Below are 72,089 nucleotides of genomic sequence, written 5' to 3' on the forward strand. Positions count from 1 at the left end.
AGTTACTACAATTTCACATCTCAAATAAATACACGAATGTTTCAGCAGCATTCAAAAATTATTTAATGCTATAGGGTTATATATTGTGAGCTTCAAACAATTCTAATGTCTAAACCAAAAAAATTATGAGATTGTTTTGAAAGAGCTAAAAATTCAACAATGACTTTAAAAGTATTATCTTTCTATTCTATTTAGATCATAAGCTTTAAAGCCATAGTGATATAACAAGACAATTCTTGGTCTTACTTCAAGCATGTATCTAGTGTAGATACATGACACATGAATGTTTATTGATTCAATATATGTCCCATACTTGAACCTTGATTCAACCCATTTCTGGCTCTGTGTGACTGTGGGAATTTATTACTCTCTAAGAGTCGTAATTTTTCCATCTAACAGTTCCCAGATTAGGTGGAAGAAATAGATAAACTTACTATGTTAAAGTGCTTTGGAAGCTTTTAATTCATATATCTATATATTTGAATATTTTTGTAATAATATCTTCTAAATTTATCCAAACATTTTAAAATATGCCTAAATATCATGATTTACCTACTCTGAAAAGGTAGGTACAAAAAGGTTCTGGCATTTATTTGTCATCCTATTCATATCCAGGGATAGAGGATTCATGTTGGTTAGTGTCTCCTTCCTCTCTATTTCATGTATTTCTCTCCAGAGCTTCTCCCTTGCTTGAAATGAGCAATCAATTTTCTGTCAAAAATGTCCCTTATAATTTTTTTCCTCCAGGTTAGGAACTAGGAATTATATAAGGTATAGCAGACACTTAGGTGGTCCTGTGTACAAAAGCAGTTGACGAGGGTGAAGTCTCCGGCTGTGGAAGTGGTTAAAGTTAGCAGGTGGTCCCACGAGGATGTAATTTGTGCCCTTTCCTGTATTATCATAATGGACAAAATTATTGTTTAACTAGTGAGCATACAGCCCCAAAGAAGGAAAGTGAGTTTTCAGAAAAAAAGACAAGACAATGAGAGGATGTAAAGATGAGATTGCAACTAAGAAAACTGATCTTTAGTAAAATTTTTTAGAAGTAAAATGAATAAAGAGAAAATCAATAGGTTTTCAGCAGATCAGGGATTAATTTGACACTGAGGATAAATAATTTGTTTTCCATTTTAAGGTGGTGGAGGTAACTTGAAGCTGGAATGCGATTGGGATGATCAGGATGTGATAAGAAACACAGTAGCTAAAGGAAAAGGCTTTGGCTACTACTTACTATTTTCACCATTTGGTTTGGTTGAAGTCTCATACACAATTAAATGAGTAGAAAATAAAACAAAGTTTATGAAACTAAGAATGTGCAATCTAAACCAGGTCAGGACACAAAGCTGGGCCCAGATGTGAGAGGGTGAGAGCTAGGAGGCAGGTTACCTCAGATCCCGGGTACGGCTGTTCCCAGCTGTGCTAAGGAAGGGCCAGAGCATGGGTGGCTAGGTCAGCTACATTTCCACGGCCCAGAAGCCCTGCAGTGTTGAGTAAGGGGATGGACAGGATACATTTAAACATCCTTCCACATCTATAAAGTCCTATAAATAAGTTATCCTAATATTATTTCTCTGAAATACAACTTTCATCTGGAAGATTTTGAATTGGAGCTTTTATGATCAGATTTTTGTATTATCTCTGAGCGTGTACCAACCCTGTCACGCACTATCATTTACAAGAAAAAAAGGCACAGCATTATAGCTGAACTTTCATGTATTCCATCTACTCATAACAGGAACCCCAACAAAGGTGTTAACTTTCATCAAATCTGATCAAGGTGATAGCATGCACCACATGGGATGTTCCACCATCTCTACAATTGTGCTGCTGCTTCAACTACATGAGGTTAAGTTTTAAAATATATCTCACATGATATAACAATGTTTTTGTTGTTGTTTTTAAAAGGTTTTTAGAGAGAGAGGAAGTGAGAGGGAGAGAGAGAAACATGGATTGGCTGCCTCCTGCACACCCCCTACTGGGGGGATCGAACCTGCAATCTGGGCATGTGCCCTGACTGGGCATCAACCGGAGACCCTTCAGTGCACGGGGTGATGCCCAACCAACTGAGCCACACCAGCCAGGGCAATATTGTTTATGCCGACCTGTCTTAGACTTTTCCTGAAGCACCTTCCCTGGGTCATGAAAGAAAATACTTTGCCTAATGTCCGGTATTAGTCTTCTGGAGCAGCCGTAACAGAGCGCCAAAACCTGCGTGGCTTAAAGCCACAGAAACTGTTGCCTCACAGTTCTGGAAGCTGGAAGCCTGACATTACGGTGTAGCAGGGCCACTCCCCCTCTAATGGCACTGGGGGAGAATCCCTCTGTGCCTCTTCTAGCTTCTGAGGCTTGCCAGAAATCCTTGCAATCGCTTGGTTTATAGACGCCTCACTCCAGTCACACGGCTGCCTTCTCCCTGTCTCCATTTCATCTCTCCTGTGAGCACGCCTCTCTCTGTATTCAAGTGTCCCTTTTAAAAATATATTGGATAAGAGCTTTCCTTTGACCTCATTTTAAGTTTACCTCTGTAAAGTCCTCTTCAGAATAAGGCCACATCCTGAGGTACTGGGAGATGGGATTTGAATACATCCTTTTGGGGGAGCGGGGGGGGGGGATACAAGACAACCCATAAAAGACACGCCCACAGGTTGTCAGCTTCTGTTGCTGGATGTGTTATTCTACCGTGGTCTCTCTCTTTGTGGGTGCTCTTTGCAAGATTCTGATGTGGTAAAATAACTGTGGTTGAATTTAGCTAAGTTCTGCTCCAGAAGTTACATTTTTTGAGGGGAATGATCGATTGAAAGAACTGAACGACACTATTCTCCTTGGCTTGTGAAGGTCCAGCCCACAGCCCTTGCAATGGAAGCAACGTTTAAGTGGTGAGATATGGCAAAGTGGAAAAGGAGACAGGTTGTGAGTGGGTTCTGCTCAGGGAGCGCGGCTGTCATTCTGTTCTTCCTGTGCCGCTGCTCACACAGAATTTCCATTTTCTTGTCATCAAGTTGCCACCTTTGCTCAAAAAGGAAGTCTGACCTGATTTTTTAAATTCCTATGAAGAAAACTTTGTTTTATGTTACACAAAATGGCTCTAACACTCAAAGATTAATCCCTCTCGCCTCTAAACATATGATTAACCACAAATTATCACACTAGACCTGATCACGTCTTTCAAAAGCCCATTAAAAAACAAATTAACCTTTTCTCGTTGGGCTGACCTCCCTTGTTAATAGGAAAATCAGGAGTGATTCAGGGCTCTTAGCTTTTGTTAGCCCAGCCACGTTCCTTTGTGTTTCTCAAGTTGAGTTGTGCTGGAGAGTGAGTCATACCAGTTTAATTAATTTCGTTAAGAACTAATTAAAAGCAGTATTTTGTGAATGAGAAAGCTTGTCTGAAGTATTTTGAATTTCAGGAGTTTCCCCATTACCCAGGCTTCTATATAGAGGGCTTATTCTATGAGAGAGGGGACTGGAGGGTACTTATTGAGTAAGACATCTCTTAATTCCTAGTCATAAGTAAATTCATGTAAGTTTTCAATTCTAAAGAAAATACAATTAACATTAATTCTCATAAACATATACAACACAACAAAAAGTATCACCAAGTTTCATATTGTTTTAACAATGTAGCAAGGTTTGTTAGTAACTAAATCATATATTTTCTTCCTTCAGTAGACGAAATGATCTGAGCATGCAAACTAGGAAGAAGGTTAAAGGGAGGGGCACTTTTTCTGTATCTTTCTCACACCATAGGTTTGGAGTGGGACAATGTGATACAGTACATTTTAAAAGACGCATGGTCTAAAAGCGGTATGGTATAAAGTAATATGATCTTCAGATTTTGCCCTATAAAAGCACCAACACATAAGTTTCTTCATCAGGCACCTTAGGTCCCTTTATGATATATATACCTATACATGAGGTGAATTCAGCAAACAAATAGCGTTTACTATGAAGAGTGGGGAAAGTATTGGGCAGGCACTGGCTGATTTAAGGCGGGAATCACTGAACATCTACATAATGAAAGTCCAGTGACCATTATAGTGGAGGACCAGAACAACTGGTTGATCAGTCGCTATGATGCGCACTGACCACCAGGGGTCAGATGCTCAACACAGGAGGAGGGGGAAGGGGGTGCAGTGAGGCCATAGTGCACCCTATGGCCTAGGGATCCTAGGAACCACAAGCACAGAGCTTGCTTTCTAGTAAAAAAAATAAATAAACTGGGGAAAAAAAAGCAGCCGGACCCTGCCACCCTGGGAAGAACAGCTCCAGGAGGGAAAGGCCTCCCCAGGCCCTGCCTGGCCCAGCTGGCGCACCATGGGCTCACCAGGACTCACTGGTGATGTGCAAGAAGCGCAGCCTCTCCGACTCCAAAGCTGGTTGCACCAACAGCTGCTCCAAGTCCAGCTCCATGGCGGATGCAGCGCTGCTGGCCCCTCAGCTTCAACTTCCAACTTCTGGCTTCCTGCCCACCTTTTTGTATACTAAGTGAGCTTGGGGGCATGGCTTTTGCCTCCCCGGCCAATAGCACCACAGCACAGCCAGAGAGTGGCAGGACACCGCCACCAGGGCTGACTGGGCATTGATTTGGACTCTGACTGACATCCATGTGCAGTTACACTGTGTGTTTACATTTGTAGAGAGCAGGGCAGCCCATCCTGCTGCCCACGTCACCGTCTAGGCTAAGAAAGGCCCACTGATCTCCGTGTCTCTCCTCCCATCCGGAATCAAAACCTCTTGGGGATGAATGATCCCAGTGATGGCCCCAACACACGCTCAATGTCACTGTCATAGACATTCCCAGGCATTACAGCCCGTTCCTCAGCCCACAGTGCCCTGCTCCACCCACTGCCACTCCTCACCTGTCACCCCCTGAGGACCACCTTACGTTAACCTATCTGAAATGTGAGCAAGATCTCAAATGCCCCCCTGTCCTTCTAATTTTTTTTTTTCAATAGCTCCCTTGCCCTACCTTTCTTCCTCTAAAAACCTTGCATTTTAAACATATATATTTGATTGATTTGAGAGAGAGAAATAGAGATAGAAACATCAATGATGATAGAGAATCATTGATTGGCTGCCTGCTGCACATTCTAAACTGGGGATTGAAACCTCCCCGGCCCCTCCCCAGGCTCTCCCCCAGCCAGCAGGGCCCCAGTGGTGGTGTGGTGCTGAGGGAAGGAGGAGGGGGGAAGGCAGGGAACTGTGGGGTGGTGGGGCACCGAGGGCAGGGTCAGTGTCTGGCATCTGTTCCTTCCACACCTGGCCTGGCGACAGTCACCTCCTCTCCCGACCCCGCCGGGGCCTTCAGGCCCCAATCAGCCTGGCCCTGATTGGCCCTGATCACCTGCCAGGCCTAGGAACCCCACCCATGCATGAATTTCGTGCACTAGGCCTCTAGTTTTCTATAAAGGGACAGATAGTATGTACTTTAGGCCTTGTGGACCAGATATCTCTCCCTGGTCTCTGCCCCAACTGATTAACTCTGTAGCTGTAGCATGAAAACAGCCCTCTATAAAATGCAAACTAATGAACATGGCTGTGTTACAATAAAACTTTATTTACAAAAACAGGAGAAAAGCTGAATTTGGCCTGTAAGCCATGGTTTTCCAATTTTTAATGTAGGAGATAGTAATAGCACTGACATGCCATTGGTGGGTAACCTTTCACCTCTTCGGTGTTCAGTTTCTTCATCCTGAATGCGGAGGTTGGACTAAGAAAGCCAGAAGGTCTCCCTAGCTTTGCATTTCCAGGTTCACATAGAGAGATGGTTGCTTTAAAAATCTCCAAGCACAACTCTAAGGTCAGGCAGCTGACTCTCCAGTATTCTCTTTTAAAAACTCTCCATAAGACACAATCCAGGAACTTCTTTCTTTATGTATGGGTGTTATCTAAAAGCAGATAAGTAATAACAATTATAAATACTTTTGAATTCTCTCTTCTCTAGAGCCATGTACTCTGTTTAAGAAAAAAAGGTAAGTATAATACTATTTAGAAAGACTTTAAAGAACCATTTACTTTGGAGTTAGAAATGGACTTTTCAAACTTGCAGATGAAAATCCGAGCATTAAAGACCTAAGTGTGGGTAGAAGACCACAAGCCTAGAAAGTGGCTTTTATGAAAACATTTTTTGAAGGGTAAACTTCACTGGGAAAATTCTCTTTGCTGGAACACCTCATTACCCAGCAATGTAGAATAAATGGGGCATTGCACTTTATTGATTTGCCACCATAGCCTCTGAAACTAACTGTGGCCTAAGGCAGTTGTGCAATCAGGAGGGGCCCTGATTGTTTAATTGTTGCTTGGATAATTTTCCATTATCTTTATTCAGAAACTGAAATTTTTCATCTCCCTGGAAGTTACTTTAAATATGCCCTTTGTATTGTATCATTTCCAGTATAGCAGAATCAATCACCTATTACAAAAATATCATCAAATGCACACACTGAAGGTAATTCCGCTGTGGAGTGACTAAAAATTATGGATGCACAAGAGGTCGGCACTAATTACTCAGTCCCGCTGGGTTTAGGTTCTTGCATGTATGGATCTTACTCATGTTTGGAGTATCTTTATTAACTTTACTTTAAGCCTCATCCTTGCTGAAGCTCCCTCCTATAGCTCTGTAGTTCTATGTATTTTAGCTGCAGGTTTCCACATAAGTGAGGACTGTTCTCTGTGAGATTCCTCAAATAGTGGCTCACCTGGAGTACATTCACAGAATATTTCTACCCTAGGCTTTTTTTTTTTCTCCTTAAAGATAAGATCCATTATTAAGATCCTTTTAAGGGCACAACAGAGTTAGTTATATAATTTGTCCTATTGCCTTCTGTTTGTCAAAAACAGCATAAGTAAAAACAGGTCAAAATTTGGTTACTATATACTTGGCTAGACCAGTAAGTACTGAGTATTCATGGTGCCTTTATGTTTCACAGGAAGAAGGTGATATGGAGAAAAGTTAATTACATGAATACTCTAGGCATGTATTTTGGATCTGGTTTATGTGACTAAATTGATTAGCCACAAAGTCTGGTTCAACCTTCCTCTCCAACTATTAAAATTTTGATATTATTGCCATTTTACCAGATAAATGTCTTTGGGCAAATGTAGATCCCTAGTCTACCAGAAAACTTTTAAACATTTTTTTTATCCTGCTAATGTCTTCTGCCTATGAGCCCTTTAACTGATAATGTGTGAAGATGTGAGATGGTTTGAAGATATCTACCTAGTCATTTATACAGCTATTTAATGGCTTGACTCTCTTTGAAGTCTTGTTTTTACAACAGTCTCAGAAGTATTACAGATTATAGACAAAGTTATAAATATTGAAATAGTCACTGTACCCAAAAAGAAAGTCAGTTTATTTAAATGCATATTTAGGTCTTTGTTCAAGATGGCCTAAAATTCTTCTAATTGTTCAGTCTACTTTAATTTTGCAAAAAAATATTTAAATATTTTAAAGTTCTCTTTCCTATTTTATCAGATGGAAATAGTATCATTAGAGGAAAATATTAGGTGAATAGATAAACAGATAAATAGAAATTATAGTAAAAAAATGAATCTAGCTGACAAAAAAAAAATAGAATAGTGAAAGTAGAGGGAAAAAATCTTCACTGATGTTTGATGAGAAATGACCATGATGTTGTATTTGAATTCAATTTTTAAACATATGATACTTTGTTAATTCTTTCTCAGCTTCATAAAGAATACTTACCTTGGCCTGATTACATAATGTTTGTCATGTAATAATTAGTGCTTTATAACTTGATATACCAGTAAATAAGCCACCATCATATCCCCAGAAATTTTAATAATCAAATACTTTGAAAGAGAAATGAGAATAAAACAAATTTAAAAAAAGTGAGTCAAAATCTTAATCTCTCCAACATCTACAACTTTGTAGTATGTTTAGGTGTGTATGTTAACCTTTTGCATGGCTTTTAGCTGGGACTATCTGGGACTCTGCCGGATTGACCCAAAATTCTGCATAAGCATAAGTCACAAGCAAAGTGAGATTTACAGGCTTGATCTTAAAGAAAAAACAAAACAAAAAACAAAACAAAAAAAAAACAAGAAGGTTGAGAAGAAATATTGTCTATTAGAAATTATTTCTATTGGAGTGTATCTTTTAAAGATACTTTTATACTCTCTATTAAAATTGTTTATTACCAATGCTCTTTGAGATTATATCACCCAGAAAAGCAATGCTTAAGGCAAAAGATTGAAGATATTCTTAACAAGAAAAAAATACTGTAATATTTTCAAAGGAAATACAGAATGTTTCTCTAATAAGCACATTAATAACTTACAAATGTGTTGTCACATTTAGGGCAACAATTTATAGTACCTTTCTCCTTAATATAAGAATTTTTGCATTAATTTAAGGAAAATATGAAGAAAAAATAAAAACTATGCAAAAGTGTTTATTGAAAACTATTTTAAATGTAAAACCTAGTTGCTTCAATTCTTATAAATGTGGTTGACATTTTTCATAAGCTACTCACTCTTAAGTTAGTTTATACATATGGTCTTATCTGAATTCAGCTTTTTTAGTTATTTTATGTCTGTCTTTTTAGCTCTTTTGTTGTACAGTAGTTGTTAGTTTATCCTTCAACTTCACTGTAAATTTCCATAATAAACACTTATAAGCAATTCAGAGTATCTTACTTGTTGACACATATTACCACTGCCATAGAATAAATGCCTCAATTTTAATAATGAAAGTCACCATTGTCATCATCATCACCAGTGCCAGTAGAATTGAAGCTTAGAGAGGTTAAATACTTTTCCAAGATCATGCAATTGCCGTAAATAGGATTTTAAGTTCAGTTTGCATAACTTCAAATCCTTGTTACTAAAAACTACACTGGACACATTGACTAAGATTTCTTAAAATGTCAAGTAATATCAAGTGATTATTTATATAATTTTCCCATTGTTTAATTTTTAATGAATTGATAAGTACTTATAGTTGATAGGATTGGATTTTCATTAGCAGGACATTCAATTTAGTTGGTTTTGCAGGAAGGGAGATGAATTTGCATCCATTCATTCACTCATAACCAGTTGCTTGGATTCCTTGACACCAGTGGTCTCAACCGAGACAACATAGCCATCCTGTTACCAAAAGTAATGAAGCAAATGGGGCTTTTAAAGACTGAACACACGCTGTCCACCCTAAAACCATGTGATCTGCTCAATTAATCTAAATAAGCTAGGCTGTAGGAAGCTAATAAATTGGTTAGTGGAGAGACATCATCATCAGATAAATACTTTGCTCTACAACCAAAGAATCCCTGGCACTACTGAAAAAGGCTGAAAGAAAATTAAAACTTTAAAAAAAATATATTAACTGATCTGTCAGGGTTATAAACAGAAATAAAGAAAAAATATAACTTTCGAATGTCTTTAGAGTGGCTCCAGACCTAACATTATTTAATAGTAAACTGAGAGAAATATTGAAAGGAGATTAAGTAAACTAGACTCCTTATATTCTAGGGGAAGATATATGGCAGTGGTTCTCAACCTTTTTAATGCTGCGACCCTTTAATAGAGTTCTTCATGTTGTGGTGACCCCCAACCATAAAATTATTTTCGTTGCTACTTCATAACTGTAATTTTGCTACTGTTATGAATCATAATGTAAATATCTGTGTTTTCCGATGGTCTTAGGCGACCCTGCCAGCGGTTCTCAACCACTGCTGTAGAGCCTAAGACCATCGGAAAACACAGATATTTACATTATGATTCATAGCAGTAGCAAAATCACAGTTATGAAGTAGCAACGAAAATAATTTTATGGTTGGGGGTCACCACAACATGAGGAACTGTATTAAAGGGTCGCGGCATTAGAAAGGTTGAGAACCACTGATATATGGATTTCCAAATAATTGTGTCTAAGCTATTAAAGAACTTGCAATCAGCTAATTAATTATTCAGTGGCTTCTTCAGGGTCAAAAAGAGGGGGAGGGAGATTAGCAAAGAAATAACTATACTATATAATAAAAGCCTAATATGCAAATTGTACCCTCAGGCTGTCAGGTCATTCAACCAGGAGTTCCACCCCTTGCTATGACATGAGCTGACCATGAGGGGGCAGCGTGGAACATGGTAGGTGTCGGCGACGCAGCACTGGCAGCAGGCCACAGTAGAGGTGCTGCTGACCCCGAAGGACCCCAATGAGAACAGGACTGTGGCAGGATGATGGAACAGGTGAGTGGGTGGCACCAGGCCCAGGCAGGTGCAAGTGGGGTCCAATCACCCCAATGATTGCCTTGCAGACAGTGACCAGCGGCGGCAGCAGGGCATGGGGCCGCCACCTGGCTCCCAGGCACTGAGGGAGCCGGGCAGGGGGCCTCATCCCCAATCAATTGCCCTGCAGATGGTGACCAGAGGCAATAGGAAAGGCAGGACTGCTGCCCAGCTCCCAGGCACCGAAGGAGCTGGGCGGGGCACCTGACTTTGATCAATCACTCCAGGGGCGGGATGGTGGAGCAGGTGAGGGGGCGGCACCAGGCCAAGGAGGGGTGCCAGGCAGGGCTGCAGGGCTTCGAGGCTGAGGGCATGGGCTGGGGCTGGGGGCACAAGCTGGGGCCCAATTCCCACAGGCCACCCCAAGTGACCCCCACCGTGCACGAATTTGTGCATCAAGCCTCTAGTTTTTATACATATGGGAAAGGGAACAAAATTCTCTTCAAATTCAGCTTCCCCTCCCACCAACACCACCTCCTATAGCAATAGTGACCATAAACAGAACTAGTCAATTGCTAGCTAATTACAAATTAACTACAATGGTGATTATGTACCAGAATCCTGTTATAATACAAATTTAATCAGCATATATGAGTCAACTAAAATTGATAAACTTAATTTTTTAAAGAAATTGGAAGATGTACAAATAAATGAAAAGGAAAGCTAAAAGTACATCATAAAAGAAAATAACAAGGAATCAAAAATTTAGCATTTGAAAAAGGGACTTTAATTGTTCATTTTATTTCTTCAATAAAGTATAGTAACTCACAAGTCCAATTACAAAATGTATTATTAGTGGCCTATGTTATCACTGAAATATTTTGTTGTTATAGTTAATATTTTAAAGTGTTAATCAATATGTCAAAAATATACCAAATATAACTGAGTAATAAATTCTTATTTTGGAAAATAATATTTATTAAATTTTTAGTAAAGACGTAAATATGTTTTCTGGATTCTTAGGAAATATGAACAAAGATGTTTTAATATTCATTTAAACACTAAACGACACAAGAAAAGCAAAGATAAAATAACAATAAAGATTTATTTTGAAGGTTATCTATAAAATATATAAATATTATTTAAATTTATAACAAATTTGCTCTTATTAGCTATGTGTTCTTATAAATTAGTAATCATATTAAAATTTCCATTTGGAAGATATGAATTTGTAAATCAAAAAGTTAACCTGTTAAAAACTAAATAGTATACTTTTGGTTATTCTAGGACTTGTTGATCTGCACTGCAAGATTTGCAGATTTAATATTTTTAAATAATTAATATATTATTAATGTTTATTAATGGTTATTTCAAATGTCTCCCTAAAATGTAAGTGAATTAGTATTTTTAATGCAGAAATACATTAGGATGGTCTAAAATTAAAAGATGTTTAAATATTTCAACTGTCAACATAAATGTAAGAATTTTTATGAGTTTATTTGAGCCAAACTGATGACAATTGCTGTGAAGCAAGATCTCAAAGGATTGAAAAAATGCTCCAGAGAATGGCAGTTTTAGGTCTTATTTTATACATCAGAATCAAAGGAAGAGGCTTAAGGAGGGTTACATAAAATGCATTGGAGGTATATTAAGGAGATGTGAGAAAGCAAAGGGTTGGAAGTCTCTGGGATTGGATAAAATGTAAAATGGATAGACACATACTTCTTTTACATTGGTGGGCACAGTATAGTTAACAATTAACATATATAGCACATAGAGATGGTGTGCAGGAGAACAAAATAGCAATGAGGAGTTCTGTGGTCTCTTGTTTTGATGGGAGATTGTGCCTTGAGGGATCTGGAATAAAAGGACATGACTCTGTCATTCCAAGGGTGTGTTATGGTAGATGCAAGAAGACAATAGATGAGCTCAGTTAAGGTAAAGACTGACCTTTGTCAAGGAAGATACTAGCCTAGGACATGACTACCTGTCATTACTTGCCTTTAGTTAGGAAGTTTTCATTTCAGAGCATCCTATGTGGTTACTTTAGGTCCCTGAGTTGGTAAGGCCCATATGCAGGCCTTCCTAGAGCTTGTCAGGTTTAGTATGTGGCTTCTTTTTCCTCCACATACCAATCTTAATTTTTATTGCTAATTTTGTTCCAATATATTAAACTACATGGTATTCCTATATTTTTCTAAGATTTATTTTCAATATGTTTTAAAACATATTTTAAAGTAAGCTGAGTAGCAACTTAATGTTACTGTCCTACTTATTATGTGCTGAATTATAATTCCTAAAAATTCCTATGCTCCAGTCATAACCCATAAATCCTCAGAAAGTAATCTTATTTGGAGATAGGATCTTTAAAGAGCTCATTAAATCAACATGAGATTAAGAGGGTAGGCCCTAAGCCAATATCAATGATGTATTTTAAGAAGAGAAAATTTGGACACAAATGTGAATAGAAGAAAGATGATGATGTGAAAACACAGAAAGAAAATAGCCATTTACAAGCCAAGGAGAGAGACTTGGAACAGATTCTTTCTTTACAGCCCACAGAAGGGACCAATCCCAACAACACCTTGCCCAAGGACTTCCATCCTCCATAGCTGTGAGAAAATAAACATCTCATGTTAAAGTCACGTTCTCTGTGGTGCCTTATATGAAATTTCTAGCAAATTAATATACCTAAAATTTATAGTAACAATTATAATTAAGGGAAGTTAGTAGCTAGCAATTTACATGCATAAGTTTGAATATTTTACGAAGAAATTAATCTCTTCTATAGATTGCTTGTTACAGATGTCATGTGATGTGTGGCCTCCTTATCATTTCACAAACAGCACAAACAGTAGACCTAACCATAGATTTCAATTGTGATACATATATATGTATGGTATCCTATCTAATAAAAGGGTAATATGCAAATTAACCATCACTCTGCTATAACCACAAGCCACGCCCACCAGCCATGCCCACCAGCCAATCAGGAGCGAATATGCAAATTAACCCAACCAAGATGGCTGTGGCCACAGAGAGAGCAGGAGGAAGGCTTGGGTTTCCCCAGCGACGGAGGAAGCCAAGCTTTCCGCACACCCTGTCCAGCCCACTCCAGGCTACAAAGTTTCAATTATAGAAGGTAAATAAATCCCAACAAAAATGGCGGCAGCCATGGAGCTGGAGAGAGCAGGAGGCTAGAGTTGCCCCTGGTGATGGAGGAAGCCAAGCTTCTGAAGCCCTGGCCTGCCTTGGCCTCCGCTACAAAGTTTCAATTATAGAAGATAAATAAATTCCAACAGAAATGGCTGTCGCTACAGAGCAAGCAGAAGGCTTGGCTCCACTCAAGGCTACAAAGTTTCAATTGTAGAAGATAAATAAACCATAGATACCAGGGCCTACGCTTGGGTAGCCGGGGGGCATGGCCAGCCTGCAAACCACCACAGGCCCCTCACCCAGGCCGCTCCACGCCCCAAGGGAACCCCCACCCTGATCCGGGACACCTTTCAGGACAAAAACAGCTGGCCCCCACCTGTGCACCAGGCCTCTATCCTATGGAATAAAAGAGTAATATACAGTTTGACCATCACTCCAACACACAAGATGGCTGTCCCCATGTGGTCAAAGATCCTGCCCCCATGTGGACACAAGATGGCCAACAGGGGAGGGCAGTTGGGGGGGACCAGGCCTGCAAGGGAGGGCAGTTGGGGGCGATCAAGCCTGCAGGGAAGAGCAGTTAGGGGTGACCAGGACTGCAGGGGAGGGCAGTTAGGGTTGACCAGGCCTACAGGGGAGGGCACTTAGGGGCAAGCAGGCTGGCAGGGGAGCAGTTAGGCATCGATCAGGCTGGCAGGGGAGTGGTTAGGGAGTGATCAGGCTGGCGGGCAGAAGTGATTAGGGGCAATCAGGAAGGCAGGCAGGCAAGCAGTTGGGAGCCAGCAGTCCTGGATTGTGAGAGGGATGTCTGACTGCCTCTTTAGGCCAGATTCCACCAGGATTGGGCCTAAACAGGCAGTCGGACATCCCTCATGGGGTCCCAGATTGGATAGGGTGCAGGATGGGCTGAGGGACACCCTCCCCCTCCCCTGCCCCCCCCCCCCCCGTGCACAAATTTCGTGCACCGGGCCTCTAGTTGTTAATAATATTACAGAACTGAAATAAAGAGTTCCACTTCTAGCAAGATAGTATGAGGCACTCTGAGGACACCTGCCTCAGTGAAATTGGTGAAAATTACTTAAAACAAACAAATAAACCAAAAAAAGAAAAATACACAATGATTTAAACTCTGTAAATAGCCCTCAGGGCATACAACAAATGACAAACATTTATTTCAGAGAATCCACAAAAACTTTTAAGTACTATAAAAGTCTGTATGATTTCAACCAAGAATTCTCCCTCCATCCTCCCAGCTCTGTGAGATAGAAACTCCAGCCCAGTTTGTACAGAAAAGAACAAAGTGTGTCCCTTCCTCCCAGATCCCAGATAGAGGACAATAATCCTAAAATGAGCAGGACACCAGCTACCTGGTTGCTAAAGCTAAGTTCTGTGCCAATGTGAGTGAACGTCCCTTCCTCTGTTCATTCCTCATTTGTAGGCTGGAACGTCTACTTCGGAAATAGCACTGCTGAGAATTGCCCTTGACCCAGATTGTGGTTTTAGAGTGACACACCAGGAAGGCAAGCCAAGGAGATCTGAGGTTGCTGCCCCACCCATCAACCAGGCACTCAGCTCCTAAAGTGAAGATGTCACTCTCATCAAAAGGCACCATAGTCTTCATTCTCAGCACCAGGGTGATAACTCAGAAATGTTGACCTGGGGATTAAAGCAGATTATAGGAGAGAGGTCTTCCCTGCCCAAAGAAAGTGGACTTAATTTACAACAGTTCATGGAGAAGAGCAAGAATAAGATACTTTTAAAAATGTTAAAAGTTCTGGTGAAAGGCAATGGAATGGTGATTGATAGACACATTGGGAGATGTTGTGAAGAAAGAAAAAAACAAACAAAAAAACAAGAAAAAAGACAGCTAAGAAGAGCCTTTCTGGGGTCAAGGCAAACTTGAAACACTGACCTCAGGAACTATACTATCAAAACTGGGATCTGCCTGTGAATCAATTTATTCCTTAAAGCATTAAAGAAAACAATAGAGCAGTCAGCCAGCAATTAGTGGACTTTGACCATGGGGAAAGAGCCCTGAGACAGAACAAACCCCATAGGGTGGGGAAGGGGGAAGGTCAGAACACAAGATTACTACAATATGTGGGTGAAAAGGGGCCACATTTTAAACATGACAAGCTCAGGGAAGGAATGCATGATGGGGCTTACAAACCCAAGAGGCTTAAAGTAACCATAAAGGATGGTCTGAAAGTAAAACTTCCTAAGTAAAATGAGCCATTGTGGGTATTATGTCCTAGGCTGGTATCTTTCTTGACAAAGGTAAATCTTTACCTTAATTGAGCCTGCCTATTGTCTTTTTGCATCTACAGTAACATACCTTTGGAATGTCAGGGTAATTTTCTTTTTTCCAGACTCCTCAGGGGACAATCTACCACCAGAGCTGGAGACCACAGAGTCCTTAGTTATTGTGTTAATTGTTGACTGTTTACTGTCCTTGACCACCTATGTAAAAGAAGTATCCCTTTTACTTTTTATCCAATCTCAGAGAATTCCCAGCTTTGCTTTTTCCTGCCTTCCTACTCTATCACCAATGGATTTCATGTAACTCTTTAGGCCTCCTTCTTTGATTATAATGTATAAAATAAAGTGAAAAATGGCCATTCTCTGGAGTGTTGTCTCAATCCTTGAAATTTTGCTTCCTGGCAATTGTTGTCAGGTTGGCTCAAATAAACTCATAAAAATTCTTACAGGCTTGGATGATTCTTCCATTGACAAGTGTACAGTTGATTCTCATTATTCATACTAGTTATGTGCTATACCACTGAATTAGTGAATACTAAACAGTTTGCTCCTAGGGAAAATACAGGGATACATTTTCGCACTTGCTCTTTGTTCACAATATTTTTGTCAATGGGTCTATTTGTATCCTTGTTATATGTATTTTCTGTTTGAAGACACCTTACTCTATATTGTTGATTTATTAACGTTGAACTCTCAGCCAAACAGCACTACAACTATGACACCTAAACAAGGCTTATCTAAACCACATATTTTCTCCCTAAGGCACATTGCAGTCTCTTTTCACTTAGAAGCACCAGAGATGACCTCAGCACTGTGCTTGGGGCAATTTTAAACAGCAAAATCACCCACATAAAGGAAATAATGTAGCTCTAAGTAGAACCTGTAAAGAACAGCTACTTATAAAATGTGAGTGTAAACTGTGAAAGGAGAGCATCAACTTGTTTGACCTCAACTGAGAACATGTACATTGGGTGACTCAATATTTTCACTTCTCTCATGAAAGACTACAAAGCACAGTATTGATTTTGAAGTTACAAATAAATCTTAGCGAGACTATAAATTCACAAGTAGTGAATCTATAAATAAGGAGGATCAAAGATATTATCTAACTAACTAACTTTATATATACTAGAGGCCCGGTGCACAAAATATGTGCAGGGGTGGGGTGGGGTCCCCTCAGCCCAGCCTGCACCATCTCTAATCCGGGACCCCCTCGGGGATGTCCGATTGCTGGTTTAGGCCCGATCCCGGGGATTGGGCCTAAAACGGCAGTTGGATATCCTTCTCATAATCCAGGACCGCTGGCTCCTAACTGCTTACCTGCCTGCCTGCCTGCCTGATCGCCTCTAACTGCCCCCCTGCCAGCCTGATCACCCTTAACCACCTTTGCCTACTGGCCTGGCCACTCCTAACTACCCACCTCTACTGGCCTGGTCGCCCCCAACTGCACCCCGAAGCCTGGTCACCACCAACTGCTTCCCCTGCCGGCTTGGTCACCCCATGCAGCCTGTTGTTCAGTCATTTGGTGGTCCCTCACTAACCCCCCTGCCATCCTGATCACCCTTAACTACCTCTGCTTACTGGCCTGGTCGCCCCCAACTGTCCCGCCCTGCCAACGTGGTTTCCCCCAATTGCCCCCCTACTGGCCTGGTCACCCCTAACTACCCCCCTCTGCTGGCCTGGTTGCCCCCAACTGCCCCCCCCTGCAGGTCTGGTTCCCTGCAACTGCCCTCCCCTGCTGGCCTGGTTCCCCCCATCTGCCTTCCCCTGCTGTCCTGGTTCTGCCAAATGCCCTTCACTGCAGGCCTGGTCCCCCCAACTGCCCTCCCCTGCAGTCCTGGTCCCCCAAACTGCCTTTCCCTGCAGGCCTGGGTCCCACCCAACTGCACTCCACTGCAGGCCTCCTCCCCCCACAACTGCCCTCCCCTGCAGGCCTGGTCCCCCACAACTGCCCTCCCCTGCAGGCCTAGGTCTCACCCAACTGCACTCCACTGCAGGCCTGCTCCCCCCGCAACTGCCCTCCCCTGCAGGCCTGGTCCCCCACAACAGCCCTCCCCTGCTGACCTGGTCTCCCCCAACTGCCCTCCTCTGATGGCCTGGTCACCCCTAACTGCCCTCCCTGCTTGCCTGATTGCCCATAAATGCCCACAACTGCCCTCCCCTGCAGGCCACCTTGTGGTGGCATGTTGTGTCCACATGGGGGCAGCCATCATTGATTACATGGGGGCGGCCATCTTGTGTCTTGGAGTGATGGTCAATTTGCATATTATGATTTTATTAGATAGGACTAGTGGCCTGGTACACAAAACTCTTGCACACTAAAAGGGAATTAATTAGAGGAAATATTTTAATATTGCTATGTGCCCTTTCTCTATAATAGAAGTGTGAGAGATGAAAGGAAGTTAGTAAAATGTATATGAAAATAATATATAATTTTTTAATAAATAAACAGTAACAAAATGATATAACAAAAACAAAGGCATGATATAAAAACAACAAAAACATGATATGAAACCAACAAAAACATGATATAAAAACAACAGTGTGCCCTGACTGGTTTGGCTCAGTAGATAGAGTGTCAGCCTGCGGACTCAAGGGTCCTGGGTTCGATTCCAGTCAAGGGCATGTACCTTGGTTGTGGGCACATCCCCAGTGGGGGGTGTGCAGGAGGCAGCTGATTGATGTTTCTCTCTCATCAATGTTTCTAATTCTCTCTCCCTCTCGCTTCATCTCTGTAAAAAATCAATAAAATATATTTTAAAAAATAATAAAATAAAATAAATAAAAACAAGAGTGATGCAAACAATGACTGATAAAGTGATTAAACTTATTCTACTATCTCCCTGTATACCAAATTAAGAGTGAAAACACTTTCAGAGTGCTTGACTAATTTCCCTTGTGATGAAGTATTTACAACTTTAACTTAAAAGTCACATGCTCTTTGAACTCAAGAGAAAGCAACGTATAACTGACCATGTGCAAAAACAGGTTCAGGTAGGAATATTCCTACTCTGTCTAGAGTTTGTCCTTGTGATTTATTAATAGTCATTGCAAATGCTAGCATCACGGGAAACTGTCATCGAATCAATTTAAATGGGAGGCCAGAGTCAGATGGGGACAAATCAATTCTTGGAATCAGAACAACCTCTCCCTCTGCAGATCCTGTTAATACTTCAGCTTCGATAATGTTAGGTCGCAATCTTTTGATAATAAATCTGGTACTATTACAAAGACCCCATTTACTATTAACATTTCTCAATAACATGATGATTGCACCCACTTTCAATTTTAATTTATGACACAGCATTCCTGAAGGAGTAATACTATTAAGAAATTCAGTGGCAGAAAACCAAGATGGCGGCATAGGTAAACACCTAAACTGCTGCCTCGCACAACAATTTCAAAACTACAACTAAAAGACAGAACGGACACCATCCAGAACCACAGGAAAGCAGGCTGAGTGAAAATTCTACAACTAGAAGGAAGGAGAAAAGCTCACAGAGAATTGGAGGTACGGCAAAGGGGCTTTGTGCGCGCAGAGAGGAAGGGCAGCTGAGAGCTTGGCTGACTTCCTCTGGCGGAAGGGGGAAGGAAGCCTCGGACCGCGAGCTGGGAAAGGCAGAAGTCTGAAGGCGCACACGGGCCAGTGCGCACAAAGGCTGCGGAGGTAGCCATAGGCTTTCCCTAGTGAAAGGGAGTCAGAGGATCCTGACTGAGCCCCAGTTCTGACTGCAGTGAACCCCGGTTCTAGGCGAGCCCCTGGGGACCCACGCTCTTGTAGGGGGAGTCTGGACTCTCGGGCGGAGACTCAGGAGCCGGGGAAGGCGGAGGACTGAAAGTGCGCACACGCGCCGCGCCGGTGCGCACAAAGGCTGCGGGGGTTGCCACAGGCTTTCCCTAGTGGAGGGGAGTCAGAGGATTCTGACTACACCGAGCCCCAGTTCTGACTGCAGTGAACCCCAGTTCCAGGCGAGCCCCTGGGGACCCACGCTCTTGTGGGGGGAGTCTGGACTCTCAGGCGGAGACTCGAGCTGGGGAAGGCGGAGGACTAAAAGCGCACATGCGCGCAGGGGCGGGGCTGACAGGAAGCCAAGACTGAGACTCCACCCCATCCAAGCTGAGCACAGAGGCTATTGCAATTTGGCAAGTCTAATCCTATAAGGCTGTCTCCAGCACCGGGCTTCTCCCAGCATAGACACAGCTGATCCTTACAGCCAACTGGCCCGGAGGTCAATTCTTCCCAGTGATACCAACAACAATCAAGACTTAATTACAACAAGGCTGTACACACAGTCCACAAAGGGGTGCACCAAGAGTGTCCACCTCAGGTTAACTGGGGAAGCAGACCCACTGGGCCATATTGGAAACCTAGCACAAATATCTACCTTACCAACTCAGGGATTCAGTGAAAATGCGGGGTCAAAGAATCAGATCACAAACGAAAGAAATGGAGGAAAACAAACGACTGGATATAGAATTCAAAACCACCGTTATAAGACTTTTTAAGAATATCCTAGAAAAGGCCGATAAATATAACGAGACCCTCGAAGATATGAAAAAGGACCAACTAGAAATTAAACATACACTGACTGAAATAAAAAATATTATACAGAGACCCAGAAACAGAATAGAGGAACACAAGAATCAAGTCAAAGAATTGAAATACAAAGAAGCAAAAAACACTCAACCGAAAAAGCAAAAAGCAAAAAAAAAATCCAAAAAGTTGAAGATAATGTAAGAAGACTCTGGGACAACTTCAAGCGTACCAACATCAGAATTATGGGGGTGCCAGAAGAAGAGAGAGAGCAAGATACTGAAAACCTATTTGAAGAAATAATGACCGAAAACTTCCCCCACCTGGTGAAAGAAATAGACTTACAAGTCCAGGAAGCCCACAGAACCCCAAACAAAAGGAATCCAAAGAGGACCACACCAAGACACATCATAATTAAAATGCCAAGAGCAAAAGACAAAGAGAGAATATTAAAAGCAGCAAGAGAAAAACAGTTAATTACCTACAAGGGAGCACCCATACGACTGTCAGCTGACTTCTCAACAGAAACTATGCAGGCCAGACGGGAGTGGCAAGAAATTTTCAATGTGATGAATAGCAAGAACCTACAACCAAGATTACTCTACCCAGCAAAGCTATCATTCAGAATTGAAGGGCAGATAAAGAGCTTCACAGATAAGAAAAAGCTGAAGGAGTTCATCACCACCAAACCAGTACTATATGAAATGCTGAAAGGTATTCTTAAAGAAGAGGAAGAAGAAAAAAGTAAAGAGAAAAAATTATGAACAACAAATACATATCTATCAACAAGCCAACCTAAAAATCAAGTGAATTAAAAACCTGAGGAGCAGAATAATCTGGTGAATATAATAGAATCAGGGGCATAGAAAGGGAGTGGGCTGATAATTCTCAGGGGGAAAGGGGTATGGGGGGGTTCATGAAGAGAATGGACAAAAATCATACACCTATGGATGAGGACAGTGGGGGGGAGGTAAGGGCAGAAGGTGGGGTGGGAAAGGGGTGGAGGGGAGCTATGGGGGGAAAAAGGAGAAATAATTGTAATAATCTGAATAAAGATTTATTTAAAAATAAATAAATAAATAAATAAATAAATAAATTTAAAAAAATAAATAAATAAATAAAAAATAAAAAAATAAAAAAAAAAGAAATTCAGTGGCAAAATTTTCCTTTTCAGCATCATCTGTTGAGTCAATGGAATCATCACTCAAATAGGTGTGAAAATCTCCATCAAGTATATCCAAAATTTCTTCATTTAATTTTTGAACGTGCTCATTTTTTTGGACAAAGAATTGCATGTTTAGATATATTTTTAATATTATCTATAGATATACTATGTCCAAAGGTAGCTTCACTAATAGATCCATTACAAATCATCTCACAGGGGATTTCAATAATATCCATTCCTAAATGAAAACTGCTATCAAGTTTGCCATCTCCAGGTTTTACTAACCATTCACTACAAGCAGAATTCTCTGATCTTATATTTATTGTAAGAGACAACTTTCTGAAAAATCCCCACACATCACAGTACTTTAAACTCAATTGTACTATGGCTGATCCCATAGCATGCGGCACAATACTGAGACATTGTTGAAAATCCCCTCCAAGAAGGAGAACTTTCCCACCAAATGCAACATTCAAATTCATAATTTCTCTTAGTAATCTGTCTTTGGTGTTTATAGCATGACTGGATGCCATGGTGCATTCATCAATAATGAGAAGTTGGGCCTTTTTAATAGTTTTAGCAACTTCACTGTTTATATCGAGTCTAGAAATTGAAATTTCATTTAATGGAATTGGTAATTTATATTGGGAATGAAAGGTTCTTCCACAGAGAAGTAAATTTGTAGCAATTCCTGTAGATGCTGTGGGTAAAACAGTACCACAATGACCTCTAATATAATGTGTTAAAACTTTATACAGATATGCCTCCACACTCTGAGGTTTGAGGGAGGAACCTGCCCTTATCAAAAAAAGCTCAGGGAGGGCGCAGCCTTTGCCAAGGTGACCCTTGTAGCATTGAATTCGTTCTGGTTGGTCAAGTTTCTGTTATGATAGTGTTACACCCAGGGTTTTTATATAAATAAATATGGATTGAGAGAAGTTAGTTTGAAATGCAAGCAGATAGGGCAGGGGTCCAGTGGAAAAAAAAGGCAGGTAGAACATAGGCAGGGGCAGACACATCAGTCTGAGCAGGCTAACCACAGGAACCAACCAAGCAGAAATAATAAAATGTTTCTGGACTCTAAGTGGGAGGCCTGGGAAACCAAGGGAGGGCCTGCAACAATAAGGTACACTGAGGAGAAACCAAGATGGTGGCATAGGTAAACACCTGAAATTGCTGCCTAGCACAACCATATCAAAACAACAACTAAAAGACAAAACAGACATCATCCAGAATCACAGGAAGTCTGGCTGAGTGGAAATTCTACAACTAGAAGAAAAGAGAAAAGCACACTGAGACTCAGAGGAGGTGCGGAAGTAAAGTGCAGAGGTACAGAGGTTTGTGCACGAGGAAAGGGCTAGCAACTGAGTACACAGTTGTCTTTTTCAATTGGGAGGGAGACACAAGCTCCCAACTGCTCTGAGCTCCAGTTACGGGCAAGACTCTGGGGACCCAGACTCATACAGGGAGAAACTGGACTGTCTGGCTTCAGGAGGAACTCGAGGGCACCTTTCCCTTAGATGTGCTTACAACAATTATTGTGGGAAACTGAGACCCGGGGGCCTCTTAGTGCAGGGCTGAGGATCAGCCATAACTATTTGCTGTGCCCTGTTGATTCCCTGAGAGGCTTTTGCATATGAATGGCCTGGCCGTTTGCAATCTAAAATTACCTAACAAACTGCAGCTGGGTCAGAGAGCCCCAGAACTTCCAAAAGAAGGCCCAAGGCCCCACAGCAGCTTGCATTGCTTCACAGCTGGACCTCATCTGGGCACCTCCAAACCCCAAACAAAGAAGAGGTATCTGCAGATCTCTCCATATCTCCTGCTTGGTGGCCTCAGGCAGAGGCTAAATATTCACTGCCTAGGGATCCAAGAGCCAGTGTACCCAGTGGTCAGAGTGGGACCATCTGGATTACAACTCTTCAGATCCATAAGGGACAACTCCAGGGGCGGACTCAGTGAGCACCAAAGCCCCACTGAAGCAAATCTTGCCCCATAAGGGTGTCTCCAGCACAGAAGTTCTCCCATCGTAGACACAGCTGATCCTCACAGCCAAATGGCCTGGAGGTAAATTCCTCCCAGTAATACCAAGGACAATCAAGGCTTAACTACAACAAGACTGTGCACAAAGGGGTGTACCAAGAGTGTCCACCTCAAGTAATTGGGGAGGCTGAGCCACTGGGCCCTATAAGACACCTAGCACACAAAGCCAGTCTATCAACCCAGGGAAGCAACCAAAATTCGGAGACAAAGAAACAGGTCACAAATGACAGAAATGGACGAAAGCAAACTACTGGATATAGAGTTCAAAACCACAGTTATAAGGTTTATCAATAATCTTCTAGAAACCACGGATAAGTTTAGTGAGACCCTTGAGGATATGTAAAGGAACCAAATAGAAATTAAGCATACACTGACTGAAATAAAGAATAATATACAGAGATCCAACAGCAGACTAGAGAATTGCAAGAATCAGGTCAAATATTTGAAATACGAAGAAGCAAAAAACACACAATCAGAAAAGTAAAAGAAAAAAGAATCCAAAAATATGAAGATAGTGTAAGGAGCCTCTGGGACAACTTCAAGCGTACCAACATCCAAATTATGGGGGTGCCAGAAGAAGAGAGAGAGCAAGATACTGAAAACCTATTTGAAGAAATAATGACAGAAAACTCCCCCACCTGGTGAAAGAAATAGACTTACAAGTCCAGGAAGCACAGAGAACCCCAAACAAAAAAATCCAAAGAGGACCACACCAAGATACATTCTATCTAATAAAAGAGTAATATGCAAATTAACCATCACTCTGCTACACCACAAGCCACGCCCAACAGCCAATCAGGAGCAAGTATGCAAATTAACCCAACCAAGATGGCTTCGGCCATAGAGCAAGCAGGAAGCTTGGGTTTCCCCAGCAATGGAGGAAGCCAAGCTTTCCGCACACCCTGGCCAGCCCAGGCCTCCACTCAAGGCTACAAAGTTTCAATTATAGACAATAAATAAATCCCAACAACAATGCCAGCAGCCACAGAGCTGGACAGAGCAGGAGGCTTGAGTTGCCCCCAGTGATGGAGGAAACCAAGCTTACGCAGCCCTGGCCTACCTTCGCCTCTGCTCAAGGCTACAAAGTTTAAATTATATAAGATAAATAAATCTTAGATTCCAGGGCCTCTGCTTGGGTCGCCAGGGGGCGTGGCTGGCCTGCAAATCACCACAGACCCCTCGCCCAGGCTGTCCCACTCCCAAGGGAACCCCCACCCTGATCTGGAACACCCTTCAGGGAAAACCAGCTGGACCTCACTTGTGCACCAGGCCTCTATCCTATCTAATAAAAGAGTAATTTGCAGATTGACCATCACTCCAACACACAAGATGGCTGCCCCATTGTGGTCAAAGATCCTGCCCCCATGTGGACACAAGATGACCGCCACAAGATGGCCAGCAGGGGAGGGCAGTTGGGATGGACCAAGCCTGCAAGGGAGGGCAGTTGTGGGTGATCAGGCCAGCATGGGGGGGCAGTTGGGAGGGACCAGGCCTTCAAGGGGGGGCAGTTAGGGGTGACCAGTCCTGCAGGGGCAGGTAGTTAGGGGCAAGTAGGCTGGCAGGGAAGTAGTTAAGCATCAATCAGACTGGCAGGGGAGTAGTTAGGCGGTGATCAGGCTGGCAGGCAGAAGTGATTAGGGGCAGGCAGGCAAGCAGTTGGGAGCCAGCAGTCCTGGATTGTGAGAGTGGTCCCAGATTGGAGAGGGTACAGACTGGGCTGAGGGACACACACCCCCCATGTACGAATTTTGTGTACTGGGCCTCTAGTCATAATTAAAATGCCAAGAGCAAAAGACAAAGAGAGAATGTTAAAAACAGCAAGAGAAAACCAGTTAGTTACCTATAAGGAAGTACCCATATGATTGTCAGCTGATTTCTCAACAGAAACTATGCAGGCCAGATGTGAGTGGCAAGAAATATTCAAAGTAATGAATATCAAGAACCTACAATCAAGATTACTCTACCCAGCAAAGCTATCATTCAGAATTGAAGGTCAGATAAAGAGCTTCACAGATAAGAAAAAGCTAAAGGAGTTCATCATCACAAAACCAGTATTATATGAAATGCTGAAAGTTATTCTTTAAGAAGAGGAAGAAGAAGAAAAAGGTAAAGATAAAAATTATAAACCTCAAATACATATCTATCAACAAGTGAATCTAAAAATCAAGTGAATAAAAAATCTGATGAACAGAATAAACTGGTTAATATAATAGAATCAGGGGCATAGAAAGGGAGTGGACTGACAATTCTCGGGGGGAAAGGGGTGTGGGGGGTGCGGGAAGAGACTGGACAAAAATCGTACACCTATGGATGGGGATGGGTGCGGGGTAAGGGCAGAGGGTGGGGTGGGAACCAGGTGGAAGGGAGCTATGGGGGGAATAAAGAGGAACACCTGTAATAATCTGAACAATAAAGATTTATTTTAAAAAAAACAATAAGGTACACTGACACAGAAACAGAGAAAGTTCAACACAGGAACAGAGAAAGAACACATAGAAACAGGGAAAGTTCAGGTCTGTTACTGGGCAAGAACAACTGAGGGAATCAATCAGGTGACAGCACAGATAGATTTAGAAGCAGGCTTGTAGCAAACATATACCCCTGGACTACAAGGCTTTAATGGGTCCGTCTCCCCTTACGGGGAGTCTGAATCTGCTTGTAATAAATTTTTCACACTTTGCTTAAATCTTCTGGTCTGCGGAGCTCATTCTTCGGCATTGTGAGACATGACCACAGGAGGAAGAAACCTCAGCTCACCTTTCTCGTCATCAATATGATCTTCATATCATTTAAGTCAACCAACCTGTCTAAAAGCTTTCCAAAAGTCAAGCACTATAATTATCAAAATTTAAAATTTTTATAACTAAAACTAGAGGCCTGGTGCATGAAATTATTGCATTGGTAGGGTCCCTAGACCTGGCCAGTGATCAGGGCCAATTTGTGGGGCGACCAGTGGGACTATCAGGGGCCCTCACTGGCACCCACCTTGGCTGGCCTGATGCTGTCTGCTCTCAGCCCTGCCCTCTGCCACTGCCACAGGTTGCCTCCATCTGTGGGGTGACCAGCAGAGCAATCGGGGGTCCATCGCTGGCACCCGCCTTGAAGGTGACTGGTGGGGTAATGGGGGGGGGGGCGGTGCTGGCCTGCTTGCCAGCTGGTCCCACTCCAGTCACTTGCTAGCCTTCCCCAACCCTCTGTGGCCCAGCCCTCTTACATTGAGCACCTGCCCCCTGGTGGACAGTGCATGTCATTGCTACAGGTCATTCCACAGGTTGTTCCACCATTTGGTCGATTTGCATATTAGGCTTTTATTATATAGGATATATTAACTGAAAAAATACTTCATTTTCACTAAACAGAAAAGTATAGTAAAAGCCATAAAAATTTGTATATCCTTTACAATTAGAAGTTACCATTTATTTCAATTACTATGATTTTGTATATTTATTTCTTAAAAATAAATATTATAAATGAACTTTAAGTCTCTTCTCCCCAGTAAAATTTTAATTTCATCTCTCCACACACAGGGAGTAGGAGTAAGGGGTGGGTGGAATGTCATAATTTAATGTAACACTTTATAAGTCTTGTATTAATATTTTTCCTACATATAAATATTTATATAACAAAGAATTGCTCATATAATGCTATAAAGCTACATGAAATCTTTCTTCAGCTTGATTTACTGGTTTTCTTGAGCTTGAGCCAAGTTGATACATGCACAACTAGTTTATTCATTTTTAACTGCTGTGTACTACACTTTTAAATAAGCACAAATTATTATAAAGTCAGCTTGGGCTGGCAGCCTGGGTACATGCCCCCCTCACCCCCCTTAACCTGCATTCTGATGTATTTGCTTGCTAGCCTGTAATTAAGCCCCAACCCCCTTTCTGCTTGTATCCTAGCTAGCCTTGCAAAACCTGTTTCCCTGAATGCTTATCTTACAGGGGCCATAAAACCATACACAGACCCTCAAGGGGGTCTAACTGCCAGCGCCAGACAGGGTCTTGGTCGCTATCTTACTTCCCCCCATCACAAGCATCACAGGGGCTGAAAAGCCCACGAAAAGTGTGACAGCCTAGTCCATATTTGGGAGACAAAGAAACTGGAGGGATAAAAGGGAAAGTTCTGCCACATTTGGCACTCAGCTTTGGGTACCAGTTCCCCTGAGCCAACACTGGTGCTTCCTGTAATAAAAAGTGAATTTTCTGAATCTTCCCAGTGCCTAACTGTCTGTCTTCCCGCCACTTGGAAATTTGCTGTAACATACTTACTGGACCAAAGTCTGTGTGCCTGCTGTTTTGAAAGCCCATTACTCAAAACATCAGAGTTTGGAGTAAGGAAAGGTTTATTGATCAAGAATGTACCTACCAAGGATGGGAGATTTAGGGGGGCCTCAAATCCATCTTGCTCCCTGAATCAGGCCAAGCATTTTTAAGGGGTAACACAGAAGAAGAAGTGCTGGATGGGTGAGTTTTAATTGGAGGACTTGGCCAATTAAACACTGAAAGGGTTTTAGTGTTCAAGTTCTGGTTACATCTTGGTCCTTTGGTTCTATGTGGGAGAGAGGGAAAGGGTGAGACTTTGGTTCTGGGTGTAGCTAGAGGTCAAAGTTATCTCCTCTGCACATGCTTGGGTGGTATGACTTGTGGTATTGGTCTGTTGTTTCTAAAAAATAACTCAGCACCTCATCAAATAGGTTAGAACCGATTTGAGCTGGTAATGAGGTTACAAAACTATATTGTACTAGTATTCATTCTCCTACTGATGTTATTTCCATTTTTTAACTATAATTAATGCTACAATAAATATATTTGAACACATATTTTTGTACAATTAGGAAATGTTTCTCTATAATGAAAATCTAAAATTTATATTGCAGTATCGGCAGACACAATTGTTTTGTTGTTGTTGTTGTTTCTAAGATTAATAGATATTGCTCACTTCTGGTTTCTAGTTTCACATGTAAGGAGTTTGGAAACCATTGAAACAGGAATTTTAGGGGAACATAGGCAGGTTTAGGGAATTTTTAGAATTGGGGTCCATGGAAAACACACAGGGCTACAGACTGGGAGAAGGTACATTTCCATAACACAAGGAAACCAGGTGCAGTTATATCTCCATAAAACAAGGAGGCAGCAAGAGGTATATTTCCATAAGACAAGGGAACTGGAAGTAGCCAAAAAATATCTATATTTACAAAATAAAGAAGGAAGAAGAAAGCCCATAGGGAATAGGAGGACAATGAGGGAGGAGGGCCTTAGGAATCACTATCATAACCAATTAGAAAGGGAATACTGACCAATCAGAGAGGATATCAGGACACAGGAACTGCAGCCTTTATAAATCTTGGAAACAGAAAGTCGGTGGGACCCTTTCCCCCTCTCTACATGGAAGTCCATTCTGTGGGACTCTTTCCCCCTCCCCACGTGGGACTCTGTACTTGTTCTTCAATAAATCTCCACCTTTGCCATACTACCCTCTGTCCGTGGATTCATTCTTCAGCTCCAGCAGACAAAGAATCCGGGTTCCAGTCTAAAAATTCTGTATCACCATCACTTTATCCCAGAGATTTTTCAACTGGTTCTGCAAGAATTTTTAAAACATGCAATACCTGACTATTTAGTCAGGGACACTGGCCTCTTTTCCCTTATCTTGTTAAATTAAAAAATAATGACAACAGCTGATATGGGATTTTTGGACTGGAATAAGCGGTGTTCCCCTGGGCAGGATGGTTCCCCAGATTCTTTGACTGTTGGAGTCAAAAAATGAATCCAGGGATGGAAGTTGGGATAGCAAAGGGGGAAATTTATTGAAGAACAAGTACAGACTCCCACATGGGGAGGGGGAAAGAGCCCCACCCAGTCCCTTCTTCTACAGTTTATAAAGGCTGCAAGACTCTGTGTCCTGATATCCCCTCTGATTGGCCACTACCCCTTTTGATTTGGTCACTATAGCAACTCCTGAGCTCAAAGGTCAAACATCACATGGGACATGTGAGGCCCTCCTTCTTTATTTTGTAAATATAGACCTTTTGGCTACTCTCAGTTCCCTTGTCTTATGGAAATGTAACTGTTGCTGCTCCCTTGTCTGATGGAAATGTATTCTTTTGCAACTCTGTAGCCTGTGTTTTTTCTTCATGGACCCCCAATTCTAAAAATTCCCTAAACCTGTCTATTTCTCCCCTAAAAATTCATATTTCACAGCCAACACAATAACCATCCAGTGTGAATTAATCAATATTCTATCTTTGTTTGTCAGACCAGCAAAATATATATTTTTAGGTATGCTGTAGAATTTTAGTAACTAGTTTATCTGCCATAAGATGAAAAAGGTTGGAAATCTCTGTTTTATCCTAACAACAAGTGAAAAGCTAGAGACTAAGAAAATCAACCACACACTTTGGATTCCTAAGAGAGGGAAGAGCACAGAGCAAAGGGCTGCTCCAAAGATTGGACAGAAAGAGAAGCAAATACAGAGAAACACGGCTTACGGGGACAGAGACTCATGAGCAGAAACCACTCTGGGAGCCAGTGCTGGAGCAGGAGAACCTGAACTTATCTAACACATTGCTGAGGGCTCAGTGTGGACCAGTCTGAGAGTTAAAAACCCAGGGGAACAAAATAATACTGCTCCCCCACACATGCACACACTATTGTGAACTCGATCTCCAGGAACTGGACCAGGTTCCCACAATAAATATCTCAGAAAAGGTACCTTGGTAAGGAAAAGGAACCATTTTGAACCTAGAGGCCTGGTGCATGAAAATTCCTGCACTCGGGGAGGGGAGGGGAAGTGGTCCCTCAGCCTGGCCTGTGCCATCTCGCAGTCTGGGACCCCTCGGGGGATATCCACCTGCCGGCTTAAGCCCACTCCCCAGGGGATCGGGCCTAATCTGGCAGTGAGACATCCCTCTGGCAGCCCGGGAGCCCTCGGGGGATGTCCAGTTGTGGCTTAGGCCTGCTCCCCTAAGCTGCACAGACATCCTTAGCGCTGCAGAGGCGGTGGGAGAGGCTCCCACCACCCGTGAGCCCAGCTTCTGTCTGAGTGGCGCTCCCCCTGTGGGAGCGCACTGACCACCAGGGAGCAGCTCCTGCATTGAGCATCTGCCCCCCTAGTGGTCAATGCATGTCATAGCAACCAGTCGTTCTGCCGTTAGGGTCAATTTGTATATTACCCTTTTATTATATAGGATAACCAGAGCACTCTGTTCTTCTTAACAAGGCCTGCCCTCAGGGGAAACTAGTTAACCAGAGACTAACTGGTGGGTATTATCAAGGCCCCCTGACCTGGGGGAAGGGAAATATACAACTCCAGCTGGCTGTAGCCTTCCAGGTGGAAGAAAGGAACAATTCATCTCCCGCTCACCCTAGCTAGCTTGATGCACTTCGGTGGGGAGAAAAACAAAACAAAACATGCCTTGATGCAGAGTTTTTTCAGGGCATTTATCCTGTTTGGTGTATTCTGAGCTTCTCATCCCATGTGTCTGACATTAATCTGGGAAAATTCTCAGTCATTACTGCTTCAAATATGTCTTTGATTTGTTTGTTTTCCTTCTGGTATTTGCATTATGTGTAGTTGTTCCACAGTTTTTATGTTGTAGGTCACCCACGGGGAAAAGTACCAGGTGTCTGACTGGTGGGGTCAGACCAAAACCTGGATTCAGTAATTTCGGTACTTGAGTTCTGGCTAGGAAAGAATTTCAAGTTCAAACCCAAACTGTAATAGAACACTTATTTGGTAAATTATAAGGTAGAAAAAGTAATCCCTATAAGGAATGGGCTTGGGAAACAAGTTCTAGAGGTAAAGGAAGGGCCCTTGGAGCTTGGGGGTGAGGAAGCTAAAGATAACCTGCCTGAGCGGGTGGGGAGGGGAAAGGCACTGGCTTGCTACCAGAAGGGAGATTGTGCTGGGTCCTCCTTCTCAAGGTTTTAAGGGTAGAGATCTTAGGGGAGGTCCCAGGGGAAGATTTTAATAGAATATTCAGCAGCTTTTTAAGTGTGCCCTTTCAGGGTTGTGGTCCCCACTAATTGATTGGCAGGCACCAGGGCACAGGGTTATTATTCATTGCAATTGGTCCTGACATCAGCAGTCAGCTTTGGCTGGTTTTGTTGTTTATCTGGGCCTGGAGCTGAAATACAACTGAGGCCTAGATGTTATCTCTAGGGAGGAAAGGTCAGGGGGTCCAAACCACATGACCAGTGATATGCTAGGGGAGGAAAAGTCATCCTGGGGCAAGGTCCCACCCTACAATTGATTGTCCATTGCTAGGCACCTGGGGCTTTCCACCCAATGAACTTCTGTACCTGGTCCACTGTCCTTGCTCTGCTCATGTCTAACTGCCTACAGCAAAGAGACAAATGGCCTTTAATTAGCTTGGATGCTGAAATATACCCAGCTGCAATATGGAACAGAAGCTCTGGACTCTGGCCTGCTTTTGGCTCTACTGGAACTCCAACTGCCCCTCTTTCAGGACTGCCTTAAGGATCTAGGACTTTTCAACCCAAGGAATATAAGCCCTTTTTCTACATTGCGTTCTCCCTTGGGGGCTTCTGAAAATTCTTATTTCAGCAGTACCCCAAGAACCTCACTCTCAGGAAAGTCAGGAATGTTTGATTCTCTGGTAAGACTTTGAAAGTAGTATATTCCTTTGTGTATGCTTTGAAGTACCTAAATAATCTTATCTTTATTTTCTCATGGAATGCCAATAGACCCAAAACCATTCATCTAAAATTCATTCACTCTGTGATGCTTTCTTATTGTTATTGCAATCCACATACAATTGAAGATTGTCCATATATTTGTGATTTGTTTCTAAGATATCCTTTTATTTATTCCTTAAGTCAGTAGTACCTTGTTTGATATGCTATTCCATGTCTTGATATTTGATGGGGCAAACATTTCATTTTTAAAATTTTCTTGGATATTTATGTCTCTTCATTATCATACCAGTGAATATATTAGTTGCAGACAGTAGAGTACTCAGAGGGGTTTATTAAAGACTAGAGGCCCGATGCATGAAATCTGTGCAAGATTAGGCCTTCCTTCTCCCGCTGCCGGCACTGTCTTCCCTCTGGCATTCCAGACCTGGGCTTCTCTCACAACCCCAGCTTCATCTGGTCTAATTAGCATATTATGCTTTTATTATTATAGATTATTATAGACTAGAGGCCCAGTGCACGAAATTTGTGCACGGGGGTGTGTGTCCCTCAGCCCAGCCTGCACCCTCTCCAATCTGGGCCCCTTTGAGGGATGTCTGACAGCCCGTTTAGGGCCGATCCCACCAGCCAGTCAGACATCTCTCTCACAATCCAGGACTGCTGGCTCCCAACTGCTCGCCTGCCTGCCTTCCTGATTGCCCCTAACCACTTCTGCCTGCCAGCCTGATCACCCCCTAACCACTCCCCTGCCAGCCTGATTGATGGCTAACTGCTCCCCTGCCAGCCTGTTTTCCCCTAACTTCCCTCCCCTGCAGGCCTGGTCACCCCTAACTGCCCTCCCCTGCAGGCCTGGTCCCCCCCCCCCAACTGCTCTCCCCTGCAAGCCTGGGTGCCTCCAAACTGCATTTCCCTGCAGGCCTGGTTGCCCCCAACTTCCCTCCTCTGCCAGCTTGGTCACCCCTAACTGCTCTCCCCTGCAGGCTTGATCACCCCCAACTTCCCTCCCCTGCAGGCCTGGTCCCTCCCAACTGCCCTCCTCTGCTGGCCATCTTGTGGTGGCCATCTTGTGTCCACATGGGGGAAGGATCTTTGACCACATGGGGGCAGCCATCTTGTGTGTTGGAATGATGGTCAAACTGCATATTACTCTTTTATTCCATAGGATAGAGGCCTAGTGCACAGGTGGGGGCCAGCTGGTTTGCCCTGAAGGGTGTCTCAGATCAGGGTTGGGATTCCCTTGGGGCGTGGGGCAGCCTGGGCGAGGGGCCCATGGTGGTTTGCAGGCTGGCCACACCCCCTGGCAACCCAAGCAGAGGCCCTGGTATCTGGGGTTTATTTATCTTCTACAATTGAAACTTTGTAGCCTTGAGCAGAGCCAAGCCTCCTGCTTGCTGTGGCAGCAGCCGTTTCTGTTGGGATTGATGTATCTTCTATAATTGAAACTTTGTAGCCTTAAGCGAGGCCTGGGCCGGCCAGGGTGTGCGGAAAGCTTGGCTTCCTCCATCACCGGGGGCAACCCTAGCCTCCTACTCTTTCCAGCTCCATGGCTGCCATTTCTGTTTGGGTTTATGTATCTTCTATCATTGAAACTTTATAGCCTTGAGTGGAGGCCTAGGCCGGCAAGGGCAGGCGGAAAGCTTGGCTTCCTCCATTGCCGGGGGCAACCTTAGCCTCCCTCCTGCTCTCTGTGGCCGTAGCCATCTTGGTTGGGTTTATTTGCATATTCACTCCTGATTGGCTTGTGGGCGTGGCTTGTGGGTGTAGTGGAATGATGGTTAATTTGCATATTACTCTTTTATTAGATAGGATGGGAGATATGGGCTATCCAGAATGGGCAGGCAATTTGGTTTGGAGCTACACAGTGTGGAGGGGAAAGGAAAAAAGGCCACATGCTAACTTGACAAGCTCAGGGAAGGCCTGCATGTCAGTCTTGCAAATTTAAAGACCTAAAGTAACCACAAAGGTTAGTCTGAAATTAAAAATTTAACTAAAAGCAGTTATGGTGGGTAGTCAGGCCCTAGGCTGGTATTTTCCCTGACAAGGTCAATTTTTACCTTAACTGAGCCTATTGTCCTTTTTGCATCTAAGATAACATTGCTATGAAATGTCAGAGTAACTTATAACTTCCCTTCCTCCCTCAACCCCTGGGGCACAACCAAATGCGCCTGGGTGCCAGAATGGAGACAATAAATTCTTTCATTGTTATTGTTATCATGTTAATTATTGACTATTAACTATCCTGTACCCACCTAAGTAATGTGTCTATCATCTTACTTTTTATCCAATTCCAGAGGTTTCTCTGCTTTGCTTTATCCCACCTCCCTAATCTATCACCAATGGATTTCATGTAACCCACTTATGTCTTCTCCTTTGGTATAAGGTATAAAACAAGATGAAAAAAAACACCATTCTCTGGAGCATTATCCCAATCTGTTGAGATTCTGCTTTCCATCAATTGTCAACAGTTTGACTCAAATAAAGTCACAAAAATTCTTTAAGGTTTGAATGCTTTTATGTTAACAACAGGCAAATGCAAAAGAAATCAGGAAAAATGTATCACTAAAAGGCATTTTTTTTCTCACGTAGAAATCAGCTTGTGTCATTGTGACCTTTGATACAAGACTGGTCCCCCAAAACTTTGCATTAGTTCTGTCAGAAATACTGAATGGTTTTAACACTGTGCTTCTACAGATCTGATCTCTTTGTGAATACTTGGTATCACACATTGTTAGTTTCATATTTTACAGGTTTGCCTGCTTCACTATGTGGGTGGGTCTTAAGCTTATGCAATTCTGTAAAGAAACAAGGGTGTCCCCAAAAATGTATATACAAACATTGAATAATTATAAAGGTAGTGTTTATTAAAATACACTTAATTTTTAAAATTGAGTTATCAGCTGTTGAAGTGTGTGTATATTTTTGGGGGACAACCGGTAGTTCTTAGCTTTCTAATCTGCATATACCTGGAAGATTATTTAGAAGGAGGTTGAAATCAGTGCTGGCAGTCTTCTATATAACATTTAGAATAAATTTCTCAACTTCAAGAGAATCCTGAAGTGTCTTTGTTATTGGAATTACATTAAATATTTAAAAGGACATTTTTAAGATGAGTTTCTTGTTCTATGAACATGGAATGTCTTATATTTTTATTCTTATTTTGTCTTTTTCATAATATGTATCTCCTTTAGAGGTATAATACAGTAAGATACATAGCTTGATGAATTTTGACAAATGTGCATCCTCTGTGGAACCTTGTCATCATCCTAGAATGTTTTCTCAAACTGCTTTCCAATCTTCTACCACAACCACAGAGGCATCCAATATTTTGATTTCTAGCACCATAAATTAGTTTTTTCTGATTTTGAAATTTACATAATCCAATATATACCCTGTGTGTGTGTGTATTATACATACTTTGTTTCCGCAACCTGCAAGGTGGGTTCAGGAGGACGTGTAGGAGGGCACAATGAAGACACTACACAAAAAAATAATTTTAAGCACGGGGGCCAGGTGGAACCTTTTTTGTGAAGAGGAACCATGAGTCCTTGTCTTGCCTGCTTTTGTTCAACTTGGTTATACATTTGCCCTTTGTAAAGCACATAGGCAGAGCAGATAGTAAGCAGATAGTATCAAAGGTTAGTAAAGTTCAGTAAGGTTCACTAACATGATTCAAAGATGATCAGGTCAGGAAATGCTTGGAGACACTGCAATCTCAGCAAGAACAATCTGTGCTGACATCTGACGCTCAAGGTTCATGACCTTCCCAAGTTCCTTGTTGCACTTTTATGCCAATGCTGCTACACATTGGTTTCTGACATCTCCCCCCTTTTTGTTTTCTTAATAAATCTTGAAAAGTGTATGCCCTCTGTAGGGCTTGAGTCTTTTTAAAACTTTTCATTTTGAATTTGCAGACTATAAATAAACACACAAGACCAAGAATGAGACAGACAATAGTGGTTATGCTAAAAGGCAAATATAGGGAGATCCAACGAAAAGGATTGAATTCTTCCATGTCCTTTTTGAATTGTTGCCAGGCATCTAAGGAAAACCAGTTTATAAGTTTGCCTGTGGCTACTGCTATCTCGGGCCGGAGCAGTCCATTGTCTGCGGCCACAGGTACAGGTTGAGGCTCCAGGTGCAAGGTCCTCATTAGTTTGGTCATGTCTTCCTGTGGATCCATTTTGAAGTTTGATGTTCCTTACACGAATCCACATGGTCTTGGAGGAGTTTTCTGGAAATACACAAGCATATCCTCAACCAAAGGTTAACAGAGGGTCTGGACCCTTCCATAAACCAGACTCAGGATCCTTCCACCTGACCAGGTATACAGTTAATTTACCACTTATTGGTTCTAAAATATATAGTAAAATAACCTCTGTCTAAAAATTGTACCTAAAGGCAATGCAAGCTAAAATTTTTGTCAAAACATGCTGGAAAATATGGATTAAGTGGTAATGAAACAAATTATTAGATAATGTGGGGAATGGGAGTTCATAGAAGAAACAAAGAGTAATGAGATTTACATCATTTAAGAATGAATGTACTGAGTTGACAGTTATTTTCATTAATTTAGCAGCATTAATCTAATTTGTTTTTATAATCAATTTTTACTGGTAAAAATTCTATTGCATAAATGGAATTTTTCTGTAGATTATGTTTTACCTTCCTTTGTTTTCTTTTTATCACTGATATTCTTTATCTTCAATTCAAAAATTTATCAATTTGGATGTATTTTCAATTCTATTTTTCAAAACCAGGTGTTTATTTTTTTCTCAGGATTTATACTTTTGAAGCAGGAATTTTAGGGGGACATAGGCAAGCTTAAAGATTATTTTAGAATTGGAGTCCATGGGAAAAGCAGGGGGCTGCAGACAGGGAGAAGGTACATTTCCATAACACAAGGAAGCCAGGTGCAGTTATATCTCCATAAGGCAAGGAGGCAGCAACAGGTATATTTCCATAAGACAAGGGAACTGGAAGTAGCCAAGAAAGGTCACATTTACAGAATAAAGAGAAGGAAGCCCTTCATTCAGAAGGAAGGGGGCGGGTGGGGGGGGGAGAACCTCACTTGTCCCATGTGAGGTTCAATCTTTGAGCCCAGGAGTTACTATAGTAACCAACTAGAAGGGGAATAGTGACCAATCAGAGGGGATATCAGGCACCAGGATCTGTAGCCTTTATAAGCCCTTGGGAAGAACCAGTGGGACTCTTTTCCCCCTCCCTACTTGGGAGTCCATTCTGTGGGACACTTCCCTCTCCCAACATGGGAGTCTGTACTTGTTCTTCAATAAATCTCCATCTTTGCTGTACCACTTTCAGTCCATGGATTCATTCTTTGATTCCGGCCGACAAAGAATCCGGGATCCAGTTAAAAAATTTGGTATCATTTTCTTTTAATTCTTAAAAAATATCACTGGCATTGTCTTTTTGAATAGCCTTTCTTCATTCTGTGTTTTCTTATTTACTTCTGGAACATTTATTAGACATGTGTCAGAGCACCTCAACCTCCTCTTCATTTCTCAAATTTATTTTCATGTTTTAATTTCCTCATCTCTCTTTATAATTATTTCTGTTTTCATTTGCAACCAGCTTAACCTGTGTTCATTTTATTGTATATGTACTTTTACCAGTATCTCTTTATGTTCTTTAGCATACTGATTTTATGTCCCTTTGAGGTTTTTCATTGGAATGAATTTATTGGAGCTAACTCATTAGAATTAATCAGTCATTTATTGAATTTGTTGACTATTGTTTATTAAGTCAGTTTCCCGGTATGTTGTAAAATTTAGGTTGCAAGCTCATCTTGAAAGAGTCCCTTCTCCTCCTTCTTTTCTCTTTCTTCCTTTTCTTTTCTCTTAAATCTACCTCCAAACTCACATCATGATATCCTCTTCATAGCTAAAAATATATGTCTTCTTACACCTGACAAGTGAGGTTTTTCAATTTCAGCATCTGATTTTATATTGGTAATTCAGCTCTCTCATTCTGTGGAGATATTACTGATCCAGTATTACAGCTTGTGTGCGGCTTGACCATGGTCCCAATCATATGGCTTTCTACTCTTTCTGTTACCCAAACAGCAGATCAAACCTAGATATAAACCTAAGCAATAATTGGAAGTATTTAACCTTTTTTCATAGACAGAGAGAGCCTACCCTAGATCCAGTTCTTCCCGGTGAGCCTGGTTCTCCTCCTTGCTAGTTATGAGACACTTTTGCAACCTTTCTTTTCCATTTGAATTTAGCAGGTGTGTGCCTTCTGCTTTTACTCACCATTCCTGTTAAAGAAACAGATATACTTCTCTTGTTGTTGTTTTTTTACCATAATTGTGTCTTTAAAAAATATATTTCAACATATGACATATTTATACATTATTGCTCTAAATTTAAGTAGGGGATTTTGGTTACTTCTCTGTGAGATAATAATATGATCTTGACAAGAAAAGTGTATATTTCTATAATAGAGGTATGGTGAAGATAACTGGGGAGAAAACTAAAACTATATATATTACCCAAAAGGCACAAATGTCCATAGACTTTACTTCTCTACATATGTATCATCTTTTAAACTACACAGTTTTGTGGAAATAATCCACCAAGGAAACTACATGCTATTCTTTTTTATTTCAGATTTCATTGATGAAATTAACATCACTTTCTTTTGTGATATATAACCTATAATTTTTTGTATATCAATCCATTTTTAAATCGTATGTAGATATTAAGGAAAGAGTTTCAGAATATGTCACCATGCTATATTTATAGCCTTTGGGCTTTTATTTTTTATCTGCCTATTCTTTTTAATGGATAACAATTTCCTTTAGAAATTTGAAACTCACATTTTTATTTTATCAAGTAAGAGTAGATTTGATGAATAGTGTCATGGAAATCGAATGTTAAAATAAATGACTGGCTAATTATCCAGAAGGATTATATATCAATTCAATTTGAAGACTAATTGCAAAGTAGAGCAGAAATTTGTATCTATTCATTAGCTAACACACTTCTTTCTGATTGTAAGTCCATAGTAAAGATGAAAAAAATGTTATGCCAGTCAATATTTATCCAATAAAATTTAGGTATTTATTTATTTTGTTTTATTTATATGGTTAGCTGCTAAACACATAAGATGCCTTAAAAATATTTTTTATTGTTCTTCTCAACACATCATTTAGTTTTCAGAATTTGCATAAAAGTTCTAAATGATTGTCTAAGGAGTCAGCTGACATAATAACAACCAAAACAAAACACTAAGAGTTTTAAGAGTCTTGAAAGATTGTCTGTGTATCACAAGTTACAACCTGCCATCTTGAGACAAAATGGTAGCCAACATTTTTTGATAATCTTTAATAAATCTTAGTAACTATTTAATGAAATTTTATGTTATACCGATTGAAAAGATAAAATGATTGCTCTTTATGGAGTCTATAATGAATAAGTGCAATAGTTAAAAATAGGAAACCAGAAAGTTCTGAAGCATATGGTGATATAACTAACACCACCATCTTATTCTTATAAGATTATATATGAATTCTTTCTCTTAAAACATAACAAAACAAATTCATCTTTGCATAGGCTTAAGATGACATTAAAAAATGTCAGTTAAGGTATGCATTGTCATTATTTGGGTTAGCTCTCTGCCTTTGGAATAGGTTAGTTTTACATAAAGATGACTCCTCTTCTCTAATATTTTCTTCATTTCTTTATTTTCTATTATATTTAGAACTGCTCCCTATGAGGTCATTTTCTCACCTTAATTTATTAACATTATTCTTTGAAAATATTTGCAGTAAAATCTTATAATGCCACATACATATTCTGATAAATTATGGCATCAAATCATGCTTCCAAACTAAGTAATACATTTGCATGGACTGAAGGCTGATATTTCATACATGTTAACAAATACCCTAATCATATTTTATTGATCTCCTCTATCAAAATGTACTTGTACTATATTTTATTGAGTGTTGAAAACTGAAACAGAAAAAATACTAACGTATACCAGAAAAAATTAAATACACTTCTCTGGTTAATTCACCCTCATAAAAGACATAATTATTTTAACATTTGTGTGAGTTTCATTTGTTTGAATTTTTAGTCTCTTCTTTTAGACTCACAAATCTCTATATTCAAGAGTTGATTGTTTATTATTTCACAGAGATAAGTTGCGCAGAGAGGCTTCATGTGAAGATGTAATTGTAACTGTAAGTGTTTTGTAGCCTTCAGTTGGATTTGTATTACAAATCTGAAAGACGGAGTATTGTTTTTTACCACTTATCAAAATATAAGATTTTCTCATTTAAATTACTGTTGTGTTGGCAAGTTATTAAATGTATAAGAAATAGAAGTACCACTATTTTTAACATATTAGAAGAAAAACAAATCACTACTTTTCAATGTTAACCCATCACATCCTCTAAAGAAAACAGAATGTCCCTTTAATAAAGGAATCATAAACTAGTCAAATAGAATAGGCAGGTAGAAATCATCCATATTCATCTCATTCCCATCTCAAGAATTTATTCTTCAAGTTCCTAATAAATTAAAATTTTATTTCTACTCAACCACTTTCAGAGACAAGAGCCCACTGGTCTCTAATAATAGCTAATAATTTGACCATTTTTCCTTATTTTGAAATTTTCTTTCCTGTATCATATATTAATTTACTCAAAAATATTTATGAAACACTGTTCTGGAGATAAATAATGGCAGAATTTGCTCCTATGAACCTGGAATCAAGTGATAAAAATGCACCAACTGTTGCTAATTTGGACCTCTGCACAGATAGAGTATTGTGATATTTGAAAACATGTGTGTCCATACGTTTCTATTTTCTAAACTACAAATTGGTGAACTAGTAAATTGTTGCTCAGGGTGTTGCTGGTAGAAATAGTGTTCTTTCACGGAGTTGGCAAGGAAAGTATTTTGGGAAACCCATATAAAGGAGATGTGGTCTAGTTGCAAGAATTTACTTGGATGGTAATAAAAGGCTGCCCCCAGGTTTCCCATGTTCCATCTCTGTTTGTCCTGCCATGGAAAAAGTCCAACCTTGTTTTCATCAAGCCCAGAGATAAAGTATTATTAGACTTAAACTAATACCAGCTTATCTATTATATAATACAACTTTCCTTTAAGATGTGATTTTAGTATTACATTTACTATCCACAGAAAGCAAATTCCTTACTTAAATAAAATGTTTCACACGAAAGAAACATGAGCAAAACAAAACAAAAATGCTTGTTCTTACAAGGTGTGAAAGTATTTTAATCACCCTAGGAAAACCTGTTTGAATTAATGCATTCATTTATACATTTTTAATGAGCTCATTCCCCCTAATCACAAGAATCTTGGGATGAAAAATATTTTGTTGCAGTTTTATAATCTTCTTTCAAGAAGATGCACAATGTCTCGTTATTTAAATTCCTCAACATATCCTCATAAATAAATTTTATAAGTATTATATATTTTTAATTATAAAAGTTACTGTCTTAGTAACAAAGACCTAACTTTGATGCAAATTTGTTACTCATACAATTTCATTTGAATTTTTTGTTTTTGTTTTTGTGTAACTCTTTCTTTTATCAGACAGAACAGAACTGAAGACTTGTTTGTCTTCTACCCCTAACCTATGAGTTCTATGAAAGCATGAACTTTTGATCTTGTTCATTATATCCCCAAACCCTAGCATGGTGACTAGTATATACTGCAAGAACAATATGTAAATTTGATTGAATTTTGGGATAATATAAAGGTAATAGACCTAGAAAACAAATGATTAGCTAAATAATGCTTGATTTTGGCTACATTCCTCTCTCCCCTCTCCCCCAACCCCTGAGAAAAGGATGAAGGTAGATGACATTATTTCCAAAAGGCAATTCAGTTCTAGGGGGTTTATTTTTTCTTTTGTGGACTAAGAGTTGTCATGTAATAAATATATTTAGAATGTCCTTTCCCAAAAGACTTCATTACATTTTAAGACAGGCATGGATGTTAGGAGAGCCCCGGTTCTGGCTTCAATACCATATCCTTTTCAACAATATATAAGCTGCTTTCCACTGCAAGGAAACATACTACAGCCCTTCATAGTAGCCTTCCCACAGTGAAGGGGCAGCCGACACTTCCTGGAGAATAAGCACAACTCCGCAGTGGGCACAAGTTGCTGGCTCCATTCTATGGGAATTGGTAGTAGCTACAATCTCACTGTGTTTACAGCATAAAGGACTCTTTTAATTACATATCTCCAGGGCTTCCTTAGCTGCTAGGAGACCCCACTCAAGTGTTCAATGAAGGAAACCCTCTTGATTCAAAGACTCAGGATATGTGGATTTGAATACCCACTGCATCCTGCCCCCCTGGTGCCACTCTAGTCCTCTGTTGCCTGCAGATGGCCCTGACAGGCAGACAGTCTTCTTGTTCAAAAGGAGATTAGCAGGTGTTAAAGACCATTGGCTTTTAATCAAGGATTCTGCCTAATGTAATCAGAAAAATGAAAGAACATGGGAAAGTTATAGATACAAAGTAAGCAGCTGCTTGAAGCATTTTATGTAGGAAATTGATACTCATGGATTTTTAATGTGTGGAATCCCTTAGAAAACTTCCTGTAAAGACAAGAGACTCCTGTAATCTGAACACAAGACCACTTGCCAGGTTCCTTTGTCCCCCTGAATTGAACTATTATACAATTTTATAGGCTACCATTCATGCAAATATAAATTGGCAATGCTATAATCAACATGATTTTTATCCATTTTAGATATCTGAATATAATATTTAAGTGTGAATAACCAAGCACTGCCCCTCTCCCCCCAAAAAGCAAAGTTATTCCTGGTAAATGCTTTATATGAATATATTTTATTTGATACTGAATTATCTGAGGCTGTTTAGATGATAGTCTACAGTAATAATTTTCAGCCATACCCAAGTAAAATAAAGTCATTTACACCTGGCATTAATTTTTGTTGGTTTACTTTTAAACCATTATTAAGACTTTATTTCCCCTCAATATGTTTTTTACATGCCTCATTACACACTAGAAGTCTTTCAGTAGAAAACTAACTGCCTTGGCTTAAGATAGAATGTAAATCTACTTTGAGACGGTAGCAATTATTTGTAGTACTCATAATTTATATTAATAAAAGGATAATATGCTAATTAGGGCAGATGTCTTCCAGACATCCATCCGGACAAAGCCACAGTGGCTGTGAGGCCCAGAGCTCAGGCAGCCGTGGGCTCAGGCAGCTGCAAGGCCTGGGATAGGTAGGATAGGAAATGATAAGAGGGGATAAGAAAGGAGAAGGAGAGGAAGGCAGGCCTGAATGCAGACAGGCTGAGAGGAGAAACAGAAATAAAGAAAGGGAACAAGAAAAAGATGCAGGAATGGAAAAGGGAAGGAAACACAAGGCTGCACACAGGAGGGGTGGCGACTGTGCAGGGGGGCGGAGCAGGTGCACCTGGCGAGGGGCAGAGTGCTAGTGGCATGGAGCGGGGAGCCCTGCCCAGACGCAGGAGGAGGACGGTGGCCCCCGGCATGGGCCGTTCGTGGGGAGGCGCCCACGGGTCCCCAGACGGAGGGGCAGACAGTCTGAGGCCTTCCAGGTAGAGGTGCTCCTGCTTCCTTCGTAGCAGCAGTGCCCAGGTTGTGCAGGTCTGGCAACCCTCACTGGGCTGAGCGCCTGGCACTGGGAGGGGAGGCGCAGCTTAGCTGGGGTGGAATCAGACAATAAAGACGGTACCCCTTTCGCTCCTGAGGGCTGGAACCCAAAGATACTGGCCAGGGTTAGGTTGTTGGCGCATTAAGTGTAGTTTGACTAGAAGTTGGGGTGTCCAGGGCAGGGAATGGGAGGAGGACAGTGGCCGGGAAGCCAGGAAAGGGGTGATGATGAAGGCCTGGCTGGGGCTGGGCCCTGGGCTGGGGCTTAAAACCCCCCAAACTGAAGCTTTAATATCAAAACGTGCTCAATCAGGGCTTGAAGCAGGTCCCAGAGAGGAAAGGGGAAGGTTTAAAAGAGAAACCAGTAAACATGGCAGAGGGTGCGGGGGTGATAATAATAGAGAAGGAGGGAGGGAGGCAGGGTTCAAGCTCACAAGGGAAAGGCGAATGTGGGGGAAGGTGGGAGGAGTAAGAAGAAGACAGATATGGGGGAACTGAGGAACAGAAGCTCCGCGAGCAGCCTACCCCCACTCAAGGAACAGCAGCCACCTAGCACCCCAACCTGGTCCAAAGAGCAGCAGCCCCACAAGCAGACTGCCCACGTCTGAGGAGTGGCAGGCCTGCACAGCCCGCACTGGTCCAAGGAGCAGCAGCCACACGCAGCCCGCACCCATCTGACAAGCAGCAGCCGGGTGAGCAGCCCATCCCCCGTCTGAGGAGCAGTAGCTGAGAGAGCAGCCTGCACCATCTAATGAACAGCAGCTGCATGCAGCCAGGCCCCATCCAAGGAGCAGAAGTTGCGTGAGCATTCTGCCCCCATCTGAGGAGCAACAGCCACACGAGCACCCCACCCCCATCTGAGGAGCAGCGGCTGTGTGAGCAGCCTCCCCCCATCAGCCAGAGGAGCCACTACTGCTGCAAACAGCACCCACCAGAGAAACTGCTGCCAACTGAGGAGCAGCTGCTGCCGCAACCGCCCGAGGAGCAACCGCAGCCAAGGATCCACTGCCACCCAAGGAGCAGTCCCTGCATGACTCAACATCTAGATCAGTCGGTGAGATAAAAAATGAGTAGACAAAGAAACCCCCAAAGGAAAGAAAAGAAGGAATAGCAAGAAAGGCAGATAAGTGAAACAGAGGCATACAATATGTCAGAAAAAGTACTCTGAATAAGGGTCATACAGTTTATAAACCAGATGGATAAAAAATCAACAACTTATGTAAGAATCAAGAAGAAATGAAGAGTGATATAGCTGCAATAAAAAAACACTATGGAAAGTTTCAACAGTAGACTAGGAGAAGCAGAGGGCCAAATTAGTGTATTAGAAGACAGGGAAGCAAAACACTCCCAAATTTAACTGCAATTAGAGAAAAAAATTAAAAGACAGCAGGAGAGCCTAAGGGAGCTATGGGACAACATGAAACAAAGCAACATACGAATAATAGGGGTGCCAGACAACAGGAATAGGAACAAGGGTTAGAAAACTTATTTGAAGAAATAATGTCAGAAAACTTCCCTGATGTGGAGAAGAAAGAAGTCACACAAGCACAGAGAGTCCCAAACAAGATGAACCCCAAAAGACCCACACCAAGACACATCATAATTATGATGGCAAATGTTCAAGACACAGAGAGAATCTTAAAGGCTGCAAGAGAGAGACAGAAAGTTACATACAAGGGATCTCCCATTAGATTATCAAATGATTTCTCAACAGAAACACATCAGGCCAGAAAAGAATGGAAGGAAATTTACAAAGTGATGCAAAGCAAGGGACTGAATCTAAGAATACTCTACCCAGCAAGGCTATCATTCAAAATTGAAGGGGAAATAAGGAGCTTCTCAGACAAAAAAGGGCGAAGGGAATTTATCACTACCAAGCCAGCAATGCAAGAAATGCTAAAGGGACTGATCTAAAAAGAAGAAATAAAAAGGTAAGAAGGAACACAGGCACAAAAAAAAAAAAAAAAAAAGACAGACATGGGGAATGAAGGGAGAGAAGGGAGGCAGGAGGGAGGAAGAGGGGCCCCGTGAGAGGTTCAAAGGGAGGGAGGGAAAGAAAGCAGGAAAGAGAAGGATGCTAAAATGGGGTGAGGACAGGACAATAGTTAAATAAAAAGAAACAGAATGTGAAAGTGAGGGGAGTTTAAAAGGAGGAGTTAGCCAGATAATTAGGTACAGGGTGATTTTTTAAAAACATATTTCTATTGAGTGTGATTTTTAAGTGGAGAAGTCAGTACTAAGACAGGACAAAAAGCATAGAAAGAGAGAGATAAGAAAGTATTTTTTTAATTAGCCTGTAAAAAGAGTAAAACAGTGAGGGAGGAGGGGGTAAGATGGGGAAGAAAGGAAGGAGGGAGGGAAGAACTTTATAAAGGAGTCAGTATAGAGCAGAGTTAAAGAAGGAAAGAGGATGCATGAGTGAACTGTAGGAGCTATAATGAAAATCAAGTATAGTTGTGTACTGGGGACAGATTTTAAAAGCAGTTGTAAGAAAAGAAAAAAGGATAAATGATAGTGAATAATTATGCAGGTAGATAGATATTAAAAAAAGTGGAAGTAGAGAAGAATATATTGGAAAGGTAGGATGAGAGAGAAAGAGGGAGGGAAGAAAAGTTTTAAAGGGGAGCTGGTAGAGCTTAAAAGGAGAATGGGAATAAGGAATAAGTGGGGGAGGGAGCAAAGCAGGTCTGAGTTAGGAAGTGAAGAAAAAAATGAAGGTGGGAAGGAAGGAAAAGGGGAGATAGGTCAGGGGTAAAGATAAAGGAAAGAAGGAATGTGGGGAGGGAGAGAGGATAGAAGAAATATGGGAAGGATGATGGAACAGAAGGAGGAAATAGGAGGAAAGAAAAATTTATAAATGATGAGTCAGAAGGAAAAAGTGTTACATAAAGGAGAGAGAAAAATTGTGTGAGAGGAAGAAGCCAATAAGGAAGTCAAATACAATTGTGTGTGAAGGGGATAAAATTTTTTTAAAAAAAAGTTAAAAAAAAATACAATAAAGATAACTAGGTAGGTGTGTGGATAAATAGAGAGACGCATGCACAGGTAGATAGAACTGATTTGAAAAAGGAGAAACCAGTAAGTAGTAAAAGTAGAAAGTTAGAAAAGGAAAGAGAAGAAATGAAAAATGTTAAAAGTGGTCAGTAAATAGAGGGTAAAAGAAGGGATGGGATGGAATAGTGTGGGGAAGGGAAAGGGCGGGAAGAGTAACAAGAGTGAGGGAAAAGGGATAGAGAAAATGAAGTTTTAAAAGGAGAGCAGAAAAGAAAATACTTTTTTTAAATATGAGAGAGAGAATGTGTGCAAGAGAAATTTTCAAAAGGATGAGCCAGGAAAAAGAGACAATAGAAGGAAGAAATGAGAAGTTTAAGAAGAGGAGTCAGTAAGAAAAGAATTCAGTTTAATGGGATGATGAGGCTCTAACCTCACTTCAGCAGCTATCTTGCTCCCTCTACCTGCAACCTTTAATTTCTACTTCCAGTAGAAAGTTTCAGGTAAGCATCTCAAACAGTGGCCACCTCAAATGCTCTTGAAAAAGAAAATATAAAATAAATTATTGTGAAGTAGACTTATCCTGTATAATAAAAGAGTAATATGCAAATCAACCAAACTGGGACCAATCGCTATGATGTGCACTGACCAACATGGGGTAAGGGCAGTGGCCCGCCTCCACAGCCACAGTCGGACATCCCCTGAGAGCTCCCGGACTGTGAAAGGGTGCAGGCTTGGCTGAGGCCTCCCCTCCTCCATGCACAAATTTTGTGCACCGGGCCTCTAGTTAAATAATAAAATGAATGGGGAAAATAGATTTTCAGAATCCCAATTGTCCCCCGCCTCCCCTGCCCCCCTGCAAGCTGGATCAATATTCTTTATGACAATTTGTAATATTTTTTATTAATTTCATAGGGGGGAGGAGGAGAGAGTGTGAGAGAGAGAGAGAAGAACATTAATGATGAGAGAGTCATCAATTGGCTGCCTCCTGCACACCTCCTATTGGGGATTGAGCATGTGCCTTGACCAGAAACCAATTGTGACCTCCTGTTTCATGGGTCAACACTCAAACACTGAGCCACACCAGATGGATTAGTATTTTTTCAAGTATTCTTTTCATCTTGATGGTCTCTGGACTGTTTTTTTCAGTATTTCTCTAATGACAGCACTACAAACTAAGCTCATCCCTTTAGCCTACAAAACTTTCCATAATATCACCTATTGCCAGGTTTTAGATATTAGTCTTAATACATTTTCAGTATTATTGTTGTGCTCCTAGTGAAATCTGCTTCTTTGCTATCCATTCCACACATTATGGTTATATACACCAAGAAATTTAAGAATGCCTATGGCATAGCTCAGAGGAAAATGTGTTTTAACTTTTTTATTCATAAATGAAGGATTTAAACTCAAACCAAATAGCTTTTCTTTCTCTCTAGTTTAGGATGTTTGAGTCTAAGACCATATATAAAGAAGATTCAGATAATCAGTAAGAAAGAATCAACCTGGTTTTGATATGCTTTTAGTAGATTTCATGATAGATTGCCTTCAAAGAGCTGACTAACTCTCACATACCTAGAGCCTCATGGAGAACTGCAAGGTAGCAACTCAGCTGGCCTGTTAAGACAGTTAAAGTGGGTGCAGTATACTTTTTATAAACGATATGGATAAACACAAATTATATTTTAAAATAACTTTAAAACCATTTTAAAGACTAATACATGATAAAATTTCCTATGACAAAATACATTTTGGTTTTTTTGTCATTCATTTCTTGATTATGCAAATTTCCTTAAAGAATATATTATACAACATTTCTTTATTTTCAATAAAAACATACCAGGCATTACTTTGTATGAGGGAACTTGATTTAATCATCATATTAAGTGCCAATGTCATGATTAAACGGATTTATCTAACTCCAAAATTTGTGCTCTTTCAATGCACTTACCTTATTAATCTTATAAACCTTGATCAAACATAATTGATTTAAAGATGTCAATAGATAGAGTTGATTACAAGCCTGTTGAGCAGTAATGTTTTGCATTTTAGGAACCAACCAACTTCCACTTCTTGGTCTTCATTCTTTGAGGGGAAAAATGTCATAGCTTCCCAAAATGCAGTGTCATCTGTGGTGATTCAAGAAAGGACTTTTGAAATGCAAGTGTCCCATAAATTAACTAAGCATCTCCTATGCATATTTCTTCTATTACCTAAAGACATTATATATGACTTATTATTCTCCTAGGCTCATTTATAACTATCACCTGATAATATGTTAGAAACTTTTAAAATAATCCTATATAATAAAGAGGTAATATGCAAATTGACCCTCACATTCTCACACAAGTTGCCCCCCCCATGTGGTCAAAGATGGCTGCCACAAGATGGCTGGCAGGGGAGGGCAGTTGGGGGCAACCAGGCCTGCAGGGGAGGGCAGTTGGAGGGAACCAGGCCTGCAGGGGAGGGCAGTTGGGGGCAACCAGGCCAGCAGGGGAGGGCAGTTGGGGATGACCAGGTCTGCAGGGAAGGGCAGTTGGGGGCAACCGGGCCTGCAGGGGAGGGCAGTTGGAGGGAACCAGGCCTGCAGGGGAGGGCAGTTGGGGGAAATCGGGCCAGCAGGGGAGCAGTTAGGCATTGATCAGGCTGGCAGGGGTGTGGTTAGGGGTGATCAGGCTGGCAGGCAGGCGAGCGGTTGGGATCTAGCAGTCCCAGATTGTGAGAGGGATGTCCCCTGAGGGGTCCCAGATTGGAGAAGGTGCAGGCTGGCCTGAGGGACACTCCCTCCAACCACAGTGCATGAATTTCATGCACCAGGCCTCTAGTGTATTAAATAAATCCATTGTAAATATCCTACTCTTTTAAATAGAACTTTCCAATGTAAAGCCATTTTGTAGTTTTTAGTGAATGTTCATAATTATCCAGTGTATAATTATTGGTTTTATATGACAAAGAATGACATTTTATAGTTACCAAAGTGCAAACACCAAAATTCAATTTTCATGAAAATAGCTCTATAAATTATGCCAGTTGTTGATACTGCATCAAAGGTAAATTTTTCTTTTCCTGAAAGTAGTGTTTAGGAAGATTACATAATTCAACATGATGGCTGTCATCTTAAAAAAAAGCATGTGTCTGTGTGTGTGTGTGTGTATATATATATATATGTGTGTTTATACACACACATATAGCTCCTTTTGGTGTTTCTCTAGACAACTTTTGATGACTATATATAAAAAACATTGGAAACACATTTTACCCTATATATGATTGGACTAGAAAGCCTGCCTAGAAGCTGCTCAATTTGGATTTTAAACAATTTTCTCTATTGCATTTAATAGAAAAACATGAATAATGGAACATTTAGAAAATCAAGAGCAGAAATGAGTCACTAATGAATAAATCCTATTGATCACAATGTCTGTAGTCAAAATTGTGTTCCTGTGTTATTCAAATAGAAAAGAAATACACGGTTAGTAAAAATGCTAGGAGATGTCAGTAAATGGTGATGTCTCCTAGATTCCTGGCTTTTTTTATGTTCATCTGTGCTGTTAAGCCTTTTTTATAGCTTCTAAGCTGGCATTTTAAACATTTCAATAAAACTAATGAACTGACAAGAGCTCACTCTGTCAGGTAGTTGTGCTGCTTTTCAGTCTACTTAATTATCTTTTTTCTTATCAATAATGTTTCAATGAACTCATGATAGTTTGCTGTTCTTCTTTAACTGTAATATAAATCCTATGTACTTCTATATTTCTGTAATATAGACCTTCTATATTTTTATTTGGAACAAAAGTTAGACGAGATAATGCATTTTTAGAAGTCTGAAAATAAAAAATCATACTACTCAATAAATAGTATGATGCAATCACTTTTAATGCCTGTGTCTTAGAAAGGTTAGCCTCTGTAACAAATTATAATAGATTGTATGGCTTAAACAACAAATATTTATTTTTCAAAGTTCTGCTCACTGGGAAGTGTAAGATCAAGGTGCTGGCAGATGCAGTGTCTGATGAGTGCCCACTTCCTGGTTTACAGATGGCCATCTGATTGTATCCTCACATGGCATAGAACAGAAAGAGAGTGAGACATGAGCTGACTTAACTCTCTTTATAAGGGCATTGATTCCTTTCATGAGGACTCCATATTCATAACCTAATTATCTCCCAAAGCTAATATCATAGGACGAGGGTAGGGCTACATATAAATTTTGTAGGCAACACATTCAGTCCATAACAAATTGTAATAAATATGATTTAAATTTATTATTAGAGTCTTATAGTATTTAAAAGTTTAAGCTTTCTAATTTACACCTGGACCCAAATCCTAGATTTATAATTTACTCTCTTGGCTTTGGGCAAGGTATTTGACCTCTCTGTGATTTAGTTTATTCTCTGCAAAAGAGATAAGTATGAAATGAGTTAATATGAATTAAATTGTTAGAGAAATTATTTTGAAAAATATGAGCACTCAGCTGAAACCGGTTTGGCTCAGTGGATAGAGCGTCGGCCTGCGGACTCAAGGGTCCCAGGTTCGATTCCGGTCAAGGGCATGTACCTTGGTTGCGGGCACATCCCCAGTGGGAGGTGTGCAGGAGGCAGCTGATCGATGTTTCTCTGTCATCGATGTTTCTAGCTCTCTATCCCACACCCTTCCTCTCTGTAAAATACCAATAAAATATATTTTTTTAAAAAAAGAAAAATATGAGCACTCAAAATATATGTGTTATTATTACTTACTTATTATTTCTACTGTTTTCTTGAAGGAAAACCAGGGGGAAAAATAATTGAAGTCATTGGTTTTAGTTCATATTCTAGCTAGCTATCTTTATAAAGATTCTGTCAAAAATTTTATCAAATATTTCTATAATCTGGGTCCATAGTTGTGAATTGGACAAGTGGTAAACTGGAACTGTATATTTGAAAGTAAATTATGTAGGTTCCTCTGCATGCATGTTATATAGGCACTGTTAAGTCATGTTATGTGTCATTCTAAGTACATGAATTCCTATATCCTGATCAGATCATTTTTAATGTTCTGATCTTTAACATCAGGAAGTGTCAATGTGTCAAATGTGGTTGCTGAACAGAGCAGACTGAGGTATGCCAGGACCAGAGTAGAAAAAGGCATGTAAATACAAAAGGTATAGCGTATGTATAAAATCAGGAAAGGACTGAATAAAGGAAATGGATGAATGTGAATCTCATTAAACAAAGTAAAGGCTGCATCAAGGACTCAGAATTGTATTCCATATAGAGGCAGAAAAATAGTAACTAAGGAGCTATATCATTTTATATTGGTATGAAAATTTAAAAAGGATAAAACATCAACAAAAATAATATTACCTAGAGGTACATAAGTATATATTTCAGAGAGAAAGAGAGAGGGAGAGATAGAAACATGAAATATGAGATAGAAACATCAATGAGAGAGAATCATTGATTGGCTGCTTCCTGCACACCTCCTACTGGGGATCAAACCTGTGCATGTGCCCTGACCAGCAATCGAACCCTGACCTCTTGGTTCATAGGTCGACATTCAACCACTGAGCCACACCGGCTGGGCTTACCTATAGTTTTTTTTTATTTTTTTTATTTCACTATGAGTTAGTCACTGTGCTAAGTGAGTTAGATGCAATATCTAAATTTATCTTTTTTCTAAGCCTATGAGGTAGTCATTTTATAGATTATTAAACCCAAGTTCAGAGAGAATAAATGCTAAAAGTGAGATCAAAATCCAAGTTAAACACAGGTACCAAATTATTTATAATAATCTATAATAATAAAAACATAGTATGCTAATTAGATCAGACAGCGAATGACCTTCCGGATGTCCAGACATCCTTCCAGACGAAGCCGCAGCGGCGGCGGCCAAGGCAGAGGTGGTTAGGGGCAATCAGGCAGGTGGGAAGGTGAGTGGTTAGGAGCCAGTAGTCCCGGATTGTGAGAGAGTGCAGGCCAGGCTGAGGGACGCCCCTCCCCTGTGCACAAATTTCGTGGACCGGGCATCTATTCTCAGATAAAATAGACCACATGAGAAGGAAAAGTGAAGGTCTAATTGGACAAGTCAATTTTCAATAATGAAGACTAGCAGATGGAACACATGGGAAAGTCAATCATCAGGATAAATCAGTAACTAGAAGATCAAATATATGTCAGTAAGAGTATTAGTTTCCTTTTGCTGTTAAAATAAATTAATATGAACCTAGTGGCTTAAAACAGCACTAATTTATTATTTACCTTTCTGGATGTCAGATGTCTAAAATAGATCTTGCCTATCTAAAGTCAAAGACCTGGAAGCTCTCCGAGAGAATTTATTTTTTGCCTTTTCTACTTTCTACACATTGGCTGCATTTTTTGGGCCATGACACTCTGCCATCCTCAAAGATATCATTGGCCAGTTCAGTCTCATATCTCATCACTTTTAATACTAACTCTTCTCTTGCTTTCTTCCACATTTAAGGATTCTGTGATCACATTTGATTCTGAAAATCCATAATAATCTTCCTATTTTTAGGTCACTGGACCTGCAAACTTGATTCATTTACTTAATTCCACTTTCTTTGTAATGTACTACATATAGTCACTGATTCCAGTGATTAATATGGACACATCTTTGGGAAGCCATTAACCTGACTACCACGGTGAGGAAGACACAAAACACCGTAGGAGTCCTCAGGGACCAGGCACCAGGAAACATTGGTTGAAATTCAGCAAATTAAAACCAGGTCACTCACACCCTAGCCGGTTTTGCTCAGTGGTTGGAGAGTCATCTGAGGACTGAAGGGTCACAGATTAAATTCCAGGCAAGGGCACATATCTTAGTTGCAGGCTCAATCCCCATCTCGGTCCAGTAGGCGAGCGTGGGAGGCAACCAAACGATGTGTATCTTTCACATCGATGTTTCTCTTTCTGTTTCTGTCCCTCCCTTCCACTCTGTCTAAAAATCAATGGAAAAAATACATCCTTGGGTGAGAATTAACAAAAAAAATAAAAAAATAAAAAAATAAAAACATATCACTCAGGCCAATATAGAATACTCCAAGGGTGCCTCAATATTCCTCTAGGGTAAATTACTGAAAAAAAAAAAAATCACAGCTTTGTTTGAGAACCTAAAGAAAGATTTGCAAACCAGAAGTCAACAAACATGTTTTGTTGATGCTGATTAACACTTTAGGTTTCTGGCTTCTCTGTTTAACTAGCAGATGTATGTCTTCATTCCTCTAATCCTCTTTTTTTAAAAAAATATATTTTTTATTGATTTCAGAGAGGAAGGGAGAGGGAGAGAGAGAAACATCAATGATGAGAGAGAATCATCAATGGGCTGCCTCCTGCACGCTCCCTACTGGGGATTGAGCCCACAAACAAGGCATATGCCCTTGACTGGAATTGAACCTACAACTCTTCAGTCCACAGGTTGACACTCCATCCACTGAGCCAAGCCGGCTAGGGTTCCTGTAGTCCTCTTAATCAGATAGAAATAAAGTGGTTGCCTCATTTGATGGGGCATGTACTTCCCCTGAATTCCTACTACTCCAATTATTCCCTGAAGTAGTGGTTTTGTGTCAATTGCTACTTATGAGCTCTCTTCACAGTTACATTTTATACAGTATATATATATATATATATATATATATATATATATATATATATATATATACATATATATATATATGTATATATATATATGTATGTATGTATATGTGTGTGTATGTCTTCAAGAGTGGAGAAAGAAAGGGTGGATCAAGACGGTCATGTGTCTCAAGAACAATATTAGAGTGTGTTTCTCTAATAATAATAGTGAATAATAATAATAAAAAAGCATAATTTACAGCCAGCTGCTTCATTCAGTTACAGGACCTGCTTGTCCCCCACAGAGGATTGATTTATGACCCTAGATCTCTGTCTATTGGATAGATGTGCCACCTGGAGAGCTGTGATAAAGATGGTGTGGCACACCGGAGCTGGCTATATTCCAGCTTTCCAACTTGAGAGCAGTTTTACGAGACTAGCCGTGAAGTGATTTTAGGTAGAAATTTTACCCAGAAAAATATAACTGAATTTTTTTAAGTTAAATATAGTGAACCATGCTATATTTATTTATTAAAAGTCTTTAATACTTTAAAAAAAATTTTTTAAAAATTGTTGTGCGATAAAAGTGATGTTTGAGTCAAAAGCTAGATTCTAAATTTGGGTATATAGTGAAGGAAAATATTTAAGGAATGAACTTAAAATTTGATATCAATTAAAAGTGAAACCAATTTTAAAAGTCAAGAAATAAAAACCAGAAGTTAAAAGAAATAATAAACTGGATTAAAAAATTCATTAATTAATAATAAGCCAAATTAAGAAATCATATTAATTATTGCCAGGCATGTAGCTTGACATAATATCCCTCTATTTGTTTTGTAAACATTCATTCATTCATGATTTATATATCACTTTAGAGATATATAGATTAATAAGAAACAATTTCTAAGTTTAAATGTTTTATAATCAAATAGAGAAAACATACATTCTACTTGGTTATGAAAACAATTTACTCACTTTGAAGTCTCCTAAAATTCAAATTATATCATCCTGTGTGTTTTTAAGAAATGCTTTTATTTATTCTTGAATGATTGATAGAATTTCATAGTGTAGATTGACACAAGATAATATTGTATTTTTCTTTGTTATCTGTTGTTGTTGATGTCTGCCTTAAGTCAAACCCTCAAACCCTTCTTAAGAAAGTCCATCTTTTTGCTAATGTTATTGTTATAAGTCCTCTCATATTTGAAGTGCTTCCCTATGTGACTAGGTATAGACCGGTTCGTACTTAAACCTTTTTGGAGCATGTTGTGCTACTCACATCTTAAGTCTGGCTTCTTTCTTCAAACATTTAAAATTATGAGAAATTTTCTCTTTAAATATTAACTCCCCCTCCCTTTTCCTGTGACTGGATGTTCTAATAAACATGTAGTAGACATTTTTTCTTCTTTTTTTCATTATATTTTTAATCTTTCTTTAACATTCCCCACATCTATATCTCCCTGTATTTCATTCTAGGTGATATGGTCATTGAGGACACTAGTTTATATTTTACTGTAACTAAATCACTGGGTTTTTAATTACAATGACAACATTTTTTCTAAATTATAATTTACCTTACTGCTTAATTCTTTTTCAAATCTACTTGTTCTTATTTCATGTTCTCTTTTGTATATATCTTATTTTATCTCTTGAATCATCTAAACATATGTATGTTGCAGTGTCTTTTAAATGGTTTTATCATTTCCAGTTCTATGGCAGCAAATCTTAATTTCTCTCTTTCATTAGCAATGTCTCCTTCCATGATTTTGTTTATGTGTGGTTTTTGCCATCTTTCCCCCCCTAAATTATATTGTCAGTTCTTCTTTCAATGAGAACTGTGTGTGTTTGTGTGTGTGCGCGCGCGTGTGCTGTTATCCCTGAGTTGTGAAAGGTTTTGGACAGATGATTTTGTTCATTTCTTCAAAATCCCTAGGATGTATATGGTTTTGTTTCATATTAATATCTTGGCTTGGTATCCTGCACCCTACTGTAGTATTAATTTATAACCTGCAACTCTGCCTAACACAGGACTAGACTTCAGTTTCTCAACAGTGATTTATTTCCCCCATACTTGGCTATGACAGATGCCAAATGTCTTTGTGCACCTGGTCTATAGGCAGAGTTGTTTTCATTGGTGGGACAGCTCCTCAGAGTGTAATTGTAAGATCTGGCAGCCACTTGCCAAACTGAAGACACATGCCATCCTGGGCCAGATCCAACAGGGTCTAGACTCAAGTACAAGATCCCCTCACCTCCCTTGCATCAGAACTTCTCTGATATAGACTTCATTATTTGCATTTAAAACCATGTATTTCCATTAATTGTCTCTGAAAAAAGTATTTAAATTTTTTTTCATAAATTACTGTTTCCATATGTTCATAAAGGAGCCACTTTACAGCAGACACTAGCACCTTGTTGCTGAATCTTTTGATCTTGTCTTTTTTAAAATTAATTTATATAATTTTTGAGCTACTTTCAATAGGTTAAATGCTACAACTTTTAAAAGTTAACATAACTCAAGGAAAATAATAGTTGTTTTCTTAAAGTCTTGGCATATGAAGCATTAACTATATTTTGATGTCTCTGGAGGCAAATATACAAAAAAAAAACAACAAACAAAAAACTTCTCAATACCAACCAAGTTGATATTGTGAAATTTGCTTTTCTATTCCCAAAACAATTAAGTACTGTACACATTAATAAAGAGTTAATGATGTTGCCATACGTTACTGGCAACACTCAGGTAACTTAGGCATCAGAATACCCCGTCCAGTTTACTGACAACAAGGAGAAATGTAAACTCTAATTCTTACTCCTTAAAAAAGAAAATATAAATATATGCATATTTACATGTAGGCCTGAAAGAGATACAATGGAATTGTCTTAAATTTGCATTAATTTGTGGGGGCTTTAGAAATGTTGTATTTGATATTAAGACTATTACCACTTTTCCCCCCAGATTTGGTCTCATAGAGAACTTTTCTTCCATTTCAAACTCTATCCAATCTTTAATAAAATGGTGCTCATTTAGAAGTAACGACATCTATCATATAATTGAACTAAGCTCCTCATAAAATATGAGATGATTTAAGTCAAGTGTTCTGACAGTTAATTGTAATATTTTTTAAATGAGTGCTCTTTCTCTTCTTCTCTCTACTTAACCACAGGTTTAGACAAGATTAAAGCCTCTAAAAAAGTACTCAGGAAGCTAATTGAAAGAACTATAAAGTAAACTAAATCCAACATTCTTATTAAGTTAAAAGTAGTCAAATCTCTCCATCTGGAGAAGATATTAAAGGCTAAATGGAAGGATCTTAAAGAGCTCTTGATGTCAGATGCCCTCAAGACCAAGGCTGTATCCATGTATGCAGAAATGAATGTAAGACTGTTACAAAAGATTTCTTGTAATACAAGAAAACCATCTACTGATATAGCACTTGACACTCACACTTTTTATATAATATAAAATGCTTTTTGATGCTAAGAAAGGTTCAAAGTAAATTAAAAGGATATATTCTCCTCAAATCTGGAGAAAGTTTTAGATAATCAGTTTAAAAATGACTGAAATAAGTGCCTACATACAAACAATTACTTGGATTTCTTAAATTTTCAATCTAGTCATGTATGGTTTTACATATATACTGATTAAATATCACTGAGATTCTTTGGTTTTATTTATATAGAAAAACCTTCATTGAAAAGAATGCTATAAATTTTTAAGTAGAATAGTCAAATAATTATTTGTATATTACTCCTGATAATTTTTACTATACATCTATTAGTTTATAGATATCTGAAATTTATATATATATGTACATATATACACATTTATACATATATTAGAGGCCCAATGCATGAAATTCGTGAACCGGGGGGGGGGGGGGGGCGGGTGGTGGCAGTATCCCTCAGCCCAACCTGCACCCTCTCCAATCTGGGACCCCTCAGGGGATGTCTGACTGCCTGTTTAGGCCTGATCCCACAGGGATCCCACAGTGGCCCGGTACATGAAATTTGTGCACATTAAAAGGGAATTAATTAGAGGAAATATGTTAATATTGCTACTTGCACTTTCTCTATAATAGAAGTATGAGAGATGAAAGGAAATGAGTAAAATGTATATGAAAATAATATATGAATTTATTAATAATCAATAGCAAAATGATATAAGAACAACAAAGACATATAAAAATAACAAAAACATCATATGAAAACAGCAAAAATATGATATAAAAACAACAAAAACATGATATAAAAACAACATTGATGCAAACAATGACTGATAAACTGATTAAACTTATTCTACTATCTCCCTGTATACCACATTAAGAGTGAAAACACTTTCAGAGTGCTTGACTAATTTCCCTTGGGATAAAGTATTTACATCTTTAACTTTAACGTCACATGCTCTTCAAACTTGAGAAAAAGTAACATATAACTGACCATGTGTGAAAACGGGTTCAGGTAGGAATATTCCTACTCTGTCTAGAGTTTATCCTTGTGATTTATTAATAGTCATCTCAAATGCTGGAATCACGGGTAACTGTCATCGAATTAATTTAAATGGGAGGCCAGTGTCATATGGGGACAAATCAATTCTTGGAATCAGAACAACCTCTCCCTCTGCAGATCCTGTTAATACTTCAGCTTCAATTATGTTAGGTCGCAATCTTTTGATAATAAATCAGTGCCATTACAAAGACTCCATTTACTATTAACATTTCTCAATAGCATGATTACATCGACTTTCAATTTTAATTTATGACACAGCACATATATACATATATATACACACACACACATCTCAGCTAGCATTGTTTGTAAGTAAATTGATGATACACTATGAATATTTCTGGTAGTTTGCACTATCCTATTGAAATTATATATACTGGTGCTCAGTATGCTTGCCAGAGCAATTCCATCACACTAATACCATATCATAGATTCATATTCATTTTATAAAATATACAATATCACTTTTCATTATACCATCCCTAAACATGTATTGAGCAAATACTTGTCACAGCGTAAGGGCCTAGGAAAAACCTTAAATGTAAAATATCATCTGGTCTTTCAGTCTAAACAATAAAACAAGGCACAAGAATTGCTGGTTTGCATGCTATATATATTTTTAGTTTTCCCAGGAACCTCCATACAGTTTTCCATAGGGGCTGCAACAGTTTGCAGTCCCACCAACTGTGCACAAGGATTCCCTTTTCTCTATATCCTCACAAACACATGTTATTTGTTGAATTTTTTATAATAACCATTCTGACGGGTGTGAGGTGGTATTTCATTATTTTGCATTTTCCTGATGATTAGTGATGTTGAACATCTTTTCATATGTCTGTTGGTCATCTGTCTATCTTCTTTACAAGAAATTGATTTTTCTTGTCCTCTGTCCATTTTTAATTGGGTTGTTTATTATTCTGTTATTGAGATTCTTATATATTTTGGATATCAAACCCTATTATAAGGTTTCCTTTGGTGTGCAGAAGCTCTTTAATTTGATGTAGTCCCATTTGTCTATTTTGATTTTGTTTTGCTTACTCCAAAGCATGTATCTAAGAAGATATATAAAATAGATATACCAAATGACCCAACAATTCCACTTTTGGGTATTTTCCCAAAGAAAATAAAAATGCTAATTTGAAAAGATATATGCACTCCTATGTTTATTACACCACTTACAATAGCCAAGATATAGAAGAAACCTAGGTGTCCATCAATAGATAAATGGATTAAAAAGATGTGGTAGTTATAAACAACTAGAGGCCCAATGCATGAAGATTAGTGCAAAAATGGGCCTTCCTTCGCCTGGCTGCCGGCACTGCCTTTGCTCCACCTGGAGCCACCTTTCCGCCTTCCCATGCTGCCCAGAGTTCCCGAGAAGCTGGGGCAGTGGGGAACGCCTGCGTCATTGCCATGGTGATGACACAAGTGCCCTGCCCTGGCTGATCGGCGCCTGTGTATGCAAATTAACCTGTGATCTTTGTTGGGTTAATTTGCATACTCACTCCTGATTGGATGGTGAGCATTGGGAAGGTATGGTCAATTTGTGTCTTTCTCTTTTATTAGTGTAGATGGAATATTATGTAGCAATAAAAATAATGAAATTTCACCATTTGCAACAAAATGGGTAAATCTAGAGGGTATTATGTTAATTAAAATGTCAGGGAGAGAAAGACAAATACTGTATGTTCTCACTTATATGTGGAACCTAAAAAAAAGACAAAATAAACAAACAAAATGAAAACAGATTCAAAGAAACAGATATCCAAATGATAGGTACCAGGAGGGTGGTGATAGGAGAATGGTGAAAAGAGGAAGGGTAATATAGTTGATAATATTGTGATAAATTTATATGTTGACATATGATTGCTGAAATTAGTGAGTGGGGTTGTCACAGTGGTTGGCAAACCACGGCTCGTGAGCCACATGTGGCTCTTTGGCCCCTTGAGTGTGGCTCTTCCACAAAATACCACGGCCTGGGTGAGTCTATTTTGAAGAGGTGGTGTTAGAAGAAGTTTAAGTTTAAAAAATTTGGCTCTCAAAAGAAATTTCAATCGATGTACTGTTGATATATTTGGCTCTGTTGACTAATGAGTTTACCAACCACTGGGTTATCACATTGTAAGAATTGCTGAATCTTGAATCATTCAAAAATGTTGAATCATTATATTGTACACCTGAAATTAATATGGCAAATATAATATTGTATACCAACTGTACTTAAATTATAAGAAGGCACAAAAACATGTTATTTTGTGATGAGAGAGAGGTACACAGAATAAGGGAAGTAACAATTTAATGAAAAGAGTAATCTGTGCAGGTTAGGAAAGACTGCACTGAGAATGTGAAGTGGGACTAGACTCTAAAAATGCAGATGCAGTTTTGAGTAAATGAGGAAAGGATCTTCCAAGAGGGACAGTGTGGATGGGAAAATGAACACAGAGAAGCAAACTATCATGGGAAGAGTAACTACATTAATGAAGGGTACTCATGCCTGCCATTCTGTGTATCAATTCTTTACCAAGAATAAGAAACTGAAAAGAATCAAACAACTGAAAAAAAAGCAGCAACTGGAAAACAGTTGGAAAAAATCAGCTGGAGAAAATCCAGAAAGAGAAAGCTCTCCTTCAGGAGCTGGAAGACTAGAATTGGGTATTTAGAGTCACAGAAAGCAAATTGGTTACCAGAAATCAATGCAAACACATCTTCTGTTAAGTTCATTGATGTATATGAACTATTCATGTGCCCACATTTAACATTCATCTATAATTTTAACAATTTTTCCAAGATTCTGCATATATGTGAAATTATTTAATAGTGTCTATTAAATTGATTTCTGCATCCTATAACTAGTTAACTATATAATAAAAGGCTAATATGCAAATTGACCGAACTGCAGAATGACCAGTTGCTATGATGCACACTGACCACAAGGGGGCAGATGCTCAATGTAGGAGCTGCCCCCTTGTGGTGACTGCACTCCCACATGGGGAGTGCCACTCAGCCAGAAGCCAGGCTCATGGCTGGCGAGCACAGAGGCAGTCCGACTGATAGCTTAGGCCCACTCCCCAAGGGGAGAGACATCCCCTGAGGGACCCCACTCCCCCAGTGCACCAGGCCTCTAGTATGATATAAAAAGAAACTCATGAATTTTCTAGCTAAACTTGACAGATTGAAAGGCAAATGTCATTGTTTGTTAGTAGAGGATAGTATTTAATATATAAATAAAGAAAGACATTCTAAATTAAAAAATAATAATAAACAGTTTTTAAAGTTTTAGTACTTTGGAAACCAAAATGTGGTGGTTCAGTTCTGAATTTGTTATCTCACCAAATTGAAAAATGAGTTCCCAGACAAAGAAGGTTGGTGGAAGCAAAGTTTATTGAGAGAAGCCAGTCCTGGAACAGGTGTAGCTGGAGTTTCAAAAGCAGGCTAGTGTTCAGAGCTTCCTTTCTTGTTGCAGTTGGGTGTAGTCCAGCATCCAAGCTATTTAAGGTCCATTAGTCAACGTGTGGAGGCCCACATGGCCATAAGCCACATGGCACAGGGGAGTATATACTCTGCTTAGGAGCTCAGTGCAAGAGAGAGAGAGAGAGTGTGCTTCTTTGTCTAGGGGTAGATACATGGGTGCTAGCTTCTGATAGGTTCTTTCGAAGAAATCTGCCTTGGCAACAGCCTTGGGATTGGTTATATTCTCCACTGCCTTGTGATTGGTTATCTGCAAGCTGCCTCTCTTAGCAACATCCATACATTTTGAAGTTCACCTCTTCCACTGGTGCCATTTTCCCCCCACCCAGCTGGGTTGTCTTAATAACTCCCCACAGCTGGGTTCAGTTCTAGGCCATTTTGTCTGTCTCTGTGGTTTTACTTCCTGTCTGCAAGGTCCTGTTATTCTAGGACATCCCTGTTCTCCCTCTCCCAAGGTCCTGACTCTCCTCACTTTCATCATTAAATTTATGATATCTTTTTAAAGAGGGCAGATAATTCAGTCTTTCACATTCTATAGGGATTTTAAAAAATAATATATTGTTCATTTACAAGTTTTCTTAAAACACATACTCTGAGTGTGTGTATTAATATGCAATTGCATTATTTCTAATAAATATTAGGAAATAAAACTTTCAAAATAATTTCTTTGTATAATAGTACTAGAAAAAAATGATGACATATCTGAAATATGGCTAGAGCACATAAAAAATAGTTAATTATAAGAGGCGTCCACGCAAGGTAATAAATAGTCTTTACATTGAAAAATTAAAGATATTGTCAGCCAAATTTCATTAGTAGTTAATTTCATATAACACTCTGGCAAAATCAGCTACTCATGTGGAACGTCTATTAACTTTAGCAGGTGTTATGCATAACTAGCTTAGGGCATATTCTAGTCTACTGAGTGCAAGTATAGCTCTTGAATTGATAAGCCCAAGTGGAACTCCTTGCCATATTAAAAGGGATTTATCAAAATTAATTAGAAATTTCGTGAAAGGGCTTTGGAGTCCAAGAGATTGTTTTATTTTCCCCTAGTTGGAACCAAACCACATGTACATAAAGTATTTTTTAAATAAAAATGCATAATTCCTTTCTAAGCAGGTATGTGTTTCTATTCCTATTTGGCCATAAAGTTCCCCATAGCTAATCTCAGTTGAAATTTATTCAATCTTTTTAGGTTTTCAATGAGTTACTGTGTCAGTGGTGATTGCAGTACCAGTTTTTATCCAATATCACCACCCAACATTTTACTCTGCTCCTTAAAATTATTAAAGTGTTTTGTTCAAACATGAAAGTAGTATCAGTATGCTTGAAGTTGAGCAGTTTTTGCTATTGTTTACATCCAATGTTTAAGCTGGAAAGACAGTAACATTGCTTGTTACAGTGAGCAGGTATATGGGAGAACAAAATGTACTAAGAAAAGATAGGTTTTATATGTAACAAGGCATACATAATCAGGTCTTTACTCTGCAGTATAAATCCACTCTTCTCCATAATTTGTGTTATAATTTTTCAAATGTTCTATGCTGTTGTTTTTTTTCCTATTGCTAGCAATTAACATATTTATTGGATACCAATTAGCTATAAGACACTTTTGATAGTTTAGAATCAATAAGATAAATTTAATACATAATCCATGTTTTTTGGAAGCTTAGATAAAAATAAGAAAATACTATAGGTATGTGGATAACTTCATTTTGATGCGTTTATTATAAATACAGTGTGAAAAAAAACTGCTATAGTTATAGAACTGGTATGAAATCTTGATTTTATTTGCCCTTGAATAATTAAATTTCATTAATTTAAACACAATTGTGACTTATTTGTTACTTTATAAACTTTGTTCACTTTGATATTATTTATCTAGATTATATATTATTGGAATAATTATAGTTATTTTTAAATCTGAGCTTTAAAATAGCAGATTAAATATCTCCTTTAAATATCACAGCCATTTTTCCTACTGCTTACAAAAATAATGGCAATCTAATTTTTATTTGGTCATTTTCACTGATTATATAATAGGTTTAGAACTCCGATGCTTTAATGCTAACTTAGTTTTCAGCTGAAGGGAAGGGTTGAGCTACTTTGTTAATGATTAAAAAAAAAAAAACTATGATTATTTCACATTTTTAAAAAGTGCATACAAATCATTTAATCTCTACCTATAGCCACCCACCAGAACAATTGCCTTCCAATGTAATTATATTCAAAATGCAAGTGAGATAACAAGTATCTTGGAATTTAACTTGATAAATATTCATTTGCCTTATAGGGACAAGAAATGAACATTCTCATATAATTAGCTGCATATTTTTAAACCATGCTTTTATTGAGTTTTTTTGAGGTATATTTTATATATGCAAATTTGCTCATTTATAAGGTAAAGAAAGTAGGAGGCTGGGAAAAAACACCTTGAGGAATTAGAAATATTTATTCCTGTTTTGCCCTCCTTCCTGGGGCATAAGTTTCCTAATTATTAAAGACAAGTCATTCTTTCCTTCCACCTCAGATTCTTTGTTTTAGTGAACCTACACTGGTCAGTATCTTTAATCATAAAAGCAGACTTATCTTTCTTTTTTAATTGTTAGAAATAGAAAATTCTTGCTTTTTCTTTTTCTTCCTTTGCTTTTTTATTTTGTTTTGATTTTTATTCTACAACAGGTAATTCAGACACTGGTTAGAGAAGGCTGCTGCAGACTTGAGAGATGACACAGGGAGCACCCAGCTTTTTCAGAGCATCGAGGTCCACAAATTCCAGCCAGCAGGCCACAATCTGCAGGTAGACCAAGTCCTACGTTCTCTGACCGAATTCACAGGTGCTAAGACACAGATTTATTCTCTTTTTCTGTGGGATGAAAACTTGACTTATGGCAACTTGCGCCTTACATTTTTAAATGGTCAACACTTTACAAGTTGCAGGTGCTCCCATGATCTGAGGTGCTCTACCAAGCGGCGTGTGCTCCTTCTGCAGGTAAGGATGCTGCCAGGTGAGAGGACTGGCCAAAGAAACAAAACTAGGCATAACAGACTGTTAGTCCAAGTTCAGCTCTTTCCACTGGTTTCTCTATAATTCTACTGTTCTAAACTATTGTTTGAGCAAATTGCTTTTACAAAAATTACAGCTATAATTAATTTCTTATGAAAGTGGTTTTATGGGGAGAAAATGAATCATTTTCTTTTATTACTCTGTATCTCCATCTTTTATGAACTCTGTAGTTGCCTCAGTTTACTATATATTTTTTTATTTCATCGTCCTCAGGTTTTATTTCACTTTTATGTTATAGTTATGGTTTATGACATGTTTAGCACCATAAAATTTTTATCCAAGTTATCATAACAAAATAAATGGACAGATATGGTACGTGCAGGTATTACAATTACAATTATGCATTAATTATATTTTTGAAGATTTAATTAATTATCTGTACTAATAAAAGGGTAATATGCTAATTAGACCGGATAGACTGGACGTCTTCTGGACATCCTTCTGGAAAGAACTGAACTTCATAACAGGGAGTGGAAGCCTCTTTCTGGACAAAGCCGCAGCAGCTGCGAGGGCTGAGGAGGGCCAGCAGCCACAGGGTGATGGGGGCGGCACCTTCCCCTGATTGGCTGGTCACCTTCTGCAGAGGGAGGCCAGACTGTGGCTTAGGCCTGCTCCCCATGGGGGCTTCCAGACTGTGAGAGGGGGCAGGACAGGCTGAGGGACCCCCCTACCCAGTGCATGAATTTTCATGCACCGGGCCTCTAGTTGATAAAATAAAATAACATCAATGATACATCCATATTTATTGATTAGTTTTTAGTTTTAAAACTATAATTTAAAGAATATGTATCATAAGGATATTTTATTAAGCTCATTTTACTTGAAAAAAGAAGCAGGATTCTGTTTCCAGGTATAGTATCTCTCTGTGGAAACTTAAATACTCTCCACCCTGAGTGGACAGATAACTAGTTCCAGAAAGAGGCTTCCACTCCCTGTTATGAAGTGTCTGATGTTAGAGGATTGCACTCTCAGATTCCAAGCTTAAGCTCAGAGGTGGCTGCTTTTACTGTTAATGGAAGTCTTCAGAAGGCTTGTTTGTAGTAGTGGTGAAAACCAGATTGGACAAAAGTACGTACTTTATTTCTGCAGAGCTGAGATCAGCACATGCATTACTCTACCCACCTACCCAGAAAATATGTCATACTCAATTCCACAACTTAACACCCCTCCCCACTTCTGCCTCCCTCCCACCATCTCTCTCCGCAGCCCCTCAGAATCTGAGCTGGCCTCAAGCTCCTTTTGTTATCAGACTCCACAGTTACTGAGCTTGGGTAAGACCCCTCCGAGCCTAATGAGCCTGAGAGGAGGAGTTGCAACACCGGGTCAGATAAATGGAAATGTGTTCAGACCACGAGTTCCAGTCAGAGTGAATGCTGCAGATGAACAATAGGGTCTTCAGATTGACAATCATCAGGGTGGGAAAGAACACACATTAAGGGCGAGATTTTATCTCTATTACTACTTAGTTTTGCTTAATGTTCTCTGACATTTTCACAGTCTGCAGTGACATCTGCTTGTTGCAGTGGAAACAATGGTGCCTGAACTGATCAGTTAAATTGCACAAGCTTTCAAGTAACCCAGCTGGAGTCAGGTGGAACTCCTAAGATTGCTATTGTTATTACAATTATTGTCATCATTATTTTATGTTAAAAGTCATAGCTTTCAAAGGCTGTGCAAAGAAAACAGGCAGAATGCCATCAGGATTAGAATAATGCAGAAGGCTTTATTTTTTCTTATATTTAAATCTTGCTTAAGCATTCACATTTCTGACATAAACTTTTTTGAATTATTTGTTATTATGCTTTTTTAAAAATATCCATTATGGAGAAATTTGACAAGCAGAAAAATACAGAGGAAGAAAATTATTCTTAATATCACTACCCAGAGATAGCCACACAGTTTTTGTTTTATTTCTATTCTTTTAGAGCTTCTAACCAAACATTATTTTTCAGGGTGGACTTTTGTTATTTAAAAACTAAAGGCCAGGTGCATGAATTTGTGCACCAGTGGGGTCCCTGGGCCTGGCTTGCGGGATCAGGCTGAAACCAGCTCTCCAACATCCCCCGAGGGGTCCTGGATATTGAGAGGGTGCAGGCCAGGCTGAGGGACCCCACTGGTGCACGATCAGGGCTGGAGAGAGACGTGGGAGATTGGCCAGCCAGGGAGGGACCCCAGGAGGGCTCCAGGGCATGTCCAGCCTATCTCGCTCAGTCCCAATCAGCCAGACCCCAGCAGCAAGCTAACCTACCAGTCAGAGCGAGTGTCTGTCCCCTGGTGGTCAGTGCACATCATAGCAACTGGTTGACTGGTTGACTATCTGCCCCCTGGTGGTTAGTGCATGTCATAGTGAGAGGTTGAGCAGCCTTAGCATATTATTAGCATACTACGCTTTGATTGGTTGAATGGCCGACTGGTCAACTGGACACTTAGAACATTAGGCTTTTATTATATAGGATATATATTTGAAACTTTTGTATTATCCACATAAATTAGTGTATTTAGTAAAGTGTAGGAATTTTGAAACACATTCAATGGGATACTAATTATATCACAAGGGTTTCTTAATAAGGCATTTACCTACAAGTCAGCCCCCAGGTAACAATTCTCTATTGCTTTCCAGTTGTGTGAACTATTTTACTCTACTTGTAATACAATGTTCATCTATTTTTTCTTCTTTGTAAGTTCACAAAAGAATATACTGAATAATTATTATATCACTACATTCATAACAAATAGGAAGAGCCTTCAAATAACCTCACTGCCTTGACAACTGCCAGCAATTTCTATTTTTCTCTGCTTCTCTCCCATAAAAAGGTGATGTTCTCTATATGTTAAAAGGAGAATCCTATAAACAATATGAGACTCTCATGAATAAGATGCCTCATCTATTTTTGGAAATAGGACCTTTATACATTTATAAAGAACATGAACAACAACCAATAAAGCAAAACTAAACTTAAAACAGAAAGTCTTGGGGGCTGCTGAAGGAAACGAAGGGCCCCTGGTGTGAGCTCACGTCTTGGCAGATCACCTTCCTATGGCTTACTGTAATATCCATACTAAAGCTTCCGCTACCAGTGATCAGCAATTCATTAAGTTAGGCAGATAGCAAAGACGGACAGCTGGGGACTCCTCTTACAGAGGCTGCAGACCAAAGTGTACGTGTTAGTAATCATTACCACCCCAGACATCAGGCCCACTCTCTCTGAAGGTTGTTTGCAGCTCTCTTTGGAGCACGCTCCAAGATTCATATCGCTCACTCCCCCACCTCCCTCAGGACTGTTATTTATGTCATCTTCTCCGGAGATTTTCCCATAATCTCTATTTAAAAATTTGTACCCCCACCATATGTCACATCCTCTCAACCATTCTTGTCATATATGTCTCCTAATCACTTAAATCTAGCTAATCTATACAATATTTATTTATTTATTTATTTATTTATTTATTTATTTATTGTCTTCAATGAAAATTTCCCAGGGCAAAGATTTTTGTTTATTTTGTTCAGTGCCATATGCTCAGATTTTAGAAAAGTTTCTAACACACTGTAGCCACTCAATAAATAGTTTTGGAATCAACTGATAAGTAAATTGAATTTTATGCCTGACTCCTCTGAATGCATACCGACAGGGAACTTGGTAATACTACCTCAAAAGTGCTATACTGTATATAAAATTTCCTTTCACTTTTAATTTTATAGTAAAATTGAGATCACCTAAGGAATTAGCAATGAATATGATTTGTCATAGGCTTTTCTTATACCATAAATCCTATACAAAGTTCTAAAACAGTCTCCATATTTTGTTATTGCCTTTTAAAGACTAAGGCACATATTTGGGGAATTATTCAATAACTCAGAATAACTACTACTTTAAAGTAACTTAATGTAAAATTTCAAGTATCATCCTAAATATTCATTGTGTATACTTCCCCAATACCCATTTTTAACTTATCAGAGAAAACAACTATTTTCTTTCTCCTAAAACTTAAAAAGTATCTGCCAATCATTTAATCTCATTATTTTTGAATAAATCACAGAAATGAAAATAACCAACTAATGATAGTTATGGGAAAAACAGCTAACCTGAATCAATGTTATGATATGCTATTCACTGTGCTAAGCATACACACACACACATACACACATACTCACACACACACATACACACACACACACACACCCCTAGTCCACTCCACAAAATACCACATTTGATGATGCTATTATTAACCTCATTTCACAGCTGAGGAAATAAGAAAGATTAAATTATCAAAATGCACATGAACAGACTGATGACCTACCAAATGTCAGATTACTTAAATTCACAGCTTACTAGGAACTGCATTAAGGGAACTATATTAAGTGTTAATATACATTAATTCACTTAATACACCTATTATTTGTAGGATGTATGTATATTACAGGCAAGACTGAGAATTTGGAGACATTCATTAATTTGTACAAAATTACATAAACGATCTGCTTTAGACCTGTGCTCTTTCCATGGTAACACAATAAGTCTAAGAGAAGATAAAGTTTCTAACACATTTCAACTTTGTGTTTGCAAAGCTCTCTTCACCTGCCCCACTGCTGTTTCCTCACCATGTTGTGAGGTAACACTAGTGCTATCCAAAGAAGGAACATGACCCTGCCTTTCCCAATTGCTGGGAAACATAGATGTGAGGATGGTGTCCCAGGAACAAGCACCCTGTTTCCTTTACACAATAGTTGTGTCCAGAGCCATCATTTATCTCTAACCTGCAGAGAGAAAAGAAATACATTTTTCTGACTCATATGCAATCATACAGTTTTTACAGGAAGATTTGTATTGACTTTTTCAAGTGAAAATTGAACACTTGAGAACATTATTTTTAGAAACATGTATTATGAATGCTTAACTAACCTCAGGTAGATGTTCAAAACCTTGGTGAATTAGAAATATTCCATGAAGTTAATGCAGCTCTGGGCAGCAGTAAATAATTCATGCTTTGTTTTAATAGGTCTCATTTTAGCATGAATATTCATAGTGTATATGATGAGGAAAAAGAATTAGTTAGATTGACTCAGATTCCTGGGAGAAATAGGTAAGATGGTTGTTAGAAAGAAGAAAAGAATTAATTCCCTGATTATTTAAAATAATTATATAGTTTAAATTTCAGTGAAATTACCAATACTGTAAATCAGAATTGTCATTGTCATTGTCTGTACCTTAGCTGTTATCAACCTTAACTTTTTAAGTTAATGGAGAACACTAAATGTTATTTTAAAATGTCTAGCCTTGCTGATGTGGCTCAGTGGTTGAGTGTTGACCCAGGAACCAAGGGGCTGCCTGGTTGAGTCCCAGTCAGGGCACATGCCTGGTTGCCAGCTTGATCCCAGTAGGGGGTGTGCAGGATGCAGTTGATCAATGATTCTCTTTCATCATTTATATGTTCCTATCTCTGTCTCCTTCTCCCTTCCTCTCTCTGTAAAAAAAATAAGCATATTTTTTAAATGGCTTAACTAGATCCTTAAGATAATTTCCTGAAATAAAGTATTATGAGAATATCAATTTAGATATTTGCAATTCTTATAATGTAACAAATAAATAAGAAAATTGCATATTTACATAATTTTGTATACACATAAAACAAATACACAGAGCTACATTGTAAAACCCTTATAAAAAGTTAAGGGTTCACTGGACACCACCACAACTATGAATTTATTGAACAAAATAAAAATCTGTGTGGGATTTGATCAACATTTAATAATAGGGAAAATGTTTTGATTCATAATTTGATTAAACAGAAATTCATTAATTATTTATTGACTGCAAGGTGTTTTGTGGACACTAAGGACAACACAGGAATAACAAATGCCATACATCTTATAACAATGATTACTCATTTACTCAGTTGAGATCAACTAGTATAACTTGAAAGAGACCTAGATATGTACTAACTAGAGGCCTGGTCACAAAATTCTTGCATGGGTAGGGTCCCTAGGCCTGGCCAACTATCAGGGCCTCCTTGCCTCCTCCTTCCCTCGCTCCCTCAGCACCCCACCACCACCTGCCATGTTCCGCACCGCCCTCTGGTGGTCAGTGCACATCATAGCGAGCAATCGAACCCTTGGTCTCCCAATCGAATTCCAGAGGGGACACGTGCATATTAGCCTTTTATTATATAGGATTGTGGATTTGCTGCTGTCTAGTTCCAAGTTCTCAATTAAATATTGGCCACAAATGCTATAGTTCTTTTCTTGTAGATTCAAAAAGCTTGCTGGTTTTTTCTCCTTGGATTTAAAAAGCTTCAACTTTTTGCCTTTGTGTTTGCTCTAACCTCCTCAAAATCACAGGAAAAGCTAACTAGACAAAAGATTTAAATGACATGGTGACACACTGGTCTCATAACTCCTTTTATGAAAGTAACTCAAATGCTTTCTTTTATTTTCATTCAAACACTCCTGCTAACTTTATTCTATTTTGATTGATCTTTATAAAATTTATTTCAAAGCTCATGTTGTCACTATTGTTTCTTTTGTGGGTCTTAAATTAAATTATTTTTAAAAATGAGAATACTCAGATAACAATGTAGGTTTCTTATTAGTCATTGGCATTGCATCAATTATAAAAGCATGCATAAGATTCTAAATAAATGCTAACTAAAATTATAATGAACGGTTACATTTAAACAATGCAGGCCTTAAGTAAAACAGAACAAAACATTACTGTACGGATGTGTAGCCTCTTTAAGATATAATGAGAAGGGTATAACTTCCTTGGATCTAATTGTAGAATTGCCAGGCAGACTTAACTCAGTTGAGAAAGAAAGAGAATTCTGAGTTCTCT

This window comes from Plecotus auritus (genome assembly GCF_963455305.1).
Source record: "Plecotus auritus genome assembly, chromosome: 2".
Classification (NCBI taxonomy): Eukaryota; Metazoa; Chordata; class Mammalia; order Chiroptera; family Vespertilionidae; genus Plecotus; species Plecotus auritus.